Source organism: Moschus berezovskii, chromosome 8 (assembly GCF_049115385.1).
Source record: "Moschus berezovskii isolate FMDL1 chromosome 8, NW_MosBer_1.0, whole genome shotgun sequence".
NCBI lineage: Eukaryota > Metazoa > Chordata > Mammalia > Artiodactyla > Moschidae > Moschus > Moschus berezovskii.
In genome coordinates this window covers 83,430,001-83,502,089 of record NC_142467.1, presented here as the reverse complement: position 1 = coordinate 83,502,089, position 72,089 = coordinate 83,430,001, and positions in this window count along the sequence as shown.

Sequence of the window (72,089 nt, the reverse complement as noted above, 5' to 3'; positions counted from 1 at the left end):
TATTTTGAAATCAGTTTGCTTTGAGTAGAATTTGTCTTGGAATAACTTTCATTTAGTTAACAAGTTTATGAATAATTTAAGACTTATGCACTATATCTTCCTGGTCATTAACCCTATGCCAGGTGGACAAGTTACAGTTTTTTCTTTTCCTGAATAAATTATATGAACATTGGTTTTTTTTGCCTACTGCTGCATTTTCTTTTTGAATTTAGATCACTGAGGTACTTTAGTCATTATATTCTATCATATCCTTATAAATAACTTATTTAAATAGCCTACTTACTATGTGTTAGAAATTTGACATGGTATGTGTATAGTTGTTTGTATAATTACTGATGTTGCACTTAAAAGTTACTGAATTCAGCCTTGATAAATGAAATCACAAAAATTGAAGACCTGAGGAGTATAGAGTTAAAAACAGTAGCTATATTTTTGTTCAGGTGTGTAAAGTGTTGCTAAATAATTAAACAGTCAATATTAAGGTTATCCATTTAGATTACTAGTCTGTAATATGAAGCAAAATTAAGAACTGTGCTCATAGGATTGAAAGAATTCAGAACTGGGAACTGCAGCTGTTCTCTAAAAGGGCTGTATAATAGTCTCAGAGCAAGTGTTGAAACAGCGATTCCTGGGCCTGGCAGCTTCATTCTTCATTCAGCTTTCGGCATTTTGTTGGTGTTTAAATAATGAAAACTTGAGATCTGAAGGCAGAGAAAAGAGTAAGGGTGGGATTATATTTTGTATATTTCACCAACAGAGATTCATATACCAGGGTTAGATGATATTCATCTTTAACAATGATAACGAACCTACTAAATTGAAAATGATTCAACCTCTTCCTCCCTCCTTTCTGTAATTTTCTCCTTCTCTTCCTCTTTTCCATCTGGTTCTTGCCAAGCAACAGCTATTAAGAAATACTGAATAAATGTCTGTTGCAGGAAACACAGATAGAAGATATCTGACAGTTTGTACTGAAAAATAGTAGACATTTTTCTGCTATTAAGAGCCTTTAGGATCTGACCAGACAGTATTATATCTGAAGCTAAGAATTCAGGTTGAATGTCCTTTTTAGTTTTCGCTGTACAGGGTCTTTGTTGTGTCTTTCGGGCTCTTCATTGCGGCGAGGGCTTCTCTAGCTGTAGTGTACAGCAAGGGCTTAGTTGCCCTACGGCGTGTGGGATCTTAGTTCTCTGACCAGGGATCAAACTGGCATCATCTGAAGTAAAAGGTGGATTCTTCTACCACCAGGAAAGTCCCTCAGGTTAAATGTCTTAAAGCTGGTAAAATATAAATATATATAAAGCTGGTAATATATATACATTCATTCTCAGAAGAAATTCTTAAGGGGAATCAAACTCACTGCTCATTAAATACCTACTCTAGCAGCTGTGAAGAAGGCTGATCACCAAAGAATTGATGCTTTTGAACTGTGGTGCTGGAGAAGACTCTTGAGAGTCCCTTGGACTGCAAGGAGATCAAACCAGTCCATTCTAAAGGAGATCATTGGAAGGACTGATGCTAACGCTGAAACTCCAATACTTTGGCCACCTCATACAACGATTTGACTCACTGGAAAAGAGTCAGATGCTGGGAGGGATTGGGGGTGGGAGGAGAAGGGGACGACAGAGAATGAGATGGCTGGATGGCATCACCAACTTGATGGACATGAGTTTGAGTGAACTCCGGGAGTTGGTGATGGACAGGGAGGCCTGGCGTGCTGTGATTCATGGGGTCGCAAAGAGTCGGACACGACTGAGCGACTGAACTGAACTGAACTGATAGCAGCTTTGGGCTGCCCAGGTGGCACTAGTGGTAAAGAATCCACTTGCCAATGCAGGAGACAAGAGACTCCAGTTGGATCCCTGGGTCAGGAAGATCCCCTGGAGGAAGGCACGACAGCTCCCTCCAGTATTCATGCCTGGAGAATCCCTTGGACAGAGGAGCCTGGCCAGCGACAATGCAAAGAGTCGGACACAACTGAAGCAACTTAGCACACACTGATAGCAGCTTTGTATGTTGTTGCTGGGCTCAGCTACTCAGTTCTATATGTAGGTGATTTTATATAATCCTCTCAATAACACTGTGAGGTAGATATTATATCCATTTTATTGATAAGGATACTAAAATGCTGAGGAATTATGTAACTCAATTAAATTGATATAGTAAGTGGAAGGGCAGATTTGAACGTGAATCTTTAGACATGTACTTGATACTTTTACATAGTCATTCTTCTCTAACACCATGCTTCCCTCTCCTCTTGCCTTTCACATCAGTGCAGTCATGTTGGTGTGTGATCAAGGTATAGGGATAGACACCTAGACCAGGAAAAAGACCCACCTCTTGCATCTCTGTGTATAGCAACATCAATCCAGTCACTTGTGGAGATGTTAAACTATTTTTGTTTTAATTAAATATAATGTAAGCTGGAGGAATACAATGATATAGAATATCAGTCTAACCCAAATGGTTTAATGAATGCTTCACCCCTCGAAGTCCCTCCCCATCCCCAATACAGAGTTACATCCTTTACATTATCAGTAACCTAGGGACTAGGTATAAGAATAGACTTTTTTTTTTTTCGGTTTTCCTTCCCTTCTTTCCCTCCCCATGACTCTCTTTCCTTCCCTCCTACCATCCTCCCTCCCTTCTTTCCTTCCTTCCTTCCCTTTCTGTTTTCTACTTTTTGTAGAATTCTCTTGATTCCTCCTGAGTAGCCATTTTTTATTTTCGGTTTCTAGATATTTCCCCAAATGATTGTCAAATTGGGACTGATGCTACCTCTTGATCCAGACATGAATCTTGATTGACTTGGGCTAATCAGTATAATCTCATTTCCCTTTCCCCAGCCATTGGTTCAAAAATAGGGGATAATTCTCCAAGCTTAAGTGGCCTTTTCTTTTCCTCTGGATGGTGAAATTAAACAAATATAATGTCTGATGCTGAGGAGGCCATTTTGCTACCAAGAAGGAAACTGAGATTGAAAGTTGCTCAGTTGTGTCCAACTCTTTACAACCACACATACTATACAGTCCATGGAATTCTCCAGGCCAGAATACTGGAGTGGGTAGCCTTTCCCTTCTCCAGGGGAATCTTCCCAACCCAGGGATCAAACCCAAGTCTCCCACATTGCAGGCAGATTCTTTACCAGCTGAACCACAAAGAAGCCCAAAATGCTGGAGAAGAGAGCCCACCCCTTCTCCAGGGAATCTTCCCAACCTAGGAATTGAACCAGGGTCTCCTGCATTGCAGGTGGATTCTTTACCAGCTGAGCTATGAGGGAAGCCCACCAAAAAGAAAGCCAGCCCAAAGGTAAAACCACAGAGGAGAATAGACCCAAGAGAATTCCGGAGACATGGAGGTAGAACTGACTAAACCCTCTGAAGTCCAGACCTTCTGGATTTTTTTATATGGTTTAATAAATTACTTAATACCTAAGTCAGCTGAATGTGGATTTTCAGTTACTTGCTATGGAAAATCTTGTGAATGACAGCACCCTCCATCCTTTCAATAGGGATTTGTTGAGTACCTACTATGTTTCAAAGTTCTATATTCTCAGTGTCAGGCAGTACAAAGAAGTAAAATCTCTCAGAAAGAGGCCATGCCTCTACTTTTTTGGTCTGCAAAGTCTGCTTATCTCTCTTCTACACCCTTTTTACTGTGGCAGTTTGTTCCACTTTTGGCCAAGTCCTGGGTGCTGTACCCTCAGACTGCCCTAACCTTTTCTCTTAGACCCCACATATTTTAGAAAATGAATTATTTACCATGTGAGTAAAAAGTTCTCTAGGACCAAATACAAGTCTACTCCTGAGGCCTATTTCTGTTCACTGATCTCTAGGCAAGCAATGGTGTTTTATCAGAGAAAAGAGAGATAATTTGGATCATGCTTCTTCTTTTAATACTGTCTTTTTATATGGTGAGGCCCAACAGCCTCAGTGGTAAGTGGAGAAAAGGATGGAATAAAGGAAAAGATGAAGCTAGAGGAAAGTTTATCCGATGATGATAATGGTTACAGATCTCGGAGAGCAGAGTTCCCACTGTTCTACCTACCACAGTGCTGGTGTCATGACAGTAGGAATCGGGAGCATAAGAACTAGGTCAAATAGTCATGTATCCTGTACTGGTATCCATTCATTCTTTCAACACATTCGTTAAACTCCTACTGCAGAGCACACCCTTTGGACCTAGAAGAAGCTCACACTTTAATAGAGGGGACAGATACATAAATGTGTTATGTTTAGTCACAGTTGTATCTGACTCTTTGCGACACTATGGACTGTAGCTGGCCAGGCTTCTCTGTCCATGGAGATTCTCCAGGCAAGAATACTGGAGTGGGTTGCCATGCCTTCCTCCAGGGGATCTTCCCGATCCAGGGATCGAACCCAGATCTCCTGCATTGCAGGCAGATTCTTTACTGTCTGAGCCAATGAGTAGTATAAATACAGAGTAATAGAGGTCAGGGGAGTGATTCCTTTATCCAGGGGTCAGAAAAGGTCTGGTGTTGGGGACAATGCAAAACTAGGGCCCCAAAGGGGTTGTGCTCATGCATCTGGTAGAACTGGGACCAAATTTGGTCTCCTGAGTTCTGGTCTAAACCAATAGGTGTCTTGAAAGGCAAATCATGCCACCCTGTTGTGAAGAGATGGGTTGAATCTGTATGAGAGGAATATCCAGAAGCATGGACTTGGAGATGACAAATAATTTGGGGAAAAGAGAAATCCCCACATCAAGATCAGATATACTCACTGGGAAGCATGAAGAAGCAAGAAACCCAGTTAAAGTTGAAAGGAAGAGCAACTGTGAAAAAGTCACGTGCCCAGTTTGTCCTTCAAAATGAATGTGTGCAAAGAAACAGTTATGCAGCCAGGGCAGCAGACTATAAAGTTAGGAGAGCAAAAACTAGAGAGCTGCCCTAAAGATATGCCATCACATTCTACTGTTGGTCATCTTCTCCATATCTGTGGTGGTCTGGGTTTCTGGATGAGCTGTCTATAAAGACACATTTCTACAAATCCTTTATAGAAATTTCCTGAAGGGAAAAGGGGAGATTTTAGTGAGTGACCATCTAACAAAGTGAAGCTGAGAGCCTATTTTGTGTTAAGTACTATATTACACATTGTTTTTTCAGCATTCCCAAATTATGTATTTATATACCTCTTTCAGAAAAAACTACTTCAGGACTACTAACGAAGATAAGTAAAATATAAGATGGTGTAAATAGAGAAAATTTCTTTCCTGCTACTGCTTTCAACACTGTCAAATTCTGCTTTTCTATTGGATGGACCCTGCAGCTTTCCCATCATTTTGGTTATAAGAATTTAAGCCAGTTAGTTGTAATTCCAATCTATAAAACTCCACCTCAGATCTCCAGGTTTAATTCTCCAGTTGCCAATTTGAAGTTCTCGAGGATGGTTTAGAAACCAGGTTAAAAGCAGCCAGAGTGAAGATGCCAGGAGGTGAAGTGGCCCTGACACATCCCTTTCCCATTCTCATTTCCATTTCCATCTCCTCATGTGTCAGGGACTTGTCAAACGTGTGATGGAGGCAAATACAGCCTTTTATTGCTGGCAACTTAAAATTTCCATGGCAAGAAGTGTCCCAGCCTTCGAAACCTCTTGCTTTATCTCGTTCCAGCTACTGCTGGTGGCCTCTGCTGATGCGGTGGTCTTGAGCAGATGAATGTAGTTGTGTTGGGGGAAGGAGCAGATCCAGTCAGCCCTCTGTCACCAAAAACACTTCAGAGAGGCACAGCTGAGCCTACAGTTTCCTTTGTGACCTACTGACTCAACCTCTTGCCCTTTCCAACCATAGACCCCTCAGGTGGAGCCACAGAACATTTGAGATCTTCTATCCGTACTGAGGGTGACACTATGGTACCCTGTCTCAAAGAGAACAGCAAGAGTTTAATTTATATTGGTGACTTAAGAATGATGCAGAGAGGTAGATGCCACTGAAAGAAGAATCTGTTTCTTACATTTCCTGAGAGAAGGGGATACACCATGCCATTCAGGGTCACATGGAGGTAGATCCCAAAAACCTACCAGATTTTGGTCAGGAGGCAGAAACAGAAGTGAGGGGAGAGCCTAAGAAGGAGCTTTTATTGGGGTTTCCATAGGAAAGACAAGGCTCAGAAGAATAAACGGTTTAGGATTGGCTGGTTTAAATCATGTTGGTGGACTCTGAGCTCTAAGGAGAGTCTTTGTCATCTGGTACTTGGCTATGCATTGATTTAGAGAAAGGGAAATATTGGCTCGTATGTGAGAGTTAGATAGAGCAGATGGTTGGGGAATTTGGGTTTGGGATTGGTTGGTTTGCATATGAAATGCGTGCTCCCAGTTCTTTGCTCTTAAGAATTGGCTAGTCCTGGAAGTGGCAGTTTCCCTGGTCAGCAAGATTTTAAGATGTCAAAACATTATAAAATACAGAAAATAAAATACAGGATGAATAACGATTCATCCTATAGTCCCTATATACCCTTCCAGTCAGCCCTTCCAAGTCTCTAGACAAGAAAAGATGCTGTCTCTACATCCAAGTACATCTCCTACACCTCAGAAGGCTGTGTCACATTTTTTCCCCAGATCTCCTCACCATCTCATTGCAGGAGGTACCGTGGAGTGGAGTGGGTGGCTTGTAGTTCTGTGCCCAGGTGGACTCCAGGAGGGATGAAGGGAAAATTATCACCCAGTGCTGTAGACTAAATGGTGTCCCCTCCCACCCACCCTAAATTCCTATGCTAAAGCCCCAACCCCTAACATGACTGTTTCTGGAGATAAAGCCTATGTGGAGGTAATTAAGGTTAAGTGAGGCCATAAGGCTACAGCCCAGGTGAGATAGAACTAGTTACCCTTGTAGGAAGAAGCATCAGAGAGCTCTCTCTTTCCTCCCTTTATCTCATCTTTGACTGTGCAATGATGTTACCAGACTCAGGTTTGGCTGCTCACTGCTTAAAAAGCTGAGACTTGAGAGACGAGTGTTGGTATGAATGGAAAGGTTACTTTATTCAGGAGGCTGGCAACCTGAGGAAAAGATAGACTTGTGTCCAAAAACCAGCTCCAAAGATTCTGCTCGATCATGAAAATTTTTAAAGGGAGAATCCTTTGGAGATGGGGCTCAGAGTCTTTCTTACCTTCCACTGTGGGCAGCCTTTCTTCTGACTGGTTGGTGGTGAGGCAGCAGGAACAGGTGGTGATCCAGGAATCTTGTGTTCAAGCTGAAGTCACCATCCTCCACCTGGGTGGGGGCCTCAGTTCCTGAAGAAGAACTCAAAGGTATTGTTATATATCTGTATATTCCTTGAGGAAGAACAAGACCCTGCCCCAAAGCTGCACTATTGTTTCTTGATAGCTTCTCCCTTGTTTCTGCACCCCGTACCCTCCCTGATAAGTAACTGTTTGAATCTACTTTTTGGAACTCAGGGAAGGTCAAGGAGGCTGAATGAAGCCTATTTCCTTCAAATAAGAAACAGAAGACTCAGAAAAGCTTTTTAACTGGGAGGACCCCACTGGGTCCTGCTTTATTTCATAGAGAGAGGCCATGTGAGGGGACAGTGAGATGGTGGCTGCCCTTCAAAATGAAATGTACCTTGACGACACCAGTATTGGATTTCCCAGCCTACATACTGTGAAAAATAACTTGCTGTGGTTTAAGCCACCCAGTCTGTAAGTATTTCGCTATGGCAGCTCAAGCAGACTCACACACTTAGGAACACCTAATTCCCACAGGTAGATACGGCCTATTTTAAATTCTAGCCCTCCGTTTTCTTTTATCCTCTGCCCATATCAGACTTATATGATGGCAGTGGCGGTGGTGGCATTGTGTCTGTGCTGGGGCAACATCTTCATAAACTCTCAGCAAATTCACCTTAACTGCTAGTGGAAAAATAAACTCCCAACTACCTTGGGCCTTAACTGCAATTTTAGGATGGGACCCACTCAGCACCCTATTGCCTTTCCTACCTGTCTATACTGAAATGGAAACATAGCAGAGTTTACTTCCTATGGGTTATTTTTCCCTGTGTTTGTAAGTCTTAACCTCTCTACCCTTAATGTAAATTCCCTGAAGACAGCACTCCAAAAGGTCTAATATCATGCTTGCTTGCGGGAAGAAAGAAAATGCTGTGCTGCTTTGCCTGTGTCGGGAGTGGTACATCCTGTTAGCTCCTCCTCAGCCTTAGGCTGCCTGTGTCACCTACTGAGATCACCATGGCAAATCCTGCCTTCACATCCAGGAATATTTAAAACACAGTAACTCTAGGCAAAAGAGAAGGACTCATTAGTCACATGGAATTTGTTTACAAGTAAATTTAACTTGCCCAATAAACCAGGCTGTTTATTACCTAAAAACCATTTGAGGAAATGGCAGCTCAATTGAACCCAGAGCTTGGCTTGATCGTGTTTTCATCCCACTGTCTCGTGGCCCCATTTCTTTTACAAGCAGGCACTGCTTGGAAGCTACGATTGCTGCAGGGTCGTAGCCAGGGGTCCTCCATAGGCCACAGATTCTGGAATCAAGAACAGGTGCAGGCACACCCCCTCCACAGACAAAGATATTTTGTTTGAATGGGCACAACTTGGAAGAATGGGATGTATTAATAGCTAAATAGTGTCTTTATTAACAGTAGAACAGCTGGCATTTCTCTATGACAGCGCTCATCCCAATCCATTTTATCCAATTGCAGAACCATCAGCGCGCTCCACCAGGGAACTAAGGGGACCACACACAAGCAATCAGCCATTCAGCAGCACTCTAATTGCTTCACAGTTGGAAGTATGTTCTCCTCTGCCACTGTTATTCTTTTTGGAGGAACTGTTGGTGCACTGGCCTATCTAGAATCAAGTGCTGCTAATGCAGATAAGCTGCTTGAAGAAATTTCTTTGTTTTACAAGGTCTTGTGCACCATCCTCCATGGGTGGGGGGAGGGGTGGTCCCTGATCACAGCTGATGATAAATCCCTGGTGCTGGGTACCAGGAGGGAAGCTGATGCAGGGAATCTCAGCATCTCTGTCATCTCCTAGCAAAGTGGTTCCCCTAAAGAGGGAAAAATAAACTCCCAACTCATAAAGCTCCTGTTAGACCCTGCTTGAGAACCTTTCTTCAGGGCATCCTACTGAGCAGAAGAATGGATTCAGAGAGTCAGTGCAGATGTATAAATGCCTGTACTCCAAGTCTCTGAGCAGTGGGGGAGCTGTGCTGGAAGGAATCTGTGTCAGGGTATAATCAGGTTACACAGGTAAGGGGAAGGAAGGAGGGGAAGGAATCACAGGTGGGTAAAAGCACAACCAAGGAAACTAATTTAAAACAGACCAGGGATATCCAGCCAGACACACACACGCACACACACACAACCACAAAAATGTATTCCCTCAGCGTATTTATCAAGGAAGAATCTGGCAGAACATTATTTAAATCATTCACAATGTCAAATAAAGGAGGCTGGGTTACCTTCTTATTCTTTCACCCACTGGTTTTCTTTGTGTGTTTGTTTCATTTGCAGTTTACCGAGTCTAAGAAAATATTGTTTGCAGAGCACTGTATTTCTGCCTTTTTACAGGGTAATTCCTGTTTGGTGAGTTTTCAAAGTATCCTTTGGGGAGAATATTAAAAAGCTCTTGGCTGCATTTAGCCCAGACAAATATAGGCAGATATGAAATTACAAAATCTTCCTGATTTGCATGGCTTTCTTTGTTCTCTCTAATCATCTGGGGATTAAATGACTCAGAGGAATAAGAATTATTGTTTAGGATTTGCCAGTCAGGCTGCTGATCCATCTCTGGCTCACCCAAGTTATTGTTGGGACTTCCTGTTTTGTCCTTGTTAGCATGTAGCTCTAGGTAATAAAATTATAGGTTACTCTAATTTATCTACTCCCGCTTTGTTAAATTGCCCCCAAATGGCTTTTGAACAATATATATATTTTTCATCCCAACCGATGGTACTTTCTGAATAAAGAAACACATCTTTGGCCATGGTAATAAATTCAGATGAAATGGAAATCATTGTTGAAAATAAAATAGACCCCAGAGAGCCCGGGACGGTGAAAATCACCCTTTCACAAAGAAAGTCACCCAAGCTTTAATGAAAGGCAACAAAGACACAGGAGGCCAAGCAGCAAACTCCGAACACAGGCAAAAAGGTCACGTCTTTTATACAGACTCTTTTATGTTGCTTCTATGATGGGTTAAGTTTTCAGAGCAGCATAAATTTCCCCCGCAAGAATCTTTAAATTCTCAATCCTCCCTGCCAACAAAGTGAAGATGCGTATGCATCTGTTTGGAAATCTCCCAAATGGATGTGTGAAATGGGCCAAGCAGCCTCTGCTGCCAAAGAGTCGGCAGAGCCCATTAGAGCCTCATGCAGAGGACTTCATTTTCAGGGCAAAGGCACCTGCAGACAATGCCGGGAAGGGGGCGGGGGTGGGGGTTGGGTGGGTGTGTGAGGCAAGGATATTTTTGGCAACAGGATGCCAGGGTCTGCTTAGAGTGGAATAAACAAATCAGATTCCTCTCTATTCAATGGGGATATTTAAAGAGACATTTCCGCCCAAGCATGTCAATTATTTAAAAAAAAATTTAACATTATCTGCAGGCAGGACTGAATTGATCCCACTGCCCCATAATCCCAACACATACACACACACACAGTGTACATGCTTTCAATGTTATTTTAATCTGTCTGGTTGAGCTCATAATCAGGAAAGATGGAATCTCTGGTCCTTAGGATTCAGGGTTTCTTGACAACTCAGATCAACCCCTTTCATTTCCCAGGATCTGAAAAACAGTTCAGAGAAGATTTCATGTTTACCTCTGCTCAGGCAGGCATGTTCAAGAGAGTGTCTGACTCCTGGACCTTTGCAGAAATACTTGTGTGGTGTTGACCACATTACTTCTTGTAGTCAGTAATGTTCGCCGTGTTTGGTCTATGTCCCACCCAGGTAACAAGAACATTCACCTTGATGTTTGTCACGTAGGAGTAGGAAAAATATACATTTTTATATATTTAACCCTTTCAAAGTTTGAATAACTTTTACGATAGTCTCATGAGATGAAGCAGTTATTCTGTGTCACTCTGTTGTCAAACCCATGTTCATGTCCCTGAGGCCAAAAAGAACAAAACACTGGAGTTTGGAATGGAGAAAGGTTTACTGCAGGGGCCATGCAAGCAGAATGCAGTGTCTTATGCTCAAAAGACCCAAACTCACTAATGGGTGTCGGAAGCATTTTAAAGGCAAGGTGAGGGAAGGGGAGTCACAGGGTGTGTGATCAGCTTGTGTATAAGTCTCTGATTGGTTGATGGTGAGGGAAAAGGGCTTAGCATTATCAATCCTCAGGATCCAGTGAGTCTGGGGGATATGTGCTCAAGGTCATCTAGTCGTTAACTTCTTCCATTTGGTGGGGGGTTTTAGCATCTGTAAAACAACTCAAGAAATGTACATCAGGTTTTGTTATCTTGCATATTTCAGGGAGGAACTAAAGACTCTGTGACTGCCGTGTGGCTGATTTACTATTTCATTTATAATCGGTTCCTATGGTCTAACTGTTCATTTTTTATGGAGGGAGGGATCTGTCCTGGGAATGCCCCTCAGGTCCTCAGTTAAGTTCAGTTGCTCAGTCATGTCTGACTCTTTGCAACTCCATGAATCGCAGCACACCAGGCCTCCCTGTCCATCACCAACTCCTGGAGTCTACCCAAACTCATGTCCATCAAGTCAGTGATGCCATCCAGCCATCTCAGCCTCTGTCATCCCCTTCTCCTCCTGCCCTCAGTCCCTCCCAGCATCAGGGTCTTTTCCAGTGAGTCAACTCTTCGCATGAGATGGCCAAAGTACTGGAGTTTCAGCTTCAACATCAGTCCTTCCAATGAACACCCAGGACTGATCTCCTTTAGGATGGACTGGTTGGGTCTTCTTGTAGTCCAAGGGACTCTCAAGAGTCTTCTCCAACACCACAGTTCAAAAGCATCAATTCTTCGGTGCTCAGCTTTCTTCACAGTCCAACTCTCACATCCATACGTGACTACTGGAAAAACCATAGCTTTGACTAGATGGACCTTTGTTGGCAAAGTAATGTCTCTGCTTTTAAATATTCTATCTAAGTTGGTCATAACTTTCTTTCCAAGGAGGAAATGTCTTTTAATTCCTTGGCTGCAATCACCATCTGCAGTGATTTTGGAGCCCAGAAAAGTAAAGTCTGACACTGTTTCCACTGTTTCCACATCTATTTCCCATGAAGTGATGGGACCAGATGCCATGATCTTTGTTTTCTGAATATTGAGCTTTCAGCCAACTTTTTTACTCTCCTCCTTCACTTTCATCAAGAGGCTTTTTAGTTCCTCTTCACTTTCTGCTGTAAGGGTGGTGTCGTCTGCGTATCTGAGGTTATTGATATTTCTCCCAGCAATCCTCAGGTCCTACTCAGTGTGGCTCCAAAGATGCACACAAGTCCATGGTACCAGAAGTCTCCCCATTAATCTGGGCTTCCCCTTTATCTAGCACTAATTTTTAGTAGAAACAAAAGTTCACAGGGAGATAATAAGTAAAACTGCATTGTGGCTGAGGGTGCCACCTGCCATATGTCTCATCAAAATTATCCAGAAATGAGATGATGGTTGTAATTTGAATTTTTACTCTTTTTAAAAAATATTTATCTACTTGGCTGTGCTGGGTCTTAGCTGCGACATGAGGGACCTTCAATCTTTGTTGTGGCATGTGGAATCTTTAGTTTTGGCATGCAAACTCTTCGTTGCAGCATATGGGATCTAGTTCCTTGAACAGGGATCGAACCCGCCCCCACCCCCCTCAGACTCTATCTAGGTTTTAGATCTTTTCCTCATGGAGATTGAGTCCTCTTGCCTAATCTTACTTACTCCTAAGGCACAATCTGTGTATCTATGTATCCTGGTTTCTTCATCTTTAAAACTGGGATCCTGGTCCCAGTTTCTTTTTCCACATAAGGGACACTGATTGTGTAAATATGATAAGCCCTCCAACTTTGAGACATGCCAACCACATGATGTTCCAGCCAGTGCTGGCACAGACATGTCCTACTTTTGCTCTGAGTAGGGATAGAAAGTGACATCTGGAAACAGTGACTGCCTTTGCTCATGGGCCAGACTTGCCAGGGAGCCACTGACCATGTGTGCCTGAGAACGGCCTCCTCTCTCCTTTGTGGCACCAAGTGGGGTGTGCAGGCCGTGGCCAGGTTGTTTGGCCAGAGGTCATGTTCCCACCAGAGGGAGAGGGAGGGGATAGGAACCCTGATGGCAGTTAGTCTACACAGGGAGTTTATTCCTTGATTAATACCTCTGTGATTCCTTTCAGCTCTTTGCTGATTTGGTTTGGTCTTTAATATTCAGCATCTGATCTATCTCCTTTATTAATAAAGTGACTTTAGGGCTAATGTTGACATTGTCTGGTGTGAAGCATGCCAGAGACTGCTGAGGCCATGTCACACTATTCCACCAGATTTATTCAGCTTCTGATACTTTATGTACTTTTAGTTAAGGTATAATTGACATATAATATTAATTTCAAATATAAGCATAATGAATCAATATTTGTATATATTGAAAAATGATCACCATAATAAGTCTCTTGAATATCACTCACTGTACATAGTTATAATTTTTTTCCTTGTGATGAGGATTTTTAAGATCTATTAACAACTTTCAAATGTCAGTACAATATTATTAACTATAGTCACCATGCTGTATTTATTTTATAACTGGAAGTTTATATTTTTTGCCCCCTTCACTCATTTACCTCCCCCCACCCCCCTTCTCTGCAACCACCAACCTGTTCTCTGTATCTACAAGCTTGGGTTTATCTGAAAAATGAACTAGTTGAACAAATTACGGTACTTCTATCCAATGGATTTCCAAGACTCCATTAGAAAGGATGGTGTAGTGTTATGTTTATTGATCTAGAAAGATGCTCATGGCACAATAACAAGTTTAAAATTATCCCCCTTATGTGAAATTGCAGATATTTATATTTCTATATATTTCTATAACTAGGCAGATGTCTAGAGGGTTGTTTATAATTTAACTCTGGTCATCTCTGGGTGATAAAATTTGGATATGAAAATTTTTTCCTATTGTAACTATGTGAAGTGATGTATGTGTTGACTTTATCATACTATTCATTTTGCAATATATACATATATCAAATTATGATATCATACACATTAAACTTATACAATGTTATCTGTCAATTGTACCTCAAAAAAAGAAAAATATTTTTTTACTAACAGTTGAGTGTTTGTGTGTGTATTTGAGTGTGTGTGTGTCATTTTAAAATTTCTTGGAGTGAGAAAGTCTTATTTTTGTAGCAGGAGAAAGTAAAGCTAACTTCGTTTACATAAAAGATGACTTCGGGTAATTTTCTGAGCAGCTCTGCAATTTCATCCTCTTGAGTAGTATCAGAAAACATTGACAAAGTGTTCCTTTGTGGCTGAGGCATTTTTCGACACTAGACAGTGTCATATTCAGTTCAGTTCAGTTGCTCAGTCATATCCGACTCTTTGCGACCCCATGAATCACAGCACGCCAGGCCTCCCTGTCCATCACCAACTCCCGGAGTTCACTCAAACTCATGTCCATCGAGTCGGTGATGCCATCCAGCCATCTCATTCTCTGAAGTCCCTGTCTCCTCCCACCCCCAATCCCTCCTAGCATCAGACTCTTGTCCAGTGAGTCAACTCGTCGCATGAGGTGGCCAAAGTATTGGAGTTTCAGCTTTCGCATCAGTCCTTCCAGTGAACACCCAGGATTGATCTCCTTTAGAAGGGACTGATTTGATCTCCTTGCAGTCCAAGGGACTCTCAAGAGTCTTCTCCAGCACCACAGTTCAAAAGCATCAATTCTTCGGCGATCAGCTTTCTTCACAGTCCAACTCTCACATCCATACATGACCACTGGAAAAACCATAGCCTTGATTAGACGGACCTTGGTTGGCAAAGTAATGTCTCTGCTTTTGAATATGCTATCTAGGTTGGTCATAAATTTCCTTCCAAGGAGTAAGCGTCTTTTAATTTCCTGGCTGCATTCAGCATCTGCAGTGATTTTGGAGCCCCCAAAAATAAAGTCTGACACTGTTTCCACTGTTTCCCCATCTATTTCCCATCAAGTGATGGGACCAGATGCCATGATCTTCATTTTCTGAATGTTGAGCTTCAAGACAACCTTTTCACTCTCCTCTTTCACTTTCATCAAGAGGCTTTTTAGTTCCTCTTCACTTTCTGCCATAAGGGTGGTGTCATCTGCATATCTGAGGTTATTGATATTTCTCCCAGCAATCTTGATTCCAGCTTGTGCTTCTTCCACCCCAGCGTTCCTCATGATGTACTCTGCATATAAGTTAAATAAGCAGGTCATATTATATGAACCTTAAACCTGCCCTTCCATAGCAAAATCAAAAAGGAGCATAAAGGATGTACTGATAACCAAATAAAAATGTAACTCATGTGTTCAACAAACGTGAATAGAAAATTTCCCTAATCTCCATTTCAAATTTCATTTTAAAGTTTGAAAAGACCAGTCAGAACCAATTTACACATACAGGATCTGGGTATGAAAGTTTGAGCTGGTCAAGATACAGTTGTCACAGGGATCTGGGAAATCCAAAAGTAGGCAAGTCCTATAAGATAGTGTAATTCACTGGTCCATCTAGTGTATGATTCCTTTCCTACATGTTGCTCTTATATCTAATGAGAATTAAGCAAGTTTTTTGATAATTTGCAGTTTGCCAAAACTCTCAAGAGAAAAGAACAGGCTTCTTAATCCCTCTGAGAATATGTTCAGAAAGCCGTCAATGGCATTATCAGTGGTTCTCACTTGAATTCTCATAGCTGTATGGTCAGGAACAGTGGTGGAATGCTGGGAAGCAGGGAGAAGGATGTTCTCAAAAGTTCTTAGCACGTTAGTAGAGTGAGAAGTATGATGTGTCTATGGGATTCAGTGCATTTACCAGTGATGATTATACACAAATAATGTCAGCTTTAGAGAGAAAGGGAAAGCCATACAGGAAAGGAGCAGAAAGGCCATGCAGAGGTATACGTAGTGTCAAGAAGCTGGAATCATGAGGGAGAAGAGACAGAGGAAGTAAATGTAATGTTAAATAGAGAAGAGAAACTCAACTGACTTTTTCTTATTCTTCATTAATTTCATTAATATTTTCTTATTCAGTCAGTTCAGTCACTCAGTCATGTCCAACTCTTTGCGACCCCATGAATCACAGCACGCCAGGCCTCCCTGGTCATCACCAACTCCCGGAGTTCACTTAAGCTCATGTCCATCGAGTCGGTGATGCCATCCAGCCATCTCATTCTCTGTCGTCCCCTTCTCCTCCTGCCCCCAATCCCTCCCAGCATCAGAGTCTTTTCCAGTGAGTCAACTCTTCGTATGAGGTGGCCAAAGTATTGGAGCTTCAGATTCAGCATCAGTCCTTCCAATGAACACCCAGGACTGATATCCTTTAAAATGGACTGGTTGGATCTCCTTGCAGTCCAAGGGACTCTCAAGAGTCTTCTCTAGCACCACAGTTCAAAAGCATCAATTCTTCGGTGATCAGCTTTCTTCACAGTCCAACTCTCACATCCATACATGACCAGTGGAAAAACTATAGCCTTGACTCGACGGACCTTGGTTGGCAAAGTAATGTCACTGCTTTTTAATATGCTATCTAGGTTGGTCATAACTTTCCTTCCAAGGAGCAAGCATCTTTGAATTTCATGGCTGCAATCAGCATCCGCAGTGATTTTGGAGCCCAAAAAATGACGTCTGACACTGTTTCCACTGTTTTTCCATCTATTTCCCATGAAGTGATGGGACCAGATGCCATGATCTTCGTTTTCTGAATGTTGAGCTTCAAGACAACCTTTTCACTCTCCTCTTTCACTTTCATCAAGAGGCTTTTGAGTTCCTCTTCACTTTCTGCCATAAGGGTGGCGTCATCTGCATATCTGAGGTTATTGATATTTCTCCCAGCAATCTTGATTCCAGCTTGTGCTTCTTCCACCCCAGCATTCCTCATGATATACTCTGCCTATAAGTGAAACAAGTAGGGTGACAATATACAACCTTGATGTACTCCTTTTCCTATTTGGAACCAGTCTGTTGTTCCATGTCCAGTTCTGACTGTTGCTTCCTGACCTGCATACAGGTTTCTCAAGAGGCAGGTCAGGTGGTCTGGTATTCCCATCTCTTTCAAAATGTTCCACAGTTTATTGTGGTCCACACAGTCAAAGGCTTTGGCATAGTCAATGAAGCAGAAATAGACGTTTTTCTGGCACTCTCTTGCTTTTTCAATGATCCAGCGGATGTTGGCAATTTGATCTCTGGTTCCTCTGCCTTTTCTAAAACCAGCTTTCCAAGGAATAAGTGTCTTGTAATTTCATGGCTGCCGTCATCATCTGCAGAGATTTTGGAGCCCAGAAAAACAAAATCAGCCACTCTTTCCCCATCTATTTGCCATGAAGTGATGAAACCAGATGCCATGATCTTAGTTTTCTGAATGTTGAGTTTTAAGCCGGCTTTTTCACTCTCCTCTTTCTTTTGTCAAGAGCCTCTTTAGTTCTTTACTTTCTGCCATAAGGGTGGTGTCACCTGCATATCTGAGGTTATTGACATTTCTCCAAGCAATCTTGATTCCAGGTTGTGTTTCATCCAGCCCGGTATTTCGCATGATGTCCTCTGCATATAAGTTAAATAAATAGGGTGACCATATACAGCCTTAACATACTCCTTTCCTGATTTGGAACCAGTCTGTTGTTCTATCAGTTCAGTTCAGTTCAATTCAGTTGCTCAGTCATGTCCGACTCTCCATGACCCCATGAATCACAGCACGCCAGGCCTCCCTGTCCATCACCAACTCCCGGAGTGCACTCAAACCCATGTCCACAGAGTCGGTGATGCCATCCAGCCATCTCATTCTCTGTCGTCCCCTTTTCCTCCCACCCCCAACCTTTCCCAGCATCAGAGTCTTTTCCAGTGAGTCAACCCGTCGCATGAGGTGGCCAAAGTATTGCAGTTTCAGCTTCAGCATTAGTCCCTCCAATGAACATCCAGGATTGATCTCCTTTAGAATGGACTGGTTGGATCTCCTTGCAGTATAAGGGACTCTCAAGAGTCTTCTCCAACACCACAGTTCAAAAGCATCGATTCTTCGGCGATCAGCCTTCTTCACAGTCCAACTCTCACATCCATACATGACCACGGGAAAAACCATTGCCTTGACTAGACGGACCTTGGTTGGCAAAGTAATGTCTCTGCTTTTTAAAATACTATCAAGGTTGGTTGTTCCATACCTGGTTCTAATTGTTACTTCCTGACCTGCATACAGATTTCTCAGGAGGCAAGTAAGGTTGTAAGGTAGTCTGGTATTCCCATCTCTTTCAGAGTTTTCCACAGTTTGTTGTGATCCACATAATCAAAGGCTTTGGCATAGTCAATAAAGCAGAAGTAAATGTCTAGCTGTTCTTCTGGAACTCTCTTGCTTTTTAAATGATCCAGCTTCTGGAACTCTCTTGCTTTTTAAATGATCCAGCTGTTGATGCTAAGTCACTTCAATCATGTCCGACTCTGTGCAACCCCATTGATGGCAGCCCTCCAGGCTCCCCCATCCCTGGGATTCTCCAGGCAAGAACACTGGAGTGGGTTGCTATTTCCTTCTCCAATGCATGAATGTGAAAAGTGAAAGTGAAGTTGCTCAGTCGTGTCCGACTCTTCGTAACCCCATGGGCTGCAGCCTACTAGGCTCCTCCGCCCATGGGATTTTCCAGAAGATATTGGCAATTTGATCTCTGGTTCCTTTGCCTTTTTTAAAAGCAGCTTGAACATCTGGGAGTTCACAGTTCACATATTGCTGAAGCCTGGCTTGGAGAATTTTGAGCATGACTTTACTAGCGTGTGAGATGAGTGCAATTGTGCAGTAGTTTGAGCATTCTTTGGTATTGCCTTTCTTTGGGATTGGAATGAAAATTGAACTTTCAAGTCCTTTGGCCACTGCTGCATTTTCCAAATTTGCTGGCATATTGAGTGCAGCAGTTTCACAGCATCATCTTTTAGGATTTGAAAGAGCTCAGCTGGAATTCCATCACCTCCACTAACTTCATTCGTAGTGATGCTTCCTAAGGCCCACTTGGCTTCGCATTCTAGGATGTCTGGCTCTAGACAAGTGATCACACCATTGTGGTTATCTGGGTCATAAACCAACCTAGATAGTATATTAAAAAGCAGAGACATTACTTTGCCAACAAAGGTCTATCTAGTCAAGGCTATGGTTTTTCCAGTGGTCATTTATGGATATGAGAGTTGGACTGTGAAGAAAGCTGATCACCGAAGAATTGATGCTTTTGAATTGTGGTGCTGGAGAAGACTCTTGAGAGTCCCTTGGACTACAAGGAGATCCAACCAGTCCATTCTAAGGGAGATCGATCCTGGGTGTTCATTGGAAGGACTGATGCTAAAGCTGAAACTCCAATACTCTGGCCACCTCATGCGACAAGTTGACTCACTGGAAAAGACTCTGATGCTGGGAAGGATTGGGGGCAGGAGGAGAAGGGGACGACAGAGAATGAGATGGCTGGATGGCATCACCAACTCGATGGACATGAGTTTGAGTGAACACCGGGAGTTGGTGATGGACAGGGAGGCCTTGCGTGCTATGATTCATGGGGTCGCAAAGAGTTGGACACGACTGAGCGACTGAACTGAACTGAAAGATCTTTTTTGTATAGTTCCTCTGTGTATTCTTGCCACCTCTTCTTAATATCTTCTGCTTCTGTTAGGTCCATATCATTTCTGTCCTTTATTGTGCCCATCTTTGCATGAAATGTTCCTTTGATATCTCTAATTTTCTTGAAGAGATCACTAGTCTTTCCTATTCTATCGTTTTCCTCTATTTCTTTGCATTAATCACTGAAGAATGCTTTCTTATCTCTCCTTGCTATTCTTTGGAACTCTGCATTCAAATAGTTTTATTAATTAAAATATGTTTGTAATTATGTTCATAAAGGAAACGTACTTATAGAAATGACAGTGAGGATACCCGCCCTGGATAAGGAATGACTTGAACTGGTCACTTTGTTGGAAAACACTCATTTCAGTGTTCACGTCCTCGGTTTATCCACCTTTTCCGTAGGTGTAATGGTCCCAGTGGGCTTCTCTGGTGGCTCAGTGGCAAAGAACCTGCTTGTCAATACAGGAGTCGTGAGTTCAACCTCTGGGCTGGGAAGATCCGCTGGAAGAGGAAATGGCAACCCACTCTAGTATTCTTGCCTCAGAGATCCCTTGGACAGAGGTCCCTGGTGGGCTGTGGCCCATGGCGTTGCAAAGAGTCGGACACAACTTAACAACTAAACAACAACAACAATGGTCCCAAACCCAGCTGGAATCTGGAAAACTTAAGCCTGATGATGCAAACATCCATTTGCTGAAAGCAATTGTATTTTGCACACATTGTCTGAACCATCTTGTGCATGTAACACTCCAGTGACTGTCCTGTCCAAATGGACAGACGGAGATGAAGGGAAAAAAATAGGGACACTCTAGAGCTCTGATGTTTGTGTATTTCCAACAAAGGACCCACCTACCCAACTCTGCGTCTTTCAAGAAGCTATAACGTGGAGCTCCTAGCAGATGGTTCTGCCACGTCAGGCCCACAGCTGTGTGTTTCTGGCACAAGAACAATGTTTGAATTCTGTACAGAGATTTTGTAAGATATATTTCTTGTTGCGTTTTCATGAATTTTATTTGGTAATTTTTTCAAACCATAAAGAGTCTGGAGACCATATTGAGAAAATGCTGGCAATGGAAAGCTATTTGTTAGCTAGCCAGATTTATTTAAAGAAGATCAATCACATATAATTCGTGGAAGAGAGGCAGCCATTGGCACCCATTGAGCCGTCCAACAAACTCAGAGCTTGAACTGCAGCTACTCGGTGTTTCCTCTCTGACTCTCTCTTAATTAAAACTCTTAGCAAGCCAGGTATGAGAGAGCACTTCTGTAGCAAACACAGAGGATGCTAGAATTCTTAAGTGCCTAGACCACACTGTCTCCGAGTAGATCCCACACATATCATTCCAAACTGAGGAGGAAAAAAAAAGTAGGAGGTGCTCAGAAATTTTTAGGCTAATAAGACACAGTGGTGGTTTTATAGAAGTGGTGCCAGGTCATTTCTGGGCCCACTATGAAGGACTTCTGCCATCTTTAGGAACATTCTGGATAAAATCACAGGATAGTTTCTATGTTTCCTGTACCTTGGCAGCCTACCAGGACACTTCAACCTTTCACTTGATGTGTGTCTGTCGGTGTGTGTGTGTTTTGACCCCAATTTTATTCCAGCTGGGTTGTGTGTGCGCGTGTGCGTGTGCGTGTGTGTGTGTGTGTGTGTGTATCGAACCCAACTTTATTCCAGCTGGGGAATTACTAACTTTTGCCAGCTAACCCAGCAAGTCAGAGTAAACCAGACATAAGACACAGGCCTCTCTAATGTCAACCGCATGTATAGTTTAGCAGGGCCCACTGATACATGGAAAGAATACTGGACTGGCCACTTTCTTTCAGGGATGTAAACTGCTATGTGGCTTTTAAGATTTTTTTTTTTTTTAAAAGGTACACTTTTTCTCTGGAAACCCTTTCATTTCCTCTGGTTCCCTTAATCTTAAATTTGGCATCTGAAATAGATTTAGGGTAGTTTCCACTATGTTGTTGAAAGGCCCCAGGGACTGCTACCCTTATCAGAAAAAGGGGTCCGGTGCCATTCAGGGCATGATTAGATAGTGTGTTGAGCTGTCTGCAGTCCCTTCAGGCAGTTCACAGGACCCCTTCCTCTGACTGACAGCACCCTGTACCCCGGGTCAGAGCTTCAGCAGCTGCGCACAGGAGCAGATTCCTTTGCCTCCCATTTGATGGATAAACCAGAAGAATCTGGCAGCGAGATCCATATTAATGGCTATGGCCAACTTTCCCTTTCATGATTTTCTTGCTCTTTCATTTTGTTTGAGATTGAATTTGAAAGTGAACTTTGTTCCACCCTGTAGCCTATGGCAGCAGGCAAACGAGATGAAACTGCATGGAGACATAGCATGCATACTGCACACACCAAAAGCAGATGCACGAAAAATGGAAACGACAAGGGTGGTTGGCTTGCTTTTTATAGGAACTGAGCTTCCCCCTGAAGAGTTTTTGAGGGAGACTGTGCTGGAGTTTTCATAATCCCAGAGCACAAACAGCTCTCCTAGGGAAAAATGAAAGCAAGCTCTAAAGCACCCAAGCAGACATGAAGGGCAAGGAAAGAAAAACCAAGTCGTCAGCCACAACTCAGATGCCCACATTTGCTGGGTGCTATGTTTTGTTTTGTTAGGAATTCAGAGGCTTTGTGGACTCAATGTTAGAAAAGAAATCCAGAAGACTAAGGATAACTGTCTGAACATGACAACACCATCTCTAAAGAACGGAAGTCACCCAATCCATGCCCATCCGTATCCCCATCTCATTCCACCCAGATTCCATTGCTAGGGAGGCAACATTGGGAGCAGGAGTAAGTGAGGTTCATTTTATTTGTAATGAAATTCATTATCAATTATCCCCATCCCTCTCTTGATCCTACATTCTGGCTACTTCTTTTCCATTCTATGGCTGTCTTCTTATTCTCTTGACACTGTCATTCACAGAGCAGAAGTTTTTTATTTCAATCAAAACCAGTTTATCAATTATTCTTTTAGGGCCTTTGATGTTGTATCTAAAAAGTCATCACCACACCCAACGTCATCTAGGTTTTCTATGGTATCTTCTAGGAGTTTTATAACTTTATAACTTTACATTTAGGTCTGTGATCCATTTTGAGTTAACTTTTGTGATACCTGTAAGGTCTGTAGCTAGATCCATTTTTTAAAAACTGTGGGTGCCCAGCTATCCGAGCATCATTTGTTATACAGACTGTCTTTTCTCCATTGTACTGCCTTTGCTCCTGTGCTGAAGATCAGTGAACTGTATCTATGTGGGTCTATTTCTGGGCATTCAGTTCTGTCCCATTGATCTCTTGATGTATTCTTTTGCCAGTACCACACCGTCTTGATTACTATAGCTTTGCAGTAAGTATTGTCATTTGGTAGTTTCAGCCTTCCAACTTCTTGTTCTTCTTCAGGGTTTTTTACCTTTAGGGCCTTTTACCTTCCATATCAACTTTGAAATCATAAGTTTATTAATATTGGCAAAATAACTTGTTGGGAACATTCTTGCTACTTCTTTAAACTGGAGTTTCTCCCAATGATGTATCTTGGAGAATTTTTTAATGAATTCTAATGTCCAACTCAGAGCTTCCCTGGTGGCTCAGGAGGAGATGCAGATTCTATCCCTGGGTCAGGAAGATCCCCTGGAGAAGAAAATAGTAACCTACTCCAGTATTCTTATCTGGGACATTCCATGGACAGAGGAGCCTGGTGGGCTATAGTTCGTGGGGTACCAAAAAGTCAGACTCAACTTGGCGACTAAACAGCAACAACAAAAATGTCCAGCTCTCCCCCCAAGGATTCTACCATAATTAGTCTGGGATGGGTGAACTCACCAGTACTGTTTAAAGATTCACATAGGGACTCTAATCTATCACCAGGGTTGAAAGCCACTGTACCTGCTTTCTCCATTATCTTAACAGTTGCAATGCCCATACCTTTCCTTAAAACCTTTGGAAAGACATGGCTTTGGTAGTTGTTCTCAGGAAGTGTTGTTGAGTCACTAAATTGCGTCTGACTCTTTGTGACCCCAAGAACTGGAACATGCCTGGTTTCCATCCTTCACTATCTCCCAGAGTTTGCTCAAATTCATGTCCATTGAATCAGTGATGCAATCCAACCATCTCTTCCTCTGTTGTTCCCTTCTTCTCCTACCCTCAATCTTTCCCAGCATCAGGGTCTTTTCCAATGAGTCGGCTCTTTGCATGAAGTGGCCAAAGTATTGGAGCTTTAGCCTCAGCACCAGGCCTTCCAATGAATATTCAGTGTTGATATCCTTTAGGTTTGGCTGATCTGATCTCCTTGCTGTCCAAGGGACTCTGGAGAGTTTTATCCAGCACCAAAATTCTCCAGCATCAATTCTTGGGCACTTAGCCTTCTTTATGGTCCAACTCTCATGTCTGTACATGACTGCTGGAAAAAACGTGCTTTCTGTCTATATATGCGTGGCTACACAGTTTCTCAGTTCAGTTCAGTTGCTCAGTCGTGACCTACTCTTTGCGACCCCATGAATCACAGCACGCCAGGCCTCCCTGTCCATCACCAACTCCCGGAATTCATTCAAACTCACCTCCATCGAGTCAGTGATGCCATCCAGCCACCCATTCTCTGTCGTCCCCTTCTCCTCCCGCCCCCAATCCTTCCCAGCATCAGAGTCTTCCAGTGAGTCAACTCGTCACATGAGGTGGCCAAAGTATTGGAGTTTCAGCTTTAGCATCAGACCTTCCAACGAACACCCAGGATCGATCTCCTTTAGAATGGACTGGTTGGATCTCCTTGCAGTCCAAGGGACTCTCAAGAGTCTTCTCCAGCACCACAGTTTAAAAGATTTCCCCTATTTCCTGTGGCTATCACTCTGCAGTGAGATGTGTCATTGCAGTATGCAGGCTTCTCGTTGCAGTGGCTTCTCTTGTTGCAGAGCACAGGCTCTAGGGCAAGCGGGCTTAGTAGTCGTGACCCCCCAGGCTCTAGAGCACAGGTTCAGCAGATGTGCACGGGCTCAGTTGCTCCAAGGTGTGTTGGATCTTCCCAGACCAGAGATCAAACTCATGCCTGCTGCATTGGCAGGCAGATTCTTATCCGCTGCACCACCAGGGAAGCTCCCTGCCCTTTTACTTTTGACGGTAATTTTTAAGGGAAACTTCAGTTAGAAAGTTTTCATAGAAAGCTTCAGTTCCAACCTTATTTTAGCTTGGAGCCTTTTATATTCATATTTCCTCCGTTCCTGCCCTGCCAGTCCTTTCTCTGTCCCTTTGCCTCCTTTTTCCTCTAGTCTCATCTCTCGTTTCTCTTTCTTCCTGTCATTTTTCATTAGCTGTTATTCTGTCCTGTCTCTTAGGTTCACCTGTCTGCTTTTATATCTTTCCTTTGATTCTTATGGCGGTTTAGTCTCTAAGTTGTGTCTACCGCTTGTGACCCCGTGGACTCTAGCCCGCCAGGCTCCTCTGTGCATGGAATTCTCCAGACAAGAATACTGGAGTAGATTGTGGATTGCATTCCCTTCTCAAGGGGATCTTCCTGACCCAGGGATCGAACCTGTGTCTCCTGCATTCCAGGTGGATTCTTTACCCACTGAGCCACCTGGGAAGCCTATTCGTCACCTGTTTCACTGTTATCATCTTCGTACCTTCTCTTCATGCATATTTCTGGGTCCAAGATCCTGTTCTCAGTGAGGCTTTGAGCAGGTAGTTTAACTTCTAATATACTCTAATTGGGAGGGGAGAGCAAATTTGAATAAATTAAACTCTGTGTGATTTAATCACAGAAAGAGGCCATGTATGGACCGTGAACACTTGGATCTGCCACCTAATTGTAATGTGACCTTGGAGACATTGTTCAGCACTTCCGTGTATCAGTTTTCCCATTAATAAAACAGGGATCTGACAGCATCTGCTTTATGAGGCTTCTTGTATCATTTAAGTTAGTGTATGTTTCTTTCTCCTGTACTTGGCACTCGGTAAGTGGTCATTAAATGTCAGATGTTAAGATTAGTGCCCCTTGTAAGGTTTGAGAGTTACCCTCCGGATGCAAAGGAAAAAGATTGCTTTCACAAATGGATCCAAACAACTTATTAGTATAATTTACACACATATTGTTGGATGCCATTGCTCTTGTGTTGTGTAAGCCAGCCTTTCCCTTGTTAACATGTGAATTTACCTGTAAGTTCCATGTTTATAACCCAAGCAAGTTTCCATTTGAACAGTTTTTTAGGATAAAGCTATTCTCATGTGTCCACCATGAAATGAAGCAGTTGTTCATCTGGGTGTGACTAGTCTTTGCATCATATAATCCTGAACAATAAGCACTCTGTCTAGTTCTCTCCTGTCTAGAGGACAGTGCTACAAAAAATACATATTATTTTGTACTACTTTGGCTATTGATAAGGTAAACAAACAAAAAGACAAGGTGGAGTTGCAGCTGAATTTATTGGTTCTTTGGTTTACTTTTACGTAAGACTACATCTCATTTCCCAGGTGGCACTAGTGGTGAAGAACCCACTTGCCAATGCGGGGGCCACAGGAGATGCGGATTCAATCCCTGGGCTGGGAAGATCCCCTAGAATGGGGTATGGCAACCCACTCCAGTATTCTTCCCTGGAGAATCCCATGGACAAAGGAGTCTGGCAGGCTACAGTCCATAGTTTCTCAAAGAGTCAGACATGACTGAATTGACTTAGCACATAGTTACATACATGCTATCACCTTTTCCAGACTTAAAAGCATTTTGTTATATGAACAAATAACACTGGTTATAAACTCCCTAGTTTCAAAAAATGAAATAATAACGAAAGGGCAGAGGTGAGGCAAGGTGATTGTGGGCATTCTCCTTCATATTCAGTTTAAGCAGACTTTTACTAAGAGCTCCAGATACTCTCCTAGAGCATTGCTTTCTGCTCTCATCACACTGTCTCACCTCCCCAAAACCAGCATCACTGTCCACCCTGCTCCTCTGAATTTGTGAAAGCTTAAGATTGCTGGGAGAAATATCAATAATCTCAGATATGCAGATGACACTACCCTTATGGCAGAAAGTGAAGAGGAACTCAAAAGCCTTTTGTTGAAAGTGAAAGAGGAGAGTGAAAAGGTTGGCTTGAAGCTCAACATTCTGAAAACAAAGATCATGGCATCTGGTCCCATCACTTTATGGGAAATAGATGGAAAAACAGTGGAAACAGTGTCAGACTTTATTTTTTTGGGCTCCAAAATCACTGCAGATGCTGATTGCAGCCATGAAATTTAAAGACGCTTACTCCTTGGAAGGAAAGTTATGACTAACCTTGATAATATATTGAAAAGCAGAGACATTACTTTGCCAACCGAGGTCCGTCTAGTCAAGGCTATGGTTTTTTCCATGGTCATGTATGGATGTGAGAGTTGGACTGTGAAGAAAGCTGAGCGCCTAAGAATTGATGCTTTTGAACTGTGGTGTTGGAGAAGACTCTTGAGAGTCTGTTGTACTGCCAGGAGATCCAACCAGTCCATTCTAAAGGAGATCAATCCTGGGTGTTCATTGGAAGGAATGATGCTAAAGCTGAAGCTGCAATACTTTGGCCACCTCATGCGACGAGTTGACTCACTGGAAAAGACTCTGATGCTGGGAAAGGTTGGGGGCGGGAGGAGAAGGGGACGACAGAGAATGAGATGGCTGGATGGCATCACCGACTCTGTGGACATGAGTTTGCGTGAACTCCGGGAGTTGGTGATGGACAGGGAGGCCTGGCGTGCTGTGATTCATGGGGTCGTGGAGAGTCGGACATGACTGAGCGACTGAACTGAACTGAACTGAACTGATCTAAGGCGCTGAAGGCCCAGGAGCGGTGATGTCTTTCTCCTCTCCCACCCATTCCTCCCCAAGTGAAGGTCTCACCAGGCACACGTAAGATAGGGAGAAGTGTGGAGTTAAATGATGAGATAGGGACTATTTGGGATGCCTCTCTTTTCCTCTAAAAACACACGTATTCTCACAAAAACCTTTATTAGATATCCCCTTCTTTGACTGTAAGACTAGCTCAGTTGAGATATTGGTAATCATCTAATCTAAAATATAAGCGGGGAACCAACTATTTGGTTGGTTCAGGACTGAGAAATTTCCCAGGACATGCAAAGTTCGTTGCTAAAGCAGAGACACTCCTGGGCTACTTGGGGTGGTTAGTTATCCTAGAAATAAGAACTACACATTGGGGAGAATTATTTTACTTAGCTTGGAAAAAAATATCCCCATGCTAATTGATACATAAAAGCAAAATATACTTTAGGGTATATATTAGTTTGGCCCAAAAATTCGTTTGTGATTTTCTGTAAGATGCTATGGAAAAACCCAAATGAAAACTTGGCCAACCCAATAAAAATATTCTAATTTACACTGTAGTCTTTGCTCTTTTGGATCTCCTCTAAAACCTTGCCCCACTTCCCATTCCTATACAAACAAGCCCTCAGTTTAACAAGTATAACTTTCATTTCTATATTGGAGAATGTTGTGTTAGTTGCGTAACAAATGACTCCAAAATTTAGTGGTTTAAAAGAGTAATGATCATTGATTACCCCATGGTTTCAGATGATCTGGGAATTCAGAGTGTCCCAGCAGAATGGGTTATGTCTGTTTCACTTGTCTGGGGCCTCATCTGGAAAACTCAAAGCTTGGAGGACTGAAGTCATGAAAGCTTGACAGAAGCTCAAAAATTTCCTGCTAAGGTGGCTCATTCCCATTGCCTCTCCACAGGGCTATTTGATGTGCTCACAACATGGCAGCTACCTTCCGCCTATAGCTGGTGACCTGTGCAAACACAGCAAGAAAGGAAGTACATTTTATGACCTAGCTTTGGAATTCACATGCCATCGCTTTCACTGCATTCTAATTATTAAACCTGAGTCCCTAGGTGCAGCCAACACTCAGGGGTGAAGTGAGTTCTGCTTTTTGAAGGGAGGAACATCAAATGGACAGATTTTAATACCACCAGTAATTTGCAGTGAATATATTACCTTGAGCAGAAAATCCTGGTGGTGGTATGATGATGTCAAAAACTTCCTGAAATGCTGGTTTCCAATCTAAAAGTAATAATAATATAATCAATTCAGTTCACTGACTCAGTCATGTCTTACTCTTTGTGACCCCATGGACTGCAACACTCCCGGCTTCCCTGTCCATCACCAACTCCCAGAGCTTGCTCAAACTCATGTCCATCGAATCAGTGATGCCATCCAACCATCTCATCCTCTGTTATCCCCTTTTTCTCCTGCCTTCAATCTTTCACAGCATCAGGGTCTTTTCAACGCTAATGTCGGAAAAGAATAATAATATAATAGCTTACAATAATAGAGTACTTATATTACAGATGTTGCTCTAAATATCTTCATCTGCATTCCCTTGTCTAAAATGCACAGCAAACTTATCAGCTAGTACTCTGATTAGCTCTGTTTGCTAATGAAACTGAGGACACAGAGAGGTTAGGTAACTTCCCATGGGTCACACAGTAAAGACTAGAGCTGGGATTCAAACACATGGAAACAAGCCAGTTTCAGAACCACTTTGCTACATGTGATCACATTACAATGACTTTTCTTTAAAATCTAAGAAAACACGGTTTGTGATTTTGTATTATTAGACTATGTTATTAGTCTAGCGGTAGTTATAAAAATCCCCTACAGCTTCTATTTTATCTTATGTCAGACAACTTTGGTCATAGGAAAAAATTACATTTTGGAAGGGATAGTTTAGAGTTAGTAAATTATCAAAACATTTTGGGGATGGAGAAGACTGCCCTATCTATCCCAAATGATAGTCTTGTGATCATAAGGAAATAATGAATGCAAGAATTATGAAATTTGTAACACTCTCTAGAGTTACTATATGGTAACCATATAAGATGGAGAAGGCAATGGCAAGCCACTCCAATACTCTTGCCTGGAGGATCCCATGGATGGAGCAGCCTGGTAGGCTACAGTCTGTGGGGTCGCTGAGGGTCGGATACGACTGAGTGACTTCACTTTCACACATTGGAGAAGGAAATGGCAACCCACTCCAGTGTTCTTGCCTGGAGAATCCCAGGGACGGGGGAGCCTGGTGGGCTTCCGTCTATGGGGTCACACAGAGTCGGACACGACTGAAGTGACTGAGCAGAGCAGCAACCATATAAGAGGAGCTTCCCCGGTAGCTCAGCTGGTAAATAACCCCTCTGCCAATGCAGGAGAGACAAGAGACAAGGGTTTGATCCCTGGGTCAGAAAGATCCCCTGGAAAAGGAAATGGCAACCCACTCCAGTTTGCTTGCCTGGGAAATCCCATATACAGAGGAGCCTGGCAGCCTGCAGTCTACAGGGTCTCAAAGAGTCAGATTCAACTGAGCATGCATGGCATGAGGGAGTTGCTGCTGCTGCTGCTGCTAAGTCACTTCAGTCGTGTCCGCCTCTGTGTGACCCCATAGACGGAAGCCCACCAGGCTCCCCCGTCCCTGGGATTCTCCAGGCAAGAACACTGGAGTGGGTTGCCATTTCCTTCTCCAATGTGTGAAAGTGAAAAGTGAAAGTAAAGTCGCTCAGTCGTGTCCGACCCCTAGCGACCCCACGGACTGCAGCCTACCAGGCTCCTCCATCCGTGGGATTTTCTAGGCAAGAGTACTGGAGTGGCTTGCCATTGCCTTCTCCGATGAGGGAGTTAATTAGGTGCAAAAGAAAGAACAGTTTGGGCAGAGAAAGGCCAGGCAAACCAACCATGCAAACTGTTTTTGTCTTTTTTTTTAACAAATACATAGCATTTTCTGTGTGGCAGGAACTATTTTAAATGCTTTTCGGATAGTGACTTAATTATCAGCCTTGTGAGGTCACAGCTATTTATGGGTGTTATTTTATAGATTGAAATTTATTCAGAAGCCCAGAACAATTAAGTTACTTGCCTAAGGTCTCAGGACTTGTGAGCACTAAGGCTGGGATTCTAACGTGGGGAATTTGACCTCCAAATCTGGGTATCCATCTTCCCTGCAGTGTTGCCTCATAATTTTGCCAGAGAAATGAGTCTATCGCAGGAGAATCACATTACCACTGATCTCACAGTAAAAGCCACCCTCTGAACTGAATGAGCAGGTAGGCATTTTCCGTAGAGACATACTCAGGGAAGAAGAAAAAACAAAAACAAAAACACTCTGTAGCTAACCAAATGTCAGTAGCTACAAACTCCAGCCTGAATTGATAAATTGCAGCACACTGTCTGATATTTCCCAGATGTGTGGGTATAATATTAGACGAGCATTTAATGTAATAGTCCTTTTGGCATTCAACTAGAGGTGACAGGAACTCTTTAAGGCTGCGTAAACAGCACACACAGGTGTTAGGAAAACAGCTGTGAAGAAAGGCCAGGTCTTTTCAAACAGAGAGAGAAATGGTGCAATAAAAGGTCTCTAACCTCATGTTTTTAGGCTTATGACCTTTGTTTCATTAGGTGCACCTTTAACTGTGATAAACATCCACTTAAATGAATATCATTTCCTTACAATTACCAAAGGGTCATACATAATACACTAAGTTCCCCTGGCAGCCTATGTGTTAGTCATGCATATTTCATGAGTGGTTTTATTCCCCAAGTCACTTTCAAGCAATGCTCAACCCCATGGCTTTGGTGCCTAGGAAATAAAGGTCTTGTCCGTAAAGAGATCTCAGAGCAATTATTGTAGCTCTGCACTTTATCAAGGAGTGCATCCGAATGACCTGCTTGCAACATCCGACCAGCACATTATCAGTTTTCTTCTTAATGCACAGGATTCCTCTTATTTATCAGTGGACCTGGGGAATGTGTTCCTCTGATTCTATTTGCGCCATGTAAATTGTTTGCATGATGCTGAGTGATAAAAGGCGATCACCCTAAAGAGAATACTTGTAGCAACCTAATGAATGTAAATAGAAAAAAAAAAAGCCTTGTCCCCGTGCCTACAACATGTTTAATACTTGCGGGGTGGCAAAAAATAGATCATGGCGCATGGAGCATGGTCAGGCAGTCTGAGTGAGTCGACATCTGTTTGTACAATGTGATGTTTTCCCCAGCTGCATCAGCTGGTGGGAAATAAAGTGTTGGAATGATAATAAGCAGAAAGGAAGTTTGCAGTAACAGTGAAATATAAGCCTCTTTATAGTCTCAATATCTTTTGTGGGCAATTTTCCTTTTTCTCTTTTCAAGACTATTGAGTTCATCAAGACAGCTTCATCTTTTTGCCATCTCCCACCACACTTGGAATATGATTGAAGAAACGTGAATCCCATCTGCCGGCTTTTTGCAAGTCGACTTGCTGAGTTAGATAAAACTACACACAATTTGCTTTTTTAAAAAAAAAAAATTCAGCTTTGGAAACATTACCCTTGTAGAAAGTAGCTTCCTGGTCTTTTACCCCTGAAAACTGCACCCCCTCACCTCCTACGTACCCAACCCCCCACCCCCAACCACCCCCCTACCCCATCTGCCATATTTTATTTACTTTCAAATGATGAGATCTGGGCCAGGTTAGGGTCAAAGTATTTTAGTCATATCTGTTGGTTCAACATCCTCCCTTCCCACTCCATCCTGCCCCAGACAGGTTTGGGGTGAAGTGTGTGTTTTGTGTTTTCCAAAGTTGGGATGGGGGTGGGCGGGATGGTGAGCTGAGAGAGAGATGTTTCTTCTGAATCCAGCTAAATTAATATTTATGTTGTTAAAATATTAGAGAAGCCACAGAATATTATTAATCTAAAAAGGTTATAATTATCTTTAAAATGGTGGCAGCCATTGAAATGTAAATCCTAAAGCTGGGGAGAGGACTCCTGTTCCCGGAGCCTGGGGCCGCCTGCCCGGCTGCCACAGCTGCAATTGATCATCCCGAATCAAAGGCAGAGGGAGACATCTCTGGTGGCACAACCCAGGGGGGGAGGCTTGCAGAGAAAGATGCTCTGTTCTTTGGGTCTGTTATCAAAAAAACGAGCCCGAATGTGTTTCAAATCTCTCTTCTGTTGAATTTGCAGCCCTTCAAAGCTCACCCACAATAAATAAAGTTTTCAAAACCCACAGACTCTAAAAGATTCATTGAAAATTCCTCTGAATTAAGCGGCCTCTCTCCTTCTTCTCTGCCTTTCTCCCTCCCCGTCTCTCTCGCTCTCCTTTACCAAGGCCAGCACAGTTTGAAACAAATGTGAATGAGATGATGGGATACAAGGCATATTTAAACTGTTTTAATGCTTTCATTGCTCCTGTAGTTATTTTTTGACCCCTGCTTCTAAGAGGTGAATGTGTTGGTTACATTGTTAAAGAAGGCCCAGCACCCCAACTCCCACCCCAACACCACCCCTGCCCCCTCCCCCAGAAGAATATAAGAGGGTGAGTCAAAGAAATGGTTGAGAATGCAAGAAATGATTGAGAATGCAGGGGCCGGAAGTGTCAATCCCACATGTCAGCCTGAGTCCCAGGGCCAAGGCTTCAGGAGTTCACCAACAAATGACAGGAGACAACTGGAATCTTCCCCAGTCCCTGAACATTACTGACTGTGTAGACATTTCTCAGGGTCCATTAAATTCTATTTGACGTACATTAAAAAAGATTTAATCACAGATGCCAGTCAGCTAACCAACCCATTAATCTAGCTGTTTTTCCTAAGAAAATTGTATTTAAAAAGGTCTTTTTTTCTCAATTTAATTTAGTCATCCTTTTAAATTTCATGTATTTATCATGTAAATGTGCCTTATTTGCAAAAGAAAAGCTCAGGATTCAATGAAATAAATAGTTATTTCATTAAAATGGATACAAAAAACCCTGTGATTAGGATAATTAATTTGCACACTAAAAGCTATCTTCCTGGTTCAGATCATTAATATTGATGGCCTTCGATTCTGTTCTTGGTAATGTTCCTTGAAATATACTCAGGACTGGCACCAGGGCTGAAAGAGCAGCCGTTGGAGCACAGTGAAAATGAGGCATCAGTGAGTACTTGGGGACATCACCTTTTTCTCTCCTTCAGCCAATAAGTAGGACACAACTTGGAGACCTGTGTCCTGAAATAAACTGGGCTGATTCTATCTGAATAGGCTTGTGTAGTTTATCTTATCTCAAATGTCAGTGGTTGATGTCTGGGACTTATTGACGTGTGTCTTCTTTTGGAGGAAGAAAAGACATTTAAATTGCAAAATAACATTACAGGAGATTATGTCTGGGTACCGCATACTGTTATGCACAGCATTGCCAGATAACAAGGCAAAGTCTGTCAATATACCTTTCTCATTAGATTTTCATCTGCATATTATGTAAATGACTTGGAGCACGTTTCCACTTTGATAGCTCTCTGCCACAAGTTTGAGTCAAGGCACATATTTTGTTTCTGTTCTGTTCAGCAGATGTATCCACCAAAGACCTTCTAGAAAAGGTGTCATATCAATGTGGTACACTATCAAATGCAGCTGTAGGTTGCAAGCATATGAAAATCAAATCCGAGAACAATTTGAGATTGTCTCACCTAGCTGTGTCAGCATGCTCAACATTCCTGGTGACAAAACACAAAGTCACACTCTGTTCTAGATATGTGTGTGAGCAAACAGAATCACAGAGCAACACAGGAGCTATTTGGTTTTTTTTTTAACTTTAATTTCAGCGTTTGCTGACAGGGTTGTGGCTAATGATTTTTAATTACAGATAGAATATGATTTGTGAGGTTTTCATTTTTCCAACTGCTCTTTTTAATTTTTTTTCTGACACATTTCACGAGAAGTTCCCCTTGCAAGAGATGATAAAATTACTCAGAGTTAACCTTTGCTACCTTCACACTTACTTTAGACTACTGTCTCTTCCAAATATAAGGACTCCAGAACAGAAGTGTTTAAGGAGCTCTTTTGTTGTTCTGATGTCTGAAGTGCTTCATGATCATTTTAACACTTTTATTGAGTGCAAATTATGTGGCAGGTTCTGTCCCACCTCAGATCTTGAGAGTGAGGAACTCCATCTGCACTTTCCTTGCCTTTTAAAATGCTTCTGAGCTCTTACTATAGTTTGAACTGCAAAGAAATCATTCACATACAGCTTCAGAGATATCTGTTTTCTGTGCCAAATAAAACAACAACAAAATCGCTAGTCATAAGTCTCTGAAAAATGAAACCGAGGGTGGGGGTTGGGAGAGAACAAAATGGGAGTTTTCTGAATCAACAGCAAGACTCCTCATGGGGGCTTCTTTGCCCATCTTGTTTTGTGCAGTGCTTCAAGTGGGGCTCTCTAGGTGCTGTGTAATAAGACAGGGCGCTGCTGCAGAAGGCAACGTGCTAATTAAAACAAGGAACACACCACAAATCTGCTCGTTATTATTCATGGCAAGTGTGCAGCAAATCACTTAGCTGTTTGCTTTTAAAATAAAAGCTTTTTTTTCCACCCCACTTTTCCTTTCTTTTCTTTTTTTTTACTATTCTTTTTTGCTTTTCTTTTTATCCCCTCCTTGTTTAAAAAGACATGAATGGTTTCAAAGACTTTTTCTAAAGAATGACATTGAAAAGACATTGCCCCAAGGTTTGGTAGAGCAAAAGCCTGGATCATTTGTACTGTTTAATGTCATGCCTCTCCCCCCACCCCAAATCTTTTTTTTTTTTAAATATCTGTTCACTCATTATAATATGCTTTCTACAATATGCCTCCTTTAATCAACCCCAGATTAACAAGTAGGTGAGATGAGTAAGGAGTATTATTCCAGGTTTTTTTTTTTTTTTTTCTTATTTTTTTAAGCATTAAGAAGGACTGGTAATAAGAAAAGCAGTTTTCCATAAGGCAGATTCCCAAATGCTGACATTGGAAAGGATTTGCTGCCTGATTGTGAAGCCATGTCCACATTTATTAAGATGCCAGCCATTACATTAAGGAGAAATATCATTATTTTAGAAGCAACAAATCAGTCAATGCCCCCTCCCTCAAACAACATCTAAATTCAAACCCAATAAACTTGAATTTCAGGATTCCAGTACCTTCCATGAGGCAAACACAGCGTAATAGACAATGGCTTTTGTTAACACTATCTATCTGCAGTTGCCTTTGAGAAACACATCACATTTTAAATGAAGTTGTTGTTATTATTTCAGATTTATACACTCATCCTAAGGCAGCTAAGAAGTTCCTACACGACCAGTCCACCCACACAGTTCACCACTGTCCCTGATGTCGCGTTTCTTATTTGCCAAGTGTGGTAGTTCACGATTATAAAGGTTGTATGTTCTTGAAGAAAAAGAACAGAGGAATAGGAATTCTCAAATAACTGCTTGTTCCATTAGATTTGGGAAACTTGGGAAGCAATTTCAATATCGGATTTATTTTCAGGCAAGGTTGCTTAAATAAACTATACAAGATCTTTTGGATGTAATTCAGTGTGCTGGATGCAAGGTCCATGGGTAGTTATGAGGCTACCTTTTAGACTCACAAAAAGTATCCAACTTTGACTCAAAAAGAGTATCTTCATACTGAAAAGAAAGATGAAGCTGAGCTCGTAGGTATTGAAATTCCCCAGTCATTTACAATTGGGCTACATTACTGGAGGCTATGGTTCTATGTCCCTGATGGAATGACTTCATCCCAGTGTCCTGGGATAAACCCAGTGTCCTGCTGACTCCTACTATTTACAACAAAGTTGTGATATTGTGTGTTTGGCAGACTGATTGGATGGCCTGATTTTTATTTTTTTTTATCCGTTTTGTCCTACTCCTTAATGACTGGGCTTCACTGATAGCTCAGTTGGTAAAGAATCCACCTGCAATGCAGGAGATCCTGGTTTGATTCCTGGGTTGGAAAGATCCACTAGCGAAGGAATAGGCTACCCACTCCAGTATTCTTGGACTTCCCTTGTGGCTCAGCTGGTAAAGAATCCGCCTGCAATGTGGGAGACCTGGGTTAGATCTTTGGTTGGGAAGACACCCTGGAGGAGGGAAAGGCTACCCACTCCAGTATTCTGGCCTAGAGAATTCCATGGATACTCTAGTGCATGCGTTTGCCAAAAGTCAGACACGACTGAGCAAATTTCACTTTCACTTTGATGTTTTTCAGGAGGATTCATGGGTTACTCAAGGAACTGGACAACATTGTGGTGATAGCTCTAAAGGGCTTTGGAGATTTTACAACTTATATCTGTTCATTTTGAAGCAGAGCATGCTGTTATGTTAGTAACATCCTGATAGGTTGAATGACTGAGAAAATCTCTTTTATAGTAAGGGCTTGCTTTTTCTCTTAGCTCTCAGTTATTTGCTGAGGGATAAAATCTTTATTCAGCAAATGTCCTCTTCTCCCTCATTATGAGCTGAAGCACGTCCCCCCGCCCCAACAATTCGTATGTTGCAATCTTAATGCCCAGTACATCACAATGTGACTATACAGAGATGTGTGTGTGTGTTGTGTGTGTGTGCATGCGCTCGCGTGCACACTCAGTTGTGTCCAACTCTTTGCAATCCCAGTCCCAGACTGTAACCCGCCAGGATCTTCTGTCCATGAAATTTTCCAGGCAAGAATACTGAGTGGGTTTCCATTTCCTACTCCAGGGGATCTTCCCGACCCAGGGATCGCGCCCACGTCTCTTGCATCTTGTGCATTGCCAGGCAGATTTTTTACCACTAGCACCACCTGGGAAGCCCCCAAATGGAAATAGAGCCTTTCGTTAAAGAGGTGATTCAGTTAAAATAAGGTTGTTAAGATGACCCTAATCTAAGAAGACCGGGTGTTCTTATAAAAAGAGAAAATATGGGCACACAGAGACACACGAACGTTGTGTCCACACGTAAGAAAGGCCGTGTGATGAGGCAGTTAGAGACTGGCCTTCTGGAAACTGAGGAAAGTGGCCTCAGAGGAAACCAACCCTGCCAGCACCTTGATCTTGGGCTTCCAGCCTCTTTGTTGTTGTTTGGTTGCTAAGTCCTGTCTGACTCTTTTGTGACCCCATGGGCTCTATCCTGCCAGGTTCCTCTGTCCATGGGATTTCCCAGGCAAGAATATTGTCATTTCCTTCTCTAGCCTCTTAAGCTGTAAGAAAATAAATTTCAATTCTTTAAGTCACCCAGTATGTGGTATTTTATGATGGCAGCCCTAGCAAACCGATACATCTTTCTTGGACGGTGGTGGGTTATATTTTGCTTAATTGTACAAAATCTCCATTAAAATTAAAGTCTTAATAGGATTCAGTTCAGTTCAGTTCAGTCGCTCAGTCGTGTCCGACTCTCCGCGACCCCATGAACCACAGCACACCAGGCCTCCCTGTCCATCACCAACTAACTCCCAGAGTTCACTCAAACTCATGTCCACAGAGTCGGTGATGCCATCCAGCCATCTCATTCTCGGTCGTCCCCTTCTCCTCCCGCCCCCAACCTTTCCCAGCATCAGAGTCTTTTCCAGTGAGTCAACTCGTCGCATGAGGTGGCCAAAGTATTGCAGTTTCAGCTTTAGCATCAGTCCTTCCAATGAACACCCAGGATCGATCTCCCTTAGAATGGACTGGTTAGATCTTCCTGCGGTACAAGGGACTCTCAAGAGTCTTCTCCAACACCACAGTCCAAAAGCATCAATTCTTCGGTGATCAGCTTTCTTCACAGTCCAACTCTCACATCCATACATGACCACGGGAAAAACCATAGCCTTGACTAGATGGACCTTGGTTGGCAAAGTAATGTCTCTGCTTTTTAATATATTATCAAGGTTGGTCATAACTTTCCTTCCAAGGAGTAAGCATCTTTTAATTTCCTGGCTGCAATCAGCATCTGCAGTGATTTTGGAGCACCCCAAAATAAAGTCTGACACTGTTTCCACTGTTTTTCCATCTATTTCCCATGAAGTAATGGGACCAGATGCCATGATCTTTGTTTTCGGAATGTTGAGCTTCAAGCCAACCTTTTCACTCTCCTCTTTCACTTTCATCAAGAGGCTTTTGAGTTCCTCTTCACTTTCTGCCATAAGGGTAGTGTCATCTGCATATCTGAGATTATTGATATTTCTCCCAGCAATCTTGATTCCAGCTTGTGCTTCTTCCAGCCCAGCGTTCCTCATGATGTACTCTGAATAGAAGTTAAATAAACAAGGTGACAGTATACAGCCTTGACGTACTCCTTTTCCTATTTGGAACCAGTCTGTTGTTCCATGTACAGTGGCTGACTGTTGCTTCCTGACCTGCATACAGGTTTCTCAAGAGGCAGGTCAGGTGGTGGTCTGTGTAAGAATAGGTTAGCATAAGAACGGCCATCTTAGAGGCCGGAAAAACCATTTTTACTGAGTACGTGACTTGAGGGAAGAAGAACTAGATAAAACCTGGGAGACAAGTTAATCTTAAGTACCAGGAAGGCAAGTTAATCTTAAACACCAAGGATGTGGGCGGCTTCGACACTGAAAATTAGGTAAACAGGTCTGATAAACTTATCTCCTTAAGACCCCAGGAGAGAGATAGGCACAGCTGTGTGTGTGTGTAATAAAAAAATTCCTGTGAGTTAGGTAATTTAGAAATATCATGATTTGAAAATGCTATATAACCCCTTGGCTCTGAGTGCTCGGGGTCCTTGTTGAAACCGGCTGTGTCGGGCGGACACTTGGACCCCAGCTAGCTGGAAATAAACCTCGCTGTGTGTCTTGCATTATCGTGAGTGTCCTCTGTTCCTTTGAGGGAAGGGCGACTCTGGACTCTAACAGTCTGGTATTCCCATCTCTTTCAGAATTTTCCACAGTTTATTGTGATCCACACAATCAAAGGCTTTGACATAGTCAATGAAGCAGAAATAGATGTTTTTCTGGCACTCTCTTGCTTTCTCCATGATCCAGCGGATGTTGGCAATTTGATCTCTGGTGCCTCTGCCTTTTCTAAAATCTGCTTGAACATCTGGGAGTTCACGGTTCACATATTGCTGAAGGCTGGCTTGGAGAATTTTGAGCATGACTTTACTAGCATGTGAGATGAGTGCAATTGTGCGGTAGTTTGAGCATTCTTTGGCATTCCCTTTCTTTGGGATTGGAATGAAGACTGACCTTTTCCAGTCCTGTGGCCACTGCTGAGTTTTCCAAATTTGCTGGCATATTGAGTGCAGCACTTTCACAGCATCTTTCAAGAGCTGAAATAGCTCAACTGGAATTCCATCACCACCACTAGCTTTGTTCGTAGTGATGCTTTCTAAGGCCCACTTGACTTCACATTCCAAAATGTCTGGCTCTAGGTCAGTGATCACGTTATCGTGACTATCTTAGTCGTGAAGATCTTTTTTGTACAGTTCTTCTGTGTATTCCTGCCACCTCGTCTTAATATCTTCTGCTTCTGTTAGGTCCATACCATTTCTGTCCTTTATCGAGCCCATCTTTGCATGAAATGTTCCCTTGGAATCTCTAATTTTCTTGAAGAGATCTCTTGTTTTTCCTATTCTGTTGTTTTCCTCTATTTCTTTGCATTGATCACTGAGGAAGTCTTTCTTATCTCTCCTTGCTATTCTTTGGAACTCTGCATTCAGATGTTTATATCTTTCCTTTTCTCCTTTGCTTTTCACTTCTCTTCTTTTCACAGCTATTTGTAAGACCTCCTCAGACAGCCATTTTGCTTTTTTGCATTTCTTTTCCATGGGGATGGTCTTGGTCCCTGTCTCCTGTACAATGTCACGAACCTCCGTCCAGAGTTCATCAGGCACTCTATCTATCAGATCTAGACCCTTAAATCTATTTCTCACTTCCACTGTATAATCATAAGGGATTTGATTTAGGTCATATCTGAATGGTCTAGTGGTTTTCCCTACTTTCTTCAGTTTAAGTCTGAAATTGGCAATAAGGAATTCATGATCTGAGCCACAGTCAGCTCCTGGTCTTGTTTTTGCTAACTGTATACAGCTTCTCCATCTTTGGCTGCAAAGAATATAATCAATCTGATTTCGGTGTTGACCATCTGGTGATTTCCATGTGTAGAGTCTTCTCTTGTGTTGTTGGAAGAGAGTGTTTGCTATGACCAGTGCGTTCTCTTGACAAAACTCTATTAGCCTTTGCCCTGCTTCATTCCATGCTCCAAGGCTAAATTTGCCTGTTACTCCAGGTGTTTCTTGACTTCCTACTTTTGCATTCCAGTCCCCTATAATGAAAAGGACATCTTTTTTGGGTGTTAGTTCTAAAAGGTCTTGTAGGTCTTCATAGAACCGTTCAACTTTGGCTTCTTCAGAGTTACTGGTTGGGGCATAGGCCTGGATTACTGTAATATTGAATGGTTTGCCTTGGAAACGAACAGAAATCATTCTGTCGTTTTTAAGATTGCATCCAAGTACTGCATTGGATGCTGATGAGTAATTCATGCAGTTCGCCACACCTTACAAATGGCCATCGGTGTCAATTTCAAGTTGATAAATGAGAAAACTGCTGCCATGATACTAATCTTCAAAGAAGTCTCTATTTTACTGGCTGCAAATCTTGTCTAATTTTCTTCTTGGCAGTCTTGTATTCAAGAGGGTGTGCAAAGCTATTTTATTTTGAATTTTAAAAATGAAACACATATATAAATTTCATTTTCCCTCAATTGACTCTTGTTTTTAAAAAATATATCAAAGACACTGTTCAAATACAGATGAAATTTACTCCACTAAAGTGAAAAGGCTATAATTACTAGAGATATGATAATAATACTGATCTTATTTTTATTTTTAATTTTGATATTTTGTTTACTGTGAATTTTTCACTTTAATTTTGCTCTTAAAATATTCCATAAACCTTTTTTTATTACTGGGGTTTTTTGTGTCCCTTAAATTTGGCTCCTGTGTGTTTCACTTGCCTCACTCCAGTTCCACTCCTGAATGTGTAAGAAAAAGGATGTTTCCAGTCGTAGCCAGGCACTTCTTTTCTGTTCCCACAGCATTTCCCTGGACTTTCCCCCAGAGTTCAGCCAAAGCATGGTTTAATGGCTAACTAGGAAACATGGGTGTTAGTTCACTATTTGCCAAGTTTCAAGAGGTCCTTAAGTCATTTCACTTTATAGTTCTTGTGAAGAAGGAGCTTATTGGTTGAACTTCTGACCGTTTCATAAGTGGTAAAAAAAATCCAAGACTAGCGTTATGATAAAGTTGGCATCAAAAAGGGAAAAGGACTTTCTCCAGCGATAGTGGGTGCGTGGGGCCGGGAAGAGGTAAAATGAAAATGAAAAAGCACTAACAGAGAAAATCATTGTCAGTTTGAGGACTGAGCAGACACAGAATTCCTTCCTGTTCTAAATGCTGAGAAGTGCTATGTGAATTACTTGAATACCAACTATTGTGTCATGGGTATGGAGTTAACAGGTGGGAGTGTAAATAGGGAAATACTTCTTTGATGAGAATTTTGGCAATACATATTAAGGTTTGAATTACACTTGACCTGTGATTCAGAAATTCCACTCCTGATTACTTAACCCAGAGAAACTGTTGCACTTGTGAACAGAGAAATATATAGAAATGTTCAATATGGCATTCATTGTAATAGCAACAAAATAAGAAAGGACCCAGACTACCCTTGGTGGGTAGATAATGAGTTACAGTGTAGTCATAGAAGGAAAGTATACCATAGGTAAGATGGATGAATTAAATCTACCTGTATTGTTAAGGGTAAATCTCAAGAACAAAGATGAAAATATTGGTAAGGGATGTGCAGAAATTGGAACTACTGTGTGTTGCTGGCAGGAATGTAAAATGATACTGCTGCTGTGGATGACAGTGAAGGGGTTCCTCCAAGATTAAATGTGATGGCTAATTTGATGTGTCAAGTACCAAACTGAAGGATGCCCAGATATCTGGTAAAACATTATTTCTGGGTGTGTTGGTAAGATTTTTTCTGAAAGAGATTGGCATTTGAATTGGTTGATCAAGGAAAGAAGGTGGCTCTCACCCACATGGATGGGCATCATCTAGTCTATTAATAGCTGAATAGGAGAAAGAGTTGGAAGAAGGGAGAACTGTCTCTATTTGTTTGATCTGGGACATTAATCTTCTCTTTCCTTCAAACATTAGCACTTCTAGTTCTGGAACCTTTGGACTCAGACTAGGACTCACCTCATTGGCTCCCTGACTTGGGAGTTTTGAGTCTCAGCGTGAATTATACCATTGGCTTTCCTGTTTTTCCAGGTTGCAGATGACAGACCAATGGGATATCTTGGCCTCTGCAATCATGTAAGCCAGTTCCTATAATAAATCTCCTCTTATATCTACCTACCTACCTATCTAACCTTTGGTTATATTTATCTGGAGAATTCTGATACAGTATACCTAGAATTATCTTATGATCCAGATCCAGCAATTCCACTTTTGGTGATATACCCAAAAGAAATGAAAGCAGAGAATTGAACAGATATTTCTATACCTATTAGCAGCATTATTTACAATAGTCAAAAGCTGGAAGAAACTCAAGTGTCCATCCACAGATTAATGGATAAACAAATCTTTGTGATATATACATATAATGGAGTAGTGTTCAGTCTTAAAAAGGAAGGGGTTCTGACCATGCTACAGTGTGAATGAACCTTGAAGATGTTATACTGAGTGAAATAAACTAGTCAAAAAAAGATGAATACTGTAAGATTCCGCTTATATGCTATTCCTAGGGTAATCATAGAAGCAGAGAGTGTAATATGGTTGCCAGGATTTGTGAGGAAGATTGGAATGGAATGTTGTTGTTTCATGGAACCAGTTTGGAAAGATGAAAAAGTTTTGGAGCTGGATGGTGGTGATAGTTGTATAATGATGTGGATGTATTTCGTGACTCTGAACTGCATACTTAAAAGTAGTTAAAATGGTAAATTTTGTCTTAGGTTTATTTTGCTGCAATAAAAAAAAGCTGAGTAAAAAATTCAGGTTATAGAAGGATAAACTGACGACAATTGAGAGGGAATAGGGATGATGGGACTTTATTAGAAACCTCTTTCTAGGAAAAAAGGTTAGTGTATGGTGAAATGAATACATTTGTTAAATATGAATGGTGGTGAGGTGGCTGGGATGTAGTTCTTTAATTTATTATACTATACCATATATTTGAAATATTTCATTATTTAAAGCAAAAGGAAAATACTTTAAGTCAACAACAGTGTTTCATCTTTGGCTATCCCAACATCTTACATGACTAAGAAAACATGACCTCCTTCAGGTTAGATGGCTATAGGCTACTATGTGGGTTTTAAGTGGAATGAGAACCTTAGGAAACTCAAAAGAGCTAGTTTTCTTCTATCTTTGGTACTGGGAAAAGCAACTTGTTTCCTTGATTTAGTCTGTGCTACAGAGGTCATACTATCAAGGTTGGTCATAACTTTCCTTCCAAGGAGCAAGTGTCTTTTAATTTCATGGCTGCAATCAGCATCTGCAGTGATTTTGGAGCCCAAAAAAATAAAGTCTGACACTGTTTCCACTGTTTTTCCATCTATTTCCCATGAAGTGATGGGACCAGATGCCATGATCTTTGTTTTCTGAAGTATATTAAAAAGCAGAGACAGTACTTTGCCAACCAAAGTCCGTCTAGTCAAGGCAATGGTTCTTCCCGTGGTCATGTATGGATGTGAGAGCTGGACTGTGAAGAAAGCTGATCGCCAAAGAATTGATGCTTTTGAACTGTGGTGTTGGAGAAGACTCTTGAGAGTCCCTTATACTGCAAGGAGATCCAAGCAGTCCATTCTAAAGGAGATCAATCCTGGGTGTTCATTGGAAGGACTGATGCTAAAGCTGAAACTCCAATACTTTGGCCACCTCATGCAACGAGTTGACTCACTGGAAAAGACTCTGATGCTGGGAAAGGTTGAGGGCAGGGGGAGAAGGGGACGACAGAGAATGAGATGGCTGGATGGCATCACCGACTCTGTGGACATGGGTTTGAGTGCACTCCGGGAGTTGGTGATGGACAGGGAGGCCTGGTGTGCTGTGATTCATGGGGTTGAGGAGAGTTGGACACGACTGAGCGACTGAACTGAACTGAACTGAACAGAGGTCATATGAAAGAAAATGATCATCGACAGTTTTTGTCACGTTCACCATAGGTCTGTGCCTCTCAAGGCCATTTGACTTGGTTAATTTATATTGATTGCTATATCTTTTTAGAATATTTTAAAATTTTTATTTCCTGTTGGAGTAGAGTTGGTTAACAATGTTGAGTTAGTTTTAGGTGTACAGCAAAGTGATTCAGTTATATATATACAGGTGAAGTGTTAGTCACTCAGTCGTGTCCAACTCTTTGCAACCCCATGAACTACATGTAACCTGAAGGCTCCTCTGTCCATGGAATTCTCTAGACAAGAATATCGGCGTGGATTGCCATTCCCTTCTCCAAGGGATCTTTCTGACCCCGGGAGCGAACCCAGTCCTCCTGCATTGCAGGCAGATTCTGTAGTATCTGAGCCACTAGGGAAGCCCATATATATATATAAATTTTTTCAAGTTGTTTTCCCATATATGTTATTACAGAATATTGAGCAGATCTCCCTATGCTATACAATAGGTCCCTATTGGTTATCTATTTTAAATATAGCAGTGTTGATTAGTGCGTCATTGAATATTGTGCTTCTTCTTTCGGACTACACAATATAAACAGTTACTTCTACATTTCCAATGATTGTACTGTTTTATTCACTGTTCATTATTCACAAAATAAGAATGCCTATTCAACCCCATCAGGCTCCTTTTGTCCATGGAATTCTCAAGGCAGGAATACTGGAATAGGTAGCCATTCCCTTCTCCAGGGGATCTTCCCAACCCAAGGATTGAACTCAGACCTTCTGCATTGTAGGTGGATTTTTTTATCATATGAGCCACAAGGGAAACTCTACATTAAGTAAAAAACATTTTCATAAATATGCAGTGTGCTTCCCAAATACAGGTGGAAGCTAATATACAAGTATCAAGTGCTTAAGTGAAATTGCTGGGTTTAGTATCCCAGTACTGACAGGATACTTAACTTCATTAGTCCTTAGTTTCTTTATTTATAAAATGGGAATGATACTTGCACCTATTTGACAGTGAAGATTAAATAAACATGAATGTAAAGCACTGTGATTACCACATTATAAGTATTTAGTAAATGTTAGCTATATTATTTCATAGCTATTATTTTAGTCCTTTGGACTTATTCTGCCCATAGCAAGCTGTGATTCAAATGAAGATCTCCTGCTTTAAGAAATTTTTTGAAGACCCTCCTAATGGTTTTCATTGTCTGTATAGCTGTTGAGTTGGGAAAATTTTTAATAGATATTTACACATGCATTCCTTTAACATAGTCTAAGTGTTTTTTGGAATTTTCATTTGGATCTGTGTGGTTGCAGTAAAATCTGAACCGAGTCTTACTTCATTAGCGACAAGTAATCAGACTGAAAATTTTCCATTTTTCTTGGTGTTGTTAACCTTGCCATCTTGGTGTAGAGTTGTCTTGATGGTGGACTTTCAGCTAAATTGTATTTTAGGTTCTAAGTCTGCAAATTGTGTGGAAAGATTTTCTGCATCAAAGACTATTGTTTAATAGCATTCCTTAGATTTCTTTCTGTAACTGACCTAAAGCACAAACTATTGTGGCTGCATCATGCTATAGTCATCTGGCTCTCTGATTATAGGATTACACCCTTCAAAACAGCAAAAGCAGCAACAATTACTATTTTTTGGAGTAGTTGTGTGGTGTTATAAAAGCACCCGTAAGAGAAGCAGAGACAAAGGTGCTATAAACTCAGCTAGAGTAACATGGAAACTTACACTATCATATGTGAAATAACCAATGGTAATCTGTTCCATGGCTCAGGGAACTCAAACTGGGGCTCTGTGACAACCTAAGGGGTGGGGGGGGGCAGGGAGGGAGGAGGGAGGTCCAAGAGGGAGGCCACATATGTATACCTCTGAATGACTCATGTTGATGTTTGGCAGAAACCAACACAATTCTGTAAAGCAATTATTATTCTTCAATTGAAAAGTAAATAAACTAAAAAAAAAAACCATCTCAGCTTCCTCCATTTGTTTAACTGCATGGAGTCTCAGTTTTCTCACTAGTGAAATAATGATAACAATGTCACCTTCATAGGGTTACAATGACATAATACACATATATGCCTAGGATATAGCAATTATTCAGTAAATAATATTATTGAGGTGCCATTACTTTGCATCCTTCTTAAAAAATTGCTTATTACTTCGACTTTTGTCATCTTGAAGTTGGTTTTCTATTTCCAGTATGGAGAAAGAACACATTCAGAACTAAGCAGAAACTCCTTTACTGGCTTAAAAATGGCAGGAAAAAATGCTTTCTAATTCTCAAATTTAATCATTCTTCATGCCTCTGACTATAGTGATAACCTCTTGAAAAGTTAAGCTGAAGTCCAGTAAGTTTTCGTACTTGAGTTTATGGGATTCTTTCTTACTCTCTGTAGAGACAACTATATTAAAAAATTTATGTTGGAGCATTCCAATGAGTACGTGTGTGAACTGAAATGAGAGAGGTTTCTTAGGAAGAAATAAAGTACAAGAAGGCAGAAGTTCCAGATTGTATTTCTGTGCTAGTTCTCAGATTATTGCCTGACCTTGAAAAAGTAACTCTTCCCCAGGTTTCAGCTTTCCCGTGAGTCAAATGGAGATGACAGTACCCATTAGCTGCTACATGTTCCTACCTTATTAAAAAAAAAAAGAAAAAGGAGCTTCTATCAGGATTAATGAGATGATGTTTGTAAACAGCTTTGAGCTCTTTGGGGAGGCAGATGTTCTATAAATACAAATTATTAATAAAGTATTTATACTGATGATTGCAGGGAGCATTAACAGTTCTGGAGTAAAGAAGTCATCAATTATTTGGCACATTCCGTGGGAGGGGAAGCATGGCTGTGGAGCGGAGATGCTCAACAGGCTCATAGCATTCTTGAAAGTGCTCTATGAAATTAGAATGCCACCAACTGTTGTGATTCGAAGAAGTAGTGCCAGTTAGGCTCTTTCAGATTAAAAGGTTGAGAAAACAGCTTAGGGTATCTCCTGATGAGTGATTTATTGTAAAGGATAGCTGAAGAACAGGGAACAGGAGATGATATTCTACAGCTGAAAAGACAGACCCCAAGGAAGTAGAACGTCACTCATCCTGCCAGGGTGAAGAGGAGCTCTTGATGTCTCAGAGGATAGCTGTGTCCTTCTACTTTATCTGTCCTGCTTTGTGCATTACTAAGTTTCTCTCTCTTTCCTTCAGATGTAATTGTATTTCACTTTTATTTCTTTCATCATTTCTTTTTACTCACCTTTTTACTTCATGGTTTCTTTTCGATTTATGATTTCTGTAGCCTTACAATGTTTGCTTACTGACTTTCCTCTATGTGGCTCATGTCTTTTGCTTTTCTCTTCTGTGGGTGGCCCTGTCTCATGTCTTGGGTTTTAACCCCCTGAGAGGGAGGGTGCAAGTAGTCTAGTCAGACTGAGTCACTAGTGGATATAAGAAGTCTCTACTGGGGAAAGTTCTCATGCTAGGCTGCTTCCCAGGCCTGCTCATGCTCATTATTTTGAGGAGGGGGACTTCTGCTTGCATTAGACACTAGTTGTTATTTACAATGAGTTGTGAACAGAGTTCCAGGAGACATTATACAAGGAATGGAAGCCAATGGAAAGAAACAGGCTTTGACCATCCAGTTCAGAAGGGACTTGAGGCCATGGTCTCAGTGCTAACAGAGACTGTCTACTTACAAATGATGATGAAATAAATGAGGAATAAAGTTTAGGGTCCTGATACTTATTTTTATAAACATTTTAGGTCCTTTATATGTCATTTTTTTCTGAATTGTTTTCAAAAGAGAGAACATATCTGCTTGGGACTATTGCTTCATTTGTTGCAACTGTTTGCTATTTTTTTAAAACTTTGCTTATGGTGTCTTTTACCATAATTTTTTTTTTAATTCTGTATTTAAATATGTTAATATACTTTAATAGTCTCTGTTCCTCGTGTCTTGATTATAATTATAAAATATTTCTTTCAGCAAAATGATACAAATATCTTCCTTTAATGTTTTTGTTCTTTATATTTCTCTCAGTTGTAATTTTTACTTTATCTTTTTAAAATTTTACTTATTTTAGTTTTGGTTGCACTGGGTCTTCATTGTTTGCACAGGTTTTCTCTAGTTGCGATGAGCAGGGGCTACTCTTCACCACGGTGCCCAGGCTTCTCATTGTTGTGGCTTCTCTTGTAGAGCACAGGCCCTAGACACGCAAGCTTCCGTAGTTGCAGAGAGCGGGCTCAGTAGTTGTGGCTCGCAAGTTCTGGAGCTTGGGCTCATTAGTTGTGATGCGCAGGCTTAATTGCTCCTCGCCATGTGGAATCTTCCCAAACCAGGGATGGAACCCACACTCCATTGGCACATATACACCACACCATAAAGAAAGTCCTGATTTTTACTTTTAAATGTTTAGTCCCTCTTACTAAAGTAAATTAATCATGATGATATGAAAAAAAATCAACATACTACTCCTAGTCTGTGAAATATCACAAAAGAATATTGAGGCTATAAATATATAGTCAGTAATGATACTATTAATTTTTCAGAAATACTTAAAACTTTATGTCCAAAAAATAAAGAATATAATTTTGTCTTCTAGTCCTCATGAATTAGTTGTAAAAACTAACCATACAGTTGGCCATAAGGAAATTTCCATTATATTCTCCAAATGGTTAGCCTTCCTTCCTTCATTATAATTTAGTTACTTTCTTAAGCAACTTTTGAGTGAAAGAACTGGCCAGAATTGCCATTGAAGACTATTTACAAATAAATAAATGTGACACACTACTTACTAAATTCTGGGGTATAACCAAATCTCTACTTAGAAAAACTCATAGCATTAAGGGCTTTTATTATTAAATAATATAAAAGCAAACTAGGCATTGATTCAAGACATAAGAAAATCAGCAACACTCAGTTAAAGCCAATAACAATAAAAGAGGAATAAATAAAGAAAAATAGTAAACCAAAATACTTGGTAAAGATTAAAATAATTAGTTTGAGAAGAGGAAAAAGATTTAAAAACTAAATCTAAGAACTTTAAAAAGCCTAGTAATGGAGCCAAATATGGTCCATGCTAATTAAAAGTAGAGGAAGAGAGAAATATGTAATATGAAGAAAACAATAGACATAGTGGAAATGTCATATTTATCCTCTGATAAACTTAAAATTCTTGAATCAAATGACTGATTTTCTGAGAAAATATGAATGACTAAAATTGGCCTAAGGGTAGTTGCAAATCTCAATAGGTAAATCCTAAGGACATAGTAATCAGAAGACAGTGGTTTGATCTGTGTCAGGAAGATCCCATGCAGAAGGAAATGGCAACCCAATCCAATGTGCTTGCCTGGAAATCCCATGGACAAAGGATCCTGGCAGGGTACAGTCCATGGAGTCACAAGAGTCAGACATGACCTAGTGACTATAGAGCAACAACAAATTAATAATAAAAAGATAAATGTCCCGAAGAAAAATGGACTAAAAATTTTTTTAAGGCAGATTCTTCAGTCAGTTGAGTTCAGTCGCTCAGTCATGTCTGACTCTTTGTGACCCCATGGACTGCAGCTCGCCAGGCCTCCCTGTCCATCACCAACTCCCAGAGTTCACTCAAACTCGTGTCCATTGAGTCAGTGATGCCATCCAACCATCTCATCCTGTTGTCCCCTTCTCCTCCCACCTTCAATCTTTCCCAGCATCAGGGTATTTTCAAATGAGTCAGCTTTTCGCATCAGGTGGCCAAAGGATTGGAGTTTCAGCTTCAACATCAGTCCTTCCAATGAATATTAAGGACTGATTTCTTTAGGATGGACTGGTTGGATCTCCTTGCAGTCCAAGGGACCCTAAAGAGTCTTCTCCAACACCACAGTTCAAAAGCATCAATTTTTCGTCACTCAGTTTTCTTTATAGTCCAACTCTCACATCCATACATGATTGCTGGAAAAACCATAGCCTTGACTAGGCGGACCTTTGTTGGCAAAGTAATGTCTCTGCTTTTTAATATGCTGTCTATGTCAGTCATAACTTTCCTTCCTAGGAGTAAGCGTCTTTTAATTTCATGGCTGGCTGCAGTCACCATCTGCAGTGATTTTGAAGCCCCCCAAAATAGTCAGCCACTGTTTCCACTGTTTTCCCATCTATTTGCCATGAAGTGATGGGACCAGATGCCATGATCTTTGTTTTCTGAATGTTGAGCTTTAAGCCAACTTTTTCACTGTCCTCTTTCACTTTCATCAAGAGGCTCTTTAGTTCTTCACTTTCTGCCATAAGGGTGGTGTCATCTGCATATCTGAGGTTATTGATATTTCTCCCAGCAATCTTGATTCCAGCTTGCCCAGCGTTCCTCATGATGTACTCTGCATATATGTTAAATAAGCAGGGTGACCATATACAGCCTTGACGTACTCCTTTTCCGATTTGGAACCCCTCTGTTGTTCCATGTCCAGTTCTAACTGTTGCTTCCTGACCTGCATACAGGTTTCTCAAGAAGCAGGTCAGGTGGTCTGGTATTCCCATCTCTTTCAGAATTTTCCACAGTTTGTTGTGATCCACACAGTCAAAGGCTTTGGCATAGTCAATAAGCAGAAATAGATGTTATTCTGGAACTTTCTTGCTTTTTCGATGATCCAGCTGATGTTGGCAATTTGATCTCTGGTTCCTCTGCTTTTTCTAAAACCAGCTTGAACATCTGGAAGTTCATAGTTCACGTATTGTTGAAGCCTGGCTTGGAGAATTTTGAGCGTTACTTTACTAGCGTGTGAGATGAGTGCAATTGTGCGGTAGTTTGAGCATTCTTTGGCATTGCCTTTCTTTGGGATTGGAATGAAAACTGAACTTTCCAGTCCTGTGGCCACTGTTGAGTTTTCCAAATTTGCTAGCATATTGAGTGTAGCACTTTCACAGCATCATCTTTTAGGATTTGAAATAGCTCAACTGAAATTCCATCACCTCCACTAACTTTGTTCATAGTGATGCTTCGTAAGGCCCACTTGATTTCCCATTCCAGGACGTCTGGCTCTAAGTGAGTGATCACACCATCGTGATTATCTGGGTCGTGAAGATCTTTTTTGTATAATTCTTCTGTGTATTCTTGCCACCTCCTCTTAATATCTTCTGCTTCTGTTACGTCCAGATTCCCAGAAAAGATATTTAGCTGGCTTATGGAGAAAATGATCAGCCTTGCTGTGAATTAAGAAATGCAAAGTCAGAAATGTTTACATTTTATACCTTTCCATAGGTGAAGATGAAAAAAGAATGAAATATGTGAACTTCCATACTTTGTTGGTAATTGTTCAGTTCAGTTCAGTTCAGTCGCTTAGTCGTGTCCGACTCTCCGCCACCCCATGAATCACAGCCTTACTAAAGTACAAATTTTGTGAGAAGCAATATGACAAAAGTTACTTAATTCAAGTATTTTTAAGAGAAAGTTTCAGACCCAAGGGGCTTCCCTGGTAGCTCAGACAGTAAAGAATCCACCTATAGTGCACAAGACCTGGGTTCAATTTCTGGGCTGAGAAGATCCCCTGGAGAAGGGAAATGGCAATCTACTCCAGTATTCTTGCCTGGAGAATCTCATGGACAGAGGAGCCTGGTGGGCTATAGTCCACGGCGTCACAAAAAGTTGGATATAACTGAGTGACTAACACACTCCAGACCCAGGAAAGTCCCTGAAACTCCTTATCCCTGTTCTGAAACAACAGTTGTCCAACCCTTTACTTCTCTGAAGGAATAGTACCTGAAGACAGGAAAGCTGATAATTTTACTTTCCTTAAAGCATTCAAAATAAATATCTCAAACCTGGTAGATATATTGCTAAAAACTTGTATGCACACAGAATGACATGTTTCCTTGGAATTTCATTCTACTTAAAAATCCACCATGAATGTGATTTTTATATTACGGTTCCATTAGTAGTGGCTCCTAATAGTTCATCTTTTAGTTTGCACTTTCCCATAGCTATTTGGGATTTGGCTTACTGAATATTCATATATTCAACATATTATATGAATATTCAAGCATACCTTGCAGAATGTCTCCTGGCTTTTTGCCTGGTACAATGCCTCATTGTTTTCAGTAACTAAACTTCATAGAACTTAAGTATTTCTTAATAAAATACTTCTCAGCCCACGTTTGTTTAAAAAGTTTTATTTATAAATCTAAAACTTAGCAAATCATATTGAATTAAATGATATACTGGAATGGTCTCAAATTCTATTTGAAATTCAATTGTTAGACATCACAATCTTGTGTAGAATATTTGAAAAGCATGCTTAATTATTGCATACTAACAACTCCTGGTTAACAACATTAATTTTTCAGTGATCAGAAAGTAATTTTTTTAGAATGCTGTATCCTAATGTGATAATTTACTGCCTATGTATACAGGTAATTTGCTATATTTAACCACCTTTTAGGACATTAGTAAGGGACTTCATATCAGAATATGATGGATTATAATTTTTTTCCACTTAAAAGGAAATATGCTCCTGATCAGCATCTTTAGGGAAAAAGTAGTCTTCTGTTTTTCTAGAACTACTTTTGTTAGGCAAGAGATGCTTATTTTTACTTAATGTTAGTTTTCCGCCAACTGAATATGTGGCGTTTAACATTCAGGGCATGCTTATGCTCTTCATTTCATTTGTAAAATGATGATAATATCAACCTCTTTAAAGGATAGAGCACATCAGAATTACAAGTGAATGCCTTATTAAAAAGGTGTGTGTGTGTGGTATGTGTACGCTAAGTCACTTTAGTCATGTCCGATTCTTTGCGGCCCCATGGACTATAGGTAGCCCACCAGACTCCTCTGTCCTTGGGATTCTGTAGGCAAGAATACTGGAATGGGTTGCCATTTCCTCCTCCAGGGAATCTTCCCAACCCAGGGTTTGAACCTGCCTCTCCTGCATTGCAGGTGGATTCTTTACCACTGAGCCACCAGGGAGGCCCCATTAAAAAGGTGTAGAGATGCTTTTGGTTCTGTTTTATTTTATTGGTTAGTAGGCATTTGGTCCTATTGAAAAGCTCCATAAGTCATTTGGTCCTGTCCGAAACCATTTGGCATGGGCCAAATATGCTTGTGAACGTTTGAACAGGTCTAAATTGCAAGAACATTTTGGCATGGACCAAATGTTGTGTGAACATTTTGGACAGGACCAAATGTTCTGCAGGGATTCCATTGGATATTTTATTAATATATTGGTAGACCCTGTTTCAGTTCAGTTCAGTCACTCAGTTGTATCCGACTCTTTGCGACCCTATGAATCACAGCACACCAGGCCTCCCTGTCCATCACCAACTCCCGGAGTTCACTCAAACGCATGTCCATCGAGTCGGTTTATGCAGACTAAAATACCCTGGGAGGAGGAACGCTGTAGCAAGAAAATGGAATAAACTGTTGGGCCGGCCTTAGCCCAGACCAACGTCTGGGTGGGCGACCCTGGGACCCAAGCACCACGCCGACAGATGCAATCAGCAAGAGGATTTTTATTGAGCGTTTGCGCAAACGGGCCCTCCGCACCTGAAGTGAGCAGAAGACCCCTAGCAACAGTTACAGACAGGTTTTAAAGCCAAAAACCACGTAATTAACATATCACACGGGTAGGTACATGATTGGCTCGTTTAAAGGTCAGGGGAATGCAGCTCAGGGACTTTCCTTGCGAAATATGAGCCTCCGGGGTGGGGCTGTTTTTCTTTCCGCAAGGCGCTTTTCGGTTGCTCAAGTTCCAGGAATGCCTGGGTGTGGGCCTTTCTTTGGGTTAACGTTCTCAAGGAGGGTGGGGGGTATTTCAAAACAATCGTGAAAATATTAAAACACCACTTATTCATCAACCATCAAATGGTAATATATGATTGCAGATTATTATTATTCACTAGTGTGGGAAGGTTAAGAATATATAAACCAAAAATGAGCCATTACTATTCCAGATAAAATAAATATATAAAAGGTACATTGCAGGTGGCAATCATGGAGTTTTTTAGGGTGATAAAGCTCTTCTATATGATACTATAAGCATATTCACGTGTCATTATATATTTATAAAGACCCATACAACATATAGGGCTTCCCAGGTGGCACTAGTGTTAAAGAACCTGCCTGCCAATGCAGGTAGATGTAAGAGACGTGGGTTTGATCCCTGGATCAGAAAGATTCCCTGGAGGAGGGCATGCCAACCCACTCCAGTATTCTTGCCTGGAAACTCCAACATATAACAAGTCTGAGTCTCGGTGTAAACCAGGATTGATAATCAACTTTTGATTATAATGAACTCTGAACTTTGATGTTAGTGGTGTGTCAGTGTAGGTTCGTAGACTGTAACAAACAAACTCCTGTGTGGAATGTTGATGCGAGTGGGGGAGATTCTCCGTGTGTAAAGGGAGCGGCATATAGGAACTCTCTTTATAATCTACTCATTTTGCTGTAAATCTAAAACTACCCTAAAAAATGTTTATGTATTTTTTAAAGACCTATTAAAGAGACTAACTCTCTGAGCCATATAATATGAAATATTTTTTTCTTCATTCCCTGTTTTCAACTACTTCATTAAATCTCCCTTGTCTAACCTATAAATGAACATTACTAAGTCTGGACAAGTCTGAAACTTAAGCTTCTCTCTTCCCTTTAGAACAGGCAGCGCCTGGGACCCTGGCAGCTTGAATAGATGAGCGGAGGTGATTTTGCCTAGAGACATCTTCCTGCCTCTTCCAGGCCTAATTTCTCCTGTGGGTTGGGGCAAAAACAGAGGAAAGAGGCAGTTGTCTCTGCACTCAGTCACTGACGTTGCAGCCTCTCTATCTGCGGTGTCTGTGTCTTACCACGTTAAGATTTCAAGTGCTGGCTTTCTCGTGGGGAGCAGGTGTGAATTCTATAGGGGTGCCTGCAGTGCCTTCCCACTGCACTGTTGCCTGATTTTGGAAATCTGGCTTCAAGCAACCTTTCCTTGTCTCTCGGCTCCACCTCAGAATCCATTGCTGTTGGGGTCCCCTTGCTCAGTAGGCAAGTCTCATATGGATTAATAGCAGGAAGGCAAAATAGTAGGCATCCTCTGTAGATTCCAGTTTAAGCTCCAGAAATACATGGATCTTGCAGTTTTAGCAAAAGCTGTGTGTATAGGACAGTTCTTTGCCATTTCTTTCCAATGCTTATCTTCTGTCATCACACAGACACAGGGCTAGATTAGCAGGTCCATTGACTAAAAACAAATGTCCAAATGAGGGTAGAATGCCATTTCCCAATTTCTGTCATTGCTCTGATCTCTATGGGTAACTCTTTTGGAATATCCCCTTACTTTCTTGGCTTCAAAGCATGGCAAAAGTGGCATATCACAATGAACACGTACTCCCCATACAGCTTAGACTGCTTGACTGACTCCTCTTCACTCTTCAGTTTTCTTTGAATTGGGGAGGGAATGCAGGTGGGAAATTGTAGTAGGGGCTGGAGAACCAGGTCTAAGGTCCACATATTAATAAACATTAAAGGAAGTGTCTAATGTCTTATGTAGGTGTATTTCTTTAGAAAGTGTCGTCTTTAGAATGTGCCTGTTTGGAAAACACATAAGCCTAATACATTCTGCAGAGAGTCAGTTCCAGGGCTGTAGCAAAATCCCCCTAGCATCCTGTTTGACTAGTCACTTTCAATTCTGCTCCATCCTCGGCTATTGAGATTGACTTAGCATAGATGATGTGTTTGTTTACATTGGAGGGGACAGCTTCATATCCATTCCACTCTGTTATCAAGGACTCACAAAGATAGAGGCAGCCCTATATTTTTTTAACCCTGCTAAGTAGTCAATGGGGCTTCTCTGGTGGCTCAGTGGTGAAGAGTCCACCTGCAGCGCAAGAGACGTTGAGCTTGATCCCTGAATTGGAAAGATCCCCTGGAAAAAGAAATGGCAACCAACTCCATTATACTTGCTTGGGAAATCCCATGGACAGAGAAGTCTGGCAGTCTACAGTCCAGGTGGTCGCAAAAGAGTCAAATGTGACTTAGCAATGAAACAACAAAAAGTAGTCAATACCCCAAACCTTTTTTCCAAGCAGAACTTTCTCTTCACCTGGCAAATTTATGGTAGCTTACTTTATCTGGAACATCTGGGAGCTTTCCCAGAAACTTGGAGGTAATTTATGGCACCCTCCACAAGATGTAAGGCCCTGAAGTGGTGGTCTCCACAGTTTCTTCCCAGGCACATGGTAGCATGGTCTCTATTCAAGCCTGGCTCAGACCAGCTCTGGCAACCTCCTGCCTTGGAGAAAAGCAGACACCTGTCTCTATGTCTTTAGATGTTGCCCCCTCCTCACCCTCCGCAAATTTCAGGGACACGTGTCAAGTACATACATTAACTTCTTCACTATATGTTGCTCAGAGCATAGGTGAATTTGCATGTTTTATAGTTTTTCAAGGATCTACCTGGGAGTAAGATGCTGGTTCCCTTTTTCACTGGAATCCAGTGAGATATCTACTTGAGTGAGTTTCTGCCCGTCCACAATACATACACACTTCATTTTGTCAGAAAAGAGGAAAGTAAGATCTTACCTTCAACCCCTGTTCCTGAAGACTCCAGTCATTCTGTTCTTAACCCATACCTCAGCCAAGGGTGAGGTGAAAGATAGGGGTAGTAGCTGTTAGGACTAACCCTAGTTTTATTCCTGTCTTTATAAGCCTCAGACAGATTGTCCTGCTATATAATCTTGGCGTCCTCTCTTTAAAATGTGGGCTTCTGCATACTTTTTGACCTCAATTCTGGTCTCAGATCATTGATTCTGGGGCAACTGGAAAAATTCCTCTCAATATCCTCTTATCTACGTTTAGAGTTAGAAAGATATGATTTCTTTGATGAAGTCCCATTTTTCTTTTTCCCCTGCATTAGGTACTTGACTATGTGAAAAATAATTTTGATAGGAAGAAGGAGGATGAGTATATTGTCACCGTGTTAGTGCCCTTCCTGTCATTGCTGCAGGGTAATTCTTATTCCACATATCTTTAAAATCCCACAGGCAAATATATCCTGAACAGGCTTAAGAGAGACATCATGAGTGATTAAGATATACATGTCAATGCTATGAAAATAAAGCAAGTGATATCATAAAGTTTTTAATAATTTAATCTCTCTTAATTCTCTCAATTAATGCTAAACCAAGTATCAAAACCTCACCTAATCCTCTCATGTATTCACCATTCACTTGAGCACCAATTAATCATCTGAGTCTGTTTTCTTCATGTAACTAACATCCTTATCTGAGCATGAATTGTCTGCTGGAGGCTGCTTTGACTGCCCCATATTCCCACCAGTATTATAGCAACAGAATGGATGGAGTGCTTGCCTCTATGCCAGAGATAAACAAAAATAGCCCAGTGGAAAAACCTTGCCTGGTTGAAGAAATGCAAGACTTGACTTCCCTACCACTCCCTAGCTGAGTGGCTGTAGAGTCATGTCTCATTACTCCTTTGTAAGATTAGCTAATAGATTATATTAAAACACCTCAGAAATTCCTCCCTACTGAACAATCTATAGATATTACATCTTAAAAAATTCAGTTCTTGCCAAATATTATAAAAGGCTTAACCAGAGACCCTCTTTTCATAAATAAGAAAGTTGCTTATTTGATTATAATTTTATGTAATTTTGTGGTCATCTGGAAAATATATATTTTCATGGACCAGAATAAGGATATAAATTAGTCATAGTATGACTTACTCTAAAATAATAAAGTATTATTTAACATTAGATTGCTTACATCCCCAGTTTTGTTCTGCTTAACTTAATGCAAACTGAATTAAAAATTCTAAGAAGGAATGTCAATTGGAAATTAATTGCTATGATAATCTAAATTATTGGTAACCCATCTGATGATAATTGATAGGTTGTTGATATTTCTTATTATACATCAGCTATTATACCAAGTGATTTTTGTACACTATCTTAGTTAATTATAATGCTTAGGGAATTTGCTCAAGGTTACATGGTTATTAAAGGACTGAGATTCCAACTCAGGTCTGCTTTATTCCACAAGTTGGATTTCTTTTATATTTCTTTTTAAAAAAATTGATTTAGTTATTTTAATTGGAGGGTAATTACTTTACAGTATTGTGGTAGTTTTTGCCATACATTGAGATGAATCAGCCACGGGTGTACATGTGTCCCCCATTCCGAACCTCCCACCTCCCTCCCCATCCCATCCTTCTGGGTTGTCCCAGTGCACCAGCTTTGAGTGCCCTGTTTCATGCATCGAAAACAAGTTGGATTTCTAACCACACAGACTTGTTTTTTCTCTCCATTCCGTCATGGAGTTGATGCTGTGTTTTGTGGTATAATACATCTGTTTATTCATGATCCAGGCAACTGGCATGCATATGTTAATCTCTTGGGTCAACACTCATCTCAGCTTCTAAATACTCAAGATGTTACAGCCTTTATTTTGTGTTTTTATTTTATTTTTACTGATTTTAAAATATTGATATTTAATAGAGAAAATACAATCAGTTAAAAATATACAAAAAGCAGAGTAGTTCATAAAATATATAACCAGGAATCTCACTACCCAGAAATATTTAGCTATTTCAGCTCCTTATCCTCCAGTCTTCACTACTGTCTTAACTATTTAAAACTTATTTTAAGTGGTACTAAATTGAATACACTATTTTTAGTTTGCTTTTCCCCCTCTCATTTAACAATATACGAGCAGTTCCAGACATTTTTAATTGACAAGTTTCAGAAAAATGCATTTGAACACTAGATGTTAAGTCCAGTAGCAGATTCGTATTATCCATACCGGGGGTGGAAAAATGAGGGACTTTCCAAGAGGAGAGAAAAGATTCTACAAAATACATAATTATAATTTCTGCAGGTATGGCTTTTCTTAGGCTAAGCAAGTGAAGAGTGGCTTCCCTGGTCCCCACAGAGACTGGCAGTAGCTGCCAGCTTAGACACCAACATAAGGTACCAGTCATTGCATTGTGACCCTAGGAACTGAAAGAGCCAGTTCAGGAATCCCCCCTCACTGATGCTTTCAGTTTTCTACTTTCTACTTCTATAAAGTCTTAGAGGAAGGTGCTGTTGCTGTTTAGTCACTAAGTTGTGTCTGACTTGTTTGCAACCCATGGACTGTAGCCTTCCAGGCTCCATGGTCCATGGAATTCTCCAGGCAAGAATACTGGAGTGGGTTGCCATTTTCTTCTCCAGGGGATCTTCCTGACCCAGGGATCGAACCTGTGTCTCCTTTTTCGGCAGGTGGATTCTTTACTAGTGCGTCACTAGGGAAGCCCTAGAGGAAGACAGGGATACTTCAGTCTTTAATGACCACAGAGAGGGTTCATGTTTATCTGATTATGATATTAGATTTTACCACCCTTACTTTTGAGTAGCTTACAATTTATTCTTGGCTTGCAACCACTGGACTAAGGAGTAGCCTAGCCCTGAAATACTTAATCAAATGAATAACTATTTAAATGAATATACGTTGATAATACACTGTACTAGTTTCCTAGTGCTGCCATAACAAATGACCGCACACTGGGTGGTTGACAACCGCAGAAATTTATTCTCTCACAACCCTGAAGGCCAGAGTTCAGAAACGCAGATGCTGGCAGAGCCGCAGTCCCTCTGAAGGCCATAGAGGAGACTCTTTCCTTGCCTCTTCCAGTTTCTAGTGGCTGTGACCCTGCAATATCTGCCCTTGTCTTCTCACGGCCTTCTCCATGCGTGTCTCTCTGTCTCTTAGAGACACATATCATTAGATTTAGGGCCCATTCAAATAATCCAGAATGATCTCATCTAAAGACCCTCAACTTAAGTATGTCATCCAAGACCCCTTTTCCAAGGAAGATCGCAGTCACAGATTCTGGGTGGACATTATCTCTTTTTGTGGAGCAGAGATGAGGGAGGCATCATTCAGTCCACGGCATTTCTGTATTCCAGATACTTTGAACATGAGCTGGTATGAGAGACACTCAAGCAAGTAACTGTAACACAGTATAGTCAGTGGTAGAAAACAGGCCTGGTAAATTGCTTTTGGAACACAGAGGGGTGGAAAATTGGGATGAGAGCATGTGGATGCCCAAAAGCCTTGTAAAAAAATTACATTTCAGGCTGAAATAGAACGATCAATTCTGGGCCTTGATAAAATACATTTTAAAAAATAGTTAAACATATTTGAAAATAAATATGGTTATTCTAAATGTAGATAGTGAGTGAAATAAACCGGCATTGGAGAATGGTGGGGACTGTGGAGAAACGGAGGGTCAGTGGAGTGACCAGGGGTGTGATCAGATCTAAAGGGACCTAAGGGCACAATTTCACCCTCTCCATTTGACTTTGGCCAGAGTTGCCTGTGGGAACTGAGGTGAACTTTACTTCCTTTTGAACAGTGAGCTCTTGCGTGCTTTCTGCTGCATACATTAAGACTTCCCTTCCTTCCTAATGTTTTGTTTATTAAGTCTGGTCCAGCCTCTCTTCATTTCTTCTCTGGAGTATTATTAAATATTTACCCCATTTGTCCAACTTCCTGTCTCTAGAATCCAGTCTATCTCTCTACTTTGTCATCCTCTCCAAGTCAGTTGTATCATGTCCATCTGCCCCAGATGACATTTGTTTTCATTATTAGTGTGAAAGCTCCACAAGAGTACAAACCATGTGTTACTTTTGCTTCTGTTCCTACTCTCCAGTATCTATTACCCACAGGTACTCGGTCATAAATGAACTGGAAAGAAAATGCTCATTCAGTGTTCCACACTATCAGAGTACAGTTTTATGGAAGGAAGCACATAAAACCTCAGTCCAAGATTTAGCTTCTGCTGTCAGCGGTGAAATGTTTCAGTTAATGATCATTCACGTGGGCATTAGGCAAATATGTGTGGGACTCCAGGAAAAACCAATTCACTTGTCAATATCTCCCTGATCTCTCTTGCTTCTGCTGTAGAGAGACGGCACCTTATTTCCTGGTCTGTCAATCTAGCAAGATTTGGAGGAGACAAAGCTAAAACAGCTTTACAGAGCATCACCTAACCTGCAGTTGATGACAATCCAGTTCATAAGGCAGTATTAGGTAGACGGATGAACCAGAGTCCAGCACTTGGAGAGCACGGCTGCTTTTGTAATCCTTCTCAGTTTCTGTATCAGGGATCATGAATTCAAACATGAATAGCAAAAATGAGAAAAGTGGACTGATATGAGACATAAGAGAATGGTGGGAACTGCAATTTACTGGGGAGCAAGTGCACCAATAGGGACCACTGCCCTGCAGCTCCAGCTGGTTGTTGCCAATTGAGAATGTTGGGCCTAATATTGGCATGTTGGCAGATGTTCAAGTGTTTAAAGGGAAGATAAAAATCTGCATTTTTCAGAGCCATTTCCAGATTTTCAAAACACACCAGGGAAGGAAAATAAAAATAGACGGCTCTTTTGCAACTTCCAAATAAAAATCAATGTGCTAAGTTGCCAATAACTTCTCTTGACCTTATTTAGTATGCTTAGAACTTTGAACAAGTGTGGGAGGGTTTTCAAACCTGACTTGCAACTTTTCCTGAAAGACTCCCCCTCCCCCTTTTTCAAAATTGAAACTTTATGAATGACCATTTGAAAAGTGAGGAAGATGAAGCTTAATGGGTAAATTAAAAATTTTTAAAAATGCATAAAAATATGAACCTCAGTATCATATCCAGGAAATTTTAAAGAGCAGTTCTGAAAGTGATTTTTCTTTACTTTTTAACAGATGCAATCTGGTTCTCAATTGGCAAAACTGACTAATGGCTGCTGTATTAAGATGATTCTGGTGTTATAAGAGTTTTATAATGACCTGAGTGTCTCTTTAACTGTCATGGGTTCCCTATAGGGTAAATGCCTTCTCCTTTCAGTGAAGTCTTGGTAGACACTTCCCAGGGGATGGATTCTGATTTTCTCAGCCATTTTCCTGTTCCCAGGCTACCCTGCTACTTGATCTACCCTGTACTCTACAGAGGACTTCCCAGAGGTTCAGTGGTAAGAATCTGCTTGCTGATGCAGGAGACACGGGTTTGATCTCTAGGTCAGGAAGATCTCCTGGAGAAGGGAACAGCAACCCACTCCAGTATTCTTGCCTGGAAGATCATATGAACAGAGGAGCCTGGTGGGCTACAGCCCATGGGGTCACAAACAGTCAGACACTGAGTGACTGAGTACACACACAGAGGCACATACTATATAGATCATATATGAACATTTCCATAGCATCACCCTTTCAACTTCAGGAGTTTTCTGTCACCCTGAAGCTCATCTAGGGTAAGTGAGCCATTAGGACCCCCTGGTCTGGTATGAAATCATAATTGTATAAATGCCAAGTGGGCACCATACTGACATGCCAGGCACCATGCAACATTTTCTCACCTACTCTTCAGAATAACAATCCCCTGGAGCAGGTATTACCATTACCACCTTCTAGGTGATTGCATCGGGGTGTACATATAATAGGGAAGGAGTAAACAACTCATGTAAGGGCATAGGGCTCACGTGTACCAGCAGTGGGACTGTCATAGTGTTGAAATTAGAAGCAGAGGATTTGCCTTCAGCTAGGATTGGGTTTGGAATCTGGCTTTTCTGAGTTACTTAACTTCTCAGAGACTCAGTTATTTCTTCTTACTATGACACCTAGTAAGTACCCAACACATCATGCTGGGAGTGTAATGGATATGAATTGGCAAATCCTGTGCTCTAGTATAAGAAATACCAATTATTTATTTTTCCCTAAAATCAAGCTAAATCTGGTGCTAGCCCATATTTCGATGATGGCAGAAAATTCACTACCAGTCATTCTTGGGATTTCTTTCACTTTTGCCCCAGGTTTGTAGAAGTACCAAGGCTATTCTATTTGAGGAAACATGAATTTATGTCACTCACTTAAAGGGGAGATATATCATCACACACAAAAAATACACAACCATTGTATAAAGAAACCAACTCATTATAGCACCTCTAAAAGTAACTGTAGCTTTTAAGGGAGTTTACAGTTGTGAATTTGAGGGGGAAAAGTCTTGACTTCTACACTGTGATTTTAACGTTAGTTGCAGCTTCTGAGTGAGCAATGGCTATGACCTTGCGTTTCTGTGACTATTCATTCCTCAGCAACTCAGATGCTTTATATTCTCCCATTTCCCAAGAAAATGTCATGATTTGTCATTGTGAAGTGGTCCCTAATGGACAGTTACATTTTTCTATCTTTCTATCAGTGTTCGGTTCCTTCTGAGCTCTTAGTTCATCTTGCTTTCCTGTTGCTATTAAGCTTTTCTGTTTCTGAGGCATTTAAAAATATATGTGCATTTTTCTGTGTTTTCATTGTAAAGAGCTGGTCTTCTTGACTCACGCAATTAGTACAGCATCAAATATTCGTATGAACAGATGTGCCTGCTGTATATCATCACCATTTTATTTTTGTCTCCAGGGTAAAGTGTGCAAAGAAACCACATGCCAAGAGTTACCCTACAGGCTGATTCATCCACCTATGGCCCCCCTGGATTTGACATTCATGGTGAATGGCCTTAATTGTTAGCCATGAACTTCTAAACTTGCTTGCCCTACAACATGAGTAGCCTCTGGTGTGGTCTTTAGTCAAGACATGAGGTGAAATGGTGTGTTGTGCTAGTCCTTTCCTAAAAGTAGCTTAGTAATCAAAGTCCTGTTGGTTTGTAATACTTGTTTTGCTTGTTTCGTTTTGATAGTGAGCCAGAAACTGGTCCATAAACTGTTTTTGCTGTTTGTTGTCAAGTTTTAGGGAGGTAGTAATATAATAATGAGGTGTATGAGAGCATGCAGGTGTGTGTGTGTTCCTCCTGTTGGTGAATAATAAGATGAAAAGAAGCTGACCTGCTGATTCTCATTTCCTCTATTTAAATATCACAGCTTAAAAAGCAAGCATGATAAGAAACATCTTGTAGTAAAGAGGATTCTGTTTACCTTAAATTCCTTTGATTTCAGACAAGAGAACAAAATAAGGTTACATATTGTAATCTTCTGTGACAATTAATATAAACACATCAAAGACTTGTTTCCTAAAGATGAATATAGACTAGTTAAATAATGAAACTGTTCAAAACAAGTTACCCTTAATTTCTAGATATACAATAGGTAATGATATACATAATTTCTAAAGCTTCAGGAACTTAATGAATAAAATTTAGATCTGGGTTTTATACTTAATGGTATAACCAGAGAATGAGGGACAGGGATGGTTTGACTTTGTCCTATCATGATTTTATGCAGAGATTACCAACTGAGCTGGGAAAAGAAATTCCAAATTTATACTGGTGAATTATAAAACCACAAAATCCACAAAGATAAATATCAAAAAATATGGATGTTGTAAATTTTATGTATATTCCAAAACATTCTTCGTATTTAAGAAATGATCACTACTTAAAAAATTTGATTGGAGTTATAGCCCTACACGGGGCTTCCCTGGTGGCTCAGATGGTAAAGAATCTGCCTGCAATACAGGAGACCCATGTTCTATCCCTGGGTCGGAAAGATCCCCTGGAAGGAGGGCATGGCAACCCACAGCAGTACTCTTGCTTGGAGAATCCCATGGACAGGAGGAGCCTGGCAGGCTATAGTCCACAGGGTCACAAAGAGTCAGAGATGACTGAAGTGACTTAGCACGCACACACACACGCATAGCCATACCTACTTGCTTACACGCCGCCTGCACTAACGCATACGCACATACACAGGCATGTATGCACTCGTACACCTGAATACAAAGCTCTCACAGCACACTGGGTAAGTAGGTCATAGCATTTATCTTTTGACTTTAAAACTTCCCAGGCAGCAGAATGATGCTTTTAGAAAAAATGGAAGCAGTTTTTGTATAAGTTGCATGTTTCCATATCACCGCCCCTCCTCAAAAAGAAGCACTGGGGATACCAGGAAAATTGTCAGCAAAATTTCCCTGAAGCTAAACAATTTAAGTTAAAACTCTCTGCCTTCCAATATGTTCAGATTTCTTGTATTCTGTGGTTTAACTGAAGGGGAAGAGTGTTCAGTGAAATGTCTACTCAGTGATTCTATCAATTTAGAAGCAGGATCAAACAAGCGAATGAATCATGCAGTAAGTCTCATCCACTGGAAAAATGGGGCATCTTTCTGTGAGTAGTAAGACATCTGGAACCAAACCAGGTTTTGGTGGTTGAAAATGTCATTTAAGTAGATTCTTTTAACTTGTTCCTAAAAAAAAAAAAAAAAAAGTCACTGACAACTATTTGTCTTCTCAAAGACACTCCTTTCAAATATCCTATTCCGCCAGCCAAAGAATATATTTAATTTCAGAGAAAAGCCTTTCAGCGCCCCGAGAAATCCTTTTTGTTCAAAACTAATCAATTTTTGCTTTGTGCACAAAAGTAAAATACTTTGTCAAACTCTCTGCAGAAATCCTTTTAGCTATCTTAAAAAATACATTTGGTGCAGCCCTGGCTGATTTCTGTTATATGGGCAAAATTTTACTTTGTCAAATTATATTCTTTGGAAAGCCTTTCAGTGGACTTAAAAATCCATTTTGTGCAAAACAATGACCATGCATCAGCTTGGAGTGATTGCACAGTAGTTACTTAGCTTGGCAAATGGCAGCAAAATGTCAGCTGCAATGAAAGACACACAGCCCAGGGCTTATCAGGGAACATACAGATGATTCATGTAACATCATAAATAAATAACGCTGACTTTTTATTGAGGTGGGTTTAACAGCAGAAGTTTCTTTACCAACCATATTATGTTTCAAAGCAATGGTACGGGGGAGGAACTTACCTGTGACAGTGACATGTGCTAAGATAAGGTACCAAGGTCACTTAACATTGTATTTGTGGGTGAAAAGGTAAAAAAGATCCTCTGCCCAATGACAGGGTGGAACTTATAGTGTCATCAAAGTAATGATAGTCATAAAGGGGATGAAATTTCTCAACCAAATGCCCAGAGCAGCCACATCCTTCTGTGGCACTCTGTCCCCTCATTGACTAGCTCTGGTTGAAGGAAATTCATGGAGGAAGAAAAAGAATTGGACCTATAGAAAGACAGGGTGATAACAGAGATGGAGATCCTACTCTTAACTTATGCAATACTAGTTCCTAACAGTATGGTGGTGCCTTCCATCCCTCAACAAGGGTAATGACATGGGACCCCATGCTCTGAGGATCCTAGGCTTGGTTTAATGTTTTGGTGGCACTGCCTTGAAATCCATAATAATTTGTACCTTTGTACAAGAGACCCTACATTTTTCATTTTTCTTAAGTGTCCTGGGAATTATATAACTGGCCATCCACAATCAAAGATAACCAAGTCTGCCTGTGACTTCATCAGTCCTAGGCTGTTTTGTCTTTATGGGTCCCTTTCCCCATAAAAGTCATATTTCTCTGCTTCGTTGGTATAAAGATGAATGTATTAGCATTTTCTTTGACCTAAAATTTCTTTTCTGATTTTGAAAGAAATGAAAGCATTTTCATGAGTCCTAAAACTACCGTGGGCTCTGAGCTGTGTCTCCTGTGTTTGGTGGAGAGGTTGGCCCTGGATCATAGTGAGTGTAGTTGGGATGTCACTGGCCCGTTACCAAACCTGCCGTCAAGTTGATACATGCTGGTGGGAAACAGATGCTCCTAGACGTCAGTTTTGTCACAGAAAGATGGGCTCATATTCTCTGAGTATTTGTGTTATGCGAGATGGAATACATATGGCCCATGCTGCAACTAACAGCTAAAAAAGAAAAGAGAAGCTTCCAGAGTCCTCAGACTTTTCCATCAGAACCTCAAGTGTTCTGGAAGTTCAAATCAGATTCATATTTCCTCAGAACTGATTCAGTTGTGGCAAGCATGACACGTACTGTAACCTTTCCCTGCTGTCATTTTAGAGTCAGATGGGCAACACAGGCACCAAACAAGGTGGCTGAGTGTTCAGAATTAATCTCCAGGTGACTCTACTGACTCGAGACACATTTATGTTGATGTGTCTTAAAACCCCCACCAAGGCAGCTGATGACTTCCTTTCGCCCGTGGGAAACCAGGAAATACCATTGTAGGGTCCTGTGGGGACCCCAGCTGCCCGGGGTCATAGTCCGTGTTCCATCTTCACTGTCCTCTGTCAAAAGTTTTCTATCCAGGTGGCTCTGATATCTGTCCACACACAGCATAGAACTATGAATGATGGGTTTCAATGAAACTTAATTTTCCTAGCTTGGTGTTTCTCAGTCCTAGCTATATACCAGTATTACTAGAGAGTAAAAAAGAATCAGATATCCTGGCCTCTCCTCTAAGCCTATTGAGTCTAGATATCCAGAGAAAGTATCCGGTCACTTGTGCTTTGATAAAGTTTCCCAGGTAGTGCTAATGTTTGGATTGATAACCTACATACTCTTCCAACTGGTCAAGTGATGCAGGAATCACTTAATCACACTTTTATAGCATTCTGACCTTTCTTTGTTCTGCATTTGGGTGAAAAGCATTGTAGTGAATAGATGTCAGATGTGATCACCCTTCTGGAAGATGGATATAGTAAAATATTATCTTCTGTCTCTTTGTTTCATATTATGTAACACTTAGGACTGTGGCATGGGTTTCTACTGAATTTGAGAGCTCTACTGGGATGGTTGATGAATGGCTCTATTGGTAAAGAACCTATCTGCCAATACAGGAAGACGTAAGAGACCTGGGTTCAATCCCTGGGTTGGAAAGATCTCCTAGAGAAGGAAATGGCAACCCACTCCAGTATTCTTGCCTGGAAAATCCCATGGACAGTGGAGCCAAGAGACTGTAATCCACAGGGTTGCACAGAGTCAGACACAACTGAAGCCACTTAGCGTGATGAACGTATAGGCTGTGATGTGGGCATGATTTCAGAAGCTTCGGGGAGCACCTCAAATAGATCAGCACAGTTTTGGAGGTGCTGAACCGAGGTACACAATGAGAGACCTGTGTGACTGCCTTAGGGAGGACATGGAATACATATTAAGATGCTGTGGACAGAGAAAACCAAAAATGAATTTACATACAAGCCTGAAATAAAAAAACAGGTTGGAGAAACTCTTTAATACAGTCATTGATTTGTGATTGAGCTGTTTCTCAAAAAAAGCAACATTATACAGCTCTGTTTTAGGTGTAATGTTGTTGTCTGTTGTTTAGTTCCTAAGCCATGTCTGAATCCTTGGAAACCCATGGACTGCAGCCTGCCAGGCTCCTCCTCCATGGGATTTCCCAGACAAGAATACTGGGGTGAGTTACCATTTTCTTTTCTAGGGGATCTTCCTGAGCTAGGGATCAAACCCATGTCTCTTGCATTGGCAGGAAGATTCTTTGCCATCTGAGCCACCACTATGAAAATGAAAGTTGCTCAGTTGTGTCCGACTCTGTGACCCCATGGCCTATACAGTCCTTAGAATTCTCCAGGCCAGAATACTGGAGTGGGTAGACTTTCCCTTCTCCAGGGGATCTTCCCAACCTAGGGATTGAACTGAGGTCTCCTGCATTGCTGGTGGATTCTTTACCAACTGAGCTATCAGGAAAGCCCTACCACTATGCTGCTGCTGCTGCTAAGTCGCTTCAACTCTGTCCAACTCTGTGCGACCCCAAAGACGGCAGCCCACCAGGCTCCTCTGTCCCTGGGATTCTCCAGGCAAGAGTACTGGAGTAGATTGCTATTTCCTTCTCCAGACCTACTGTAAAGCCACTATGCTGCTGCTGCTGCTGAGTCACTTCAGTCGTGTCCGACTCTGTGTGACCCCTTAGACGGAAGCCCACCAGGCTCCCCCGTCCCTGGGATTCTCCAGGCAAGAACACTGGAGTGGGTTGCCATTTCCTTCTCCAATGTGTGAAAGTGAAAAGTGAAAGTGAAGTCGCTCAGTCTTGTCTGACCCTTAGCGACCCCATGGACTGCAGCCTACCAGGCTCCTCCATCCATAGGATTTTCTAGGCAAGAGTACTAGAGTGGCTTGCCATTGCCTTCTCTGGGTAGGTGCTTAATAAACGTTTTTTGCGTGAATCATGGTAGGTGAGCTCTTTGAGGTAGGTCATCTACAGTTACATCTTCTTTGTTAAATAATTACCTTTCTTTATTTGCTCACAAAGTTAAAAGAGGTTATACAACTTCCTTTATAAATTTCATATTCATCATTTTTAAAATGTAAATGGAAAATTGAAGTTTTCTCCTTTTGCGCTTTCTTCGAGATACCCCATGTTGGAACTTCTGAATGTAAGGAATTTCAAAGAAACTCTTATAGGACTTTGGATTGGCTGCATAGCCAGGTTCATTCTTGCCATATTCTTCAGAATACTCTTTTAGCGTCAAAGAGTAGAGATGTTTTAATGGTATAAAACATTTTCAACATCATGTAAAATACCAAGAAGTTTGGCTGCCCTACGAACAATCTTTGTCTTGAATTGCAAATGCAGGCCCTGTCATGAGATCCTGTAGACTGGAGTTTGTATCCAACGTGCTTTGGACTTCAGTCCAAAGAGGGTAGGAATTCAGAACCTAATTTATCAAGTTAATATTCCAAGAGTAGCTCACTTTAAAGACATCTGTCTCCTAGGTCAAGGTCTTAAATTCTTGGCTTGTTATCTAAGAGATCCTTGTAAGTGCAACCTTCATTCCTGATGTGGTTATTTTTAATAATTACCAATCTTTAGGGGGCTTCCCTGGTGGCTCAGAGGTTTAAATGTCTGCCTCTAATGCGGGAGACCCAAGTTTGATCCCTGGGTCAGGAAGATCCCCTGGAGAAGGAAATGGTAACCCACTCCAGTATTCTTGCCTGGAGAATTCCATGGGTCTCTAGTGACCTTCATACTACCCTGAATTTTTCTTTCCGAACTCTTCTGTTGTTCCCTAATCATTGTATCTCAGTAGGGCTGTCCTGTTGCATTTTTCAATTCTATGTCAGCAATGGCTCATTATACAAATACTTTAATGTAATAAGAAAACTAACTTCAGTCACCAAAACACCCTAGGTTTTCACACGTATCTGTTTATATACACAAGGCATACAATACTCATCATGTAGATTTCTTCATACACAGTTCACAGTTTCAAGTTGAGATTTTTCTGCTTAACTCTAGATCTCTATTTGCAGTATATTATGTAGAGTCAGGTAGTTAAGACAAGAGAGGATCATGTATTTATAACACAAGACCTTCTATTATGTTTAAATTATATGCTCACTCTTTTTTATAGTTCAAAAGAACATACTATGGATTTTTTGTTATTAGTCAATAAGAGTGGGGAGGTTTTATGCCTCCCCATTAGCAGCTAACAGAGAACATATTTTGGAAGCAATAAAAAGTTTCTAAACACATGTGCTTTTCTGAAGGTGGTTTGGAATACGGTATTAGGTATTTCAATTTTGCTGGGCTTTGTCAGAAATAAATCATACCTTTAGTCATGGTCTGTGTCTCTACAATAGTTTTAGATTTCTAAGTGTAAGTGAATTTGATTTATTTTTCCTGTGTCCACTCAAATTATTCCATCCTATTAGTATTTATGGCAGCTAGGTTGGAGAATGTTTTATACCTGGGCCCTCCACTCTTTTCAGATTCCAGTTTTATTGTGGGTCTGTTAAAAGGTCACTTTAACCTCTCTGCGAAATGAAGAGCCTCAAGATGTATAGCTTTTCTGTCACTTTACCGATACACGTCAGTAAACATGCAGCTAGGCTTGTGCTGCAGGTAGTTTGTGAAAGAAAATCTGTCTTGATACAAAGGATGACATGATGAATAACCAAAACAGTGCTGAAGCTTCAAATCTAATCCTATAGGAAGTGTTATGATGGAGAGGCCTGGGCAGAAATCACATGATAATTTCTATGTAGAAAACAACTGATGCTGGCTTTGCCTCCTTCTACATGATACGGTGCTGAGTAATGTCCTCCAGCTTTGGAGGCCCTCAGGTTACAGCCAAACATTGATTATTTGTCAGATAATGCTATCAGACTTACAAAGACATCCACGGTGTTCCTGCAAGGAAATAAATGACTTCAACCTCCCTTCTGGTGAAAAAAAAAAAAAAAAGAAAACACTCACTTGCAATAAGCTCTCTGAGAGTCCACAATGGGTTGAATGTGGAATATGTTTTGATAAAATTCCAAGTCCGTCACCAATATTATTAAAATACATTTTCTCTGTGTCGTGAGACATGATTGTTGTGCTTCTGAGTGTGGCTAGCAGGGACTTGAAATTTGTTAAGTGGATACCCTGTGCTGATTGCTATGGTAATGTCAGCTCATTCGATTCTCTTAGCAGCATGAAAGAATAGATAACTGTCCCATAATCCAGAGGAAGAAAGTGAGAGCCAGAGGTTTAATGACCTGTTCAAGGTCACCTGAAGTAAGTTTATGGTCTGCAAAATCTATGGTTAGGTATGGTTTCTTGGGCCACCCGCATCCTTGAGATAGTTTCCTGTGATTATGCATGATGACAAGGCGTTGGGGTGGCCTTTGCTGTTTCAAGCCTCTTCCTTCATTTTGAGGGTTTTGAAGGT